Source organism: Calidris pugnax, unplaced genomic scaffold (genome assembly GCF_001431845.1).
Source record: "Calidris pugnax isolate Ruff unplaced genomic scaffold, ASM143184v1 scaffold4, whole genome shotgun sequence".
NCBI classification, from domain to species: Eukaryota; Metazoa; Chordata; class Aves; order Charadriiformes; family Scolopacidae; genus Calidris; species Calidris pugnax.
Genome location: NW_015090781.1, coordinates 5,198,207 through 5,270,295, shown reverse-complemented (window position 1 = coordinate 5,270,295; position 72,089 = coordinate 5,198,207).

Below are 72,089 nucleotides of genomic sequence, written 5' to 3'. Positions count from 1 at the left end.
AGAATAATTCTGGGTTTTGCCTGGAACTTTAGATTGAAGCAAAAAGTAGAGGTTAGTAGATTCATATTCATTTCAATAAATTGCTTCATTAAAAAAGTAAACTCTTTAAAACAGACATTTAAAAAAATCAAAACATTTCAGTGATCATTTAACAACATTTTCTTTTTTTTTTTCCATTCAGATTGTCATTTTTTAACATTATATTTTCATTTTGTTTCTTTTGATTTTAATATCAAAAAAAAAAAAAGAAAAAAGAGAAACTTATCTCTGGTGTAAGAAAGCACTTAGCCCAACTCTGTATGATAGTATGTGTGTATATATATAACCTTTTCATTCAAGGTAAATTTAAAAAATCCAACAGAAATAGTGTTTCTAGTTGACCAGCAAAAAATAAGTCTTACTTCTCTCCAATTTTATTCATCTTCTCAATCTGAAGGTCAGCTATTTGTACAGGTATCATTTTCACTGAGAAGATGGGAAGCTGTTCTCTAAAAACTGAGTCCATTGTTAGAAATTAAGGCTAAGAGATATGTGAATTTATTTAGCTGGAAACTAAATTAAACACCTTTCCTGCAACAATAACGGCTATGAAACTTATCCATCCCATTGTTACATCTGCTTTTCCTCTTTAAACTACTGACAATGACCTTTGGAATCGAATCTCTGCTTGATTTAGGAGGACTGAATTGAACCGAATGGCAATTTTCCTTTACTCCCAAGCACGTTGATCATAGCCAGTGTAATGTTCTGAGCAGCAACTTGTTCTTCTTGTCAGGGCGAGTTCCCCTGTAATTCAGTACCACAGCAGTATTTCAGGTACATGGTGAGCTCATTCCACATCTTCATCCATTAAAGTCAATAGATATACTTAATACTGAGGTCAGATCCAGGATCTCAGTCCCTGTATTAGCGCTCTTTCTTGCTAGTGAAAGGATTGGATATTACTTTCTATATCCTGAGTACACTAGCTCTAGTCCTGTAAATAGGAACACATTTGACTGTATCCCCTCTGGTATAAAACACACACCATCATTACCCTGCAGCAGGCACAATGAAGCCTAATTTGAAAGTAATGGCCAAAAGTAACAAACTGCCATCAAAACACATAGCTGCATGCTGCTTCCTAAGTAGCACAACCCTAAAGCAAACAAAAGATCAGCAAAACTGGTCATAGTAGTTGAAATTCAAATGACAATTTAAGGTTTATATTTTTAATTTATTTATTCAGTTTAAAACAAAACAAAACAAGCTTTGTCACACAATTCATTAGTACCATAATCTAGATTGTGCTAGTTTTAACATGAGAAATAGCGGGATGAGAAATCATAAATGGACATAATTTTGCTTTCTGTGGAGTTCAGAATGTTAATTTATATCTAAGGAAGCTGACTTAGGAATGGATATTCCCGCTCTCAGTTTTTCCACAGGTATATTAATAAAAAGAGTAAATTCCTTGCTTAGTTGACTCAGAGCAAATGCACTTTTGTGGTAAAAGCAAATACCTATGACACTTGGGGGTGTTTGGGGGGCTTTCTGGAGGCACATGAACACCCTAATAAGTCACATAATAGTTACATCCTTCGGTTGCAATGTATATAGAGTGTCTACTCCAAAAAGGAGCACACAGATGTGCTATACTTACATGTAGCCATCAGATTGCAAAATGCTGGTGGGAAGGAGGGGCTAAGAACTCCATGCTTCCCTAATTAAATTAATTAAATTCATTGGCCTAATTGGAGCCTAAAATAGGTCAGACGTAAGTTTTATTCTGTCTGAAGATTTATTCAAGAGGATATAAATGCTAACAGGCAACCCTTCCTTCTGAGCATTTCATATATTGTCTGTGTATGCAGGAGTTGGAGAAGCAAGGGAAAAAAAAACATCTCACTGCTTCACAGGAAACATTTGTGTTCTTTGACTCTGCTTTTACTTCATGTCTTTTTCTTTTTTTTCTTGAACATCTAAAATGTTTCACCATCTGTTTTGCACATTTACATGCTAGAGGGGCATGGAACTCAATATAAAGTAAAATCTTACCTTTGTTTTTAAGAGAAATGATCAGTGAGTGATACACTTAAGCATGTAAAAGCACCTATAATGTTACATATTTATGATTTTAACATATGCATGCCACTAATGCAATATAAGCTTAGTATTCCTTCAGGAATATAGGATATGTTATGCATCCTGCTTCCATCACTCTTGCAATCAAAGGAAAGTAACTTATATTTTTGTGCCCACATTCCTACCCAATTAGTGAACGAACGGTGAGATTCTCTCCTTTCTGATTTATGCATTAATCATCTAATACTCTGAAGCATGAGATTTGATTCACCAGGTCTCTGAGTGCAGACAAAGACCTGTCTGCAGTATACAAGTCTATTTAAGCAAAATCCCCTACTCTCTCTGAGATCATAACTTCACTGCTGAAGTCTTTTCCCAGCAAGAAATCTCTTGTTCACAACCTGTATGAACAAACATTTCTAAGAAGACTGAATATACCTGTTTGATACTCTGAGAAGTGTCTGTGTGGCCTATCAGCACACATGTTTTTCACTGCTAGGTTGGATACTCTGTTGGAAGCATGACCCCATAGAATGGGTATACAGAATAATCCTGACCATGGAAGAGAGTCAGATTCTTTGAAGGTATGAGAGATCATGCTGGGAGGAAGCTAGTACTTCTTATAGCTTTCCTGTACAAATATTGATTAATACTGGAATCCATTTATGCAATTTACACATGCAACAAAAATCGTTGCTTCTCCGATCACGAAACCTTCACTCTTCTGTTAAAATCTTCTGTGTTTAGGATTCTGGGCTATAATGGGAATTTTTCCATTCACATCATACTTGCATCCAGACCTAACTTTATCTCGAAGATTTTACAGTTAAAAGTGATAATGAACAGGTGGGGAAAGGAAGTGCCTTTGTCCCCATTTTACAGACAGAACTGAAAGAGACTAAACCCACCTCATCTGCAGTAACTGAAGTCAGTCTTGCAGTCAGTGAGTGGTTATGTTTCAGTCCTGAAACATATTAAAGAACTTTATGAAGGTCATACAGAAATTCTTTGGAAGACCCTCAGTCTTCTAGACCCCCTCATAAGTGCTCCAGTGAGATAACACCCTCCTTTTCCCCTGCTAACATCATTCACTGGGCTAAACCATCTTTAGACAAGTCGCTGTGTCCTCTAGGCATCACCAGGACTTGTAAGTGTGTGCTGGCCCAGACCTATCTCACAGCAGCACAAAAAGAATGGTTAGTAGTTTTATCCACTTCCTCATTGTTGATATGTCAGGGCAGTGATACAAATTCATTGCTGCTTGTCAGCTGTCTGGCATCTGCTGACAATGTCTGCAGGAAAAATGAGTGGTTATATTTAAATATCTGTCAGCAAATATGACAAAAGACATGAATACTTCTCCGGGATTTGCAATGACCTTTTCATTTGCCTTGAAGATTTGGCTTCCTCTGATCAAGGAACTAATTAGATTGTTGAGACTTGCTGTACATCTCTATCACCGCGCTGTGGAAATCCATTTCTCCATTTGACAGTGACTCCGCAGGATATCTCCATTCTTCCTAAAAGCCTGTAGATACAAATAGTTACACTTTCTCCATAGCCGAGGCCTGGGCTTCATACTGTAAAGGTGATAGCAGACTGACAAACGTTGGTTGTAAGTCGCTGCGTTGTCTGGCAAAGCTGAATTACCTTGGAAGCTCATCAGCCCGAGTTTCCACAGCTCACTGGTACAGGCCTGTAACGGGCCTCAAACTGATAACCCTTTAAAGTAAGCTGAAGTTTAACTCCTTCAGCAGTCGTAGATTTCCACATACCAAAAAGATAATGTTTTCTGACACTACCACAGGGCATACGTGCATCTGAATTTTCATAAGATGGGAAGGGCACATCTAGAAACAAGCTGGTAAAATGGAACTTTCAATGACCCCAGCAACCAGTAGTGGTGGTGAGGATGAAGCCATTGTCTTCACAGCCTCACAGAGATGAACAATATGACTATGACATGGCCTGTTTTCTCAGTGGATTTTTTGCTATTCAGTTTCATGATTTGCTGAAGACAATTGGGAAATTAAGGGGGTGCCAGGAGCTCACTCACAGAAGCATCGGGTGGAGTAATCTCACTTAGATTGGAAAAGAGATGTAGATTCACACTCTACCTGTTCACCGGGCATGTGCCTGGGAGGAGCCCTTTCTTGTGGAATAACCTGCCTCCAGTAATAGTCAGTCATCTGACAACGGATATGCTAGATAAAAATGCCTCCAGATTAAGAATAGATTCTTTTTGGAAGTTCTTCTTTGCTGCAGATTTTGCAGTCAAGGGGGCCACTAAGGTCTTCAGTTTGTGCTCCTCCATAACACAGGCCCTTGAACTTCATGCTGTTACCCTCTCCCCCAGGAGCTGTGGCCAGCTAAATCCTCTAGGACAGGGTTGTTGGAGACCAAGCAGCTACTTCCAGGGCAGATAAAGTGTGAGCCTACTCCCCTCTTCCGGGCCAAGTGACATTGCTGTGACAAGCAAGATGAGAAAAGAACCAAAAAACTCAGTTTTTTACAAGGATTTTATTTTGTACTCTGTTTAGAGGGCTCTCCTGAAAGAAGTGGGCTGTTCTATCAGCTCACATGGGAGACTTGGGAGGCCAATTTGTATATAGCTTATATGTGTGCCTCGCAGATCTGCCCTCTGAAGAAAGGCCTCAAGTTTCCCATATCCTAAGTGTCAGTAACATGGATCCCAGTGCATATTCAGCTGGGTCGTAAAACCTCTCTTTGCTTACATTATTGTAACTATGAAAGTACGAAGTACATTAAATTAAAATACTGTTAAATGTTTGTGGGGACTCCTTACAAACAATCATCAAGATCCATCTCCTGGGAGGCCACCATGTTTCATGCAGCTTGGTTCCTTGCAATCTAGGGAAAAGGCAAGTTTCTTACAAATGCACCTTCTCTATGAAGAGTTAAAATTCTTTTTTTTTTTTTTTTTTTGTATTCATTTTCACCTTTTTTGCAGGCTTCCCACTTCCAAAAGACAAATACACAACTGAGCAGGTCATACTGTCCTGAACCCTGCTGCTATTGCAGGCAGGGAGTAATTCAGAAAACCACATCTAAATGCAGCTTAGATTGTTTTAGCTTTAAATTCTTAAATGAAACCCTGTGCCTGAATGCCACTTTTTTAACATTCCCAGTGATGCTACTGGTGGATTTCCATTCTCCCCATTGGTCCGTATGACCCTTCCTTATGGCTGGAGCTTTGGGATACTTTTTTTTTTTTTTTTTTTTGAGACACTCTTCACCTTTTTTGCAGGCTTCCCACTTCCAAAAGACAAATACACAACTGAGCAGGTCATACTGTCCTGAACCCTGCTGCTATTGCAGGCAGGGAGTAATTCAGAAAACCACATCTAAATGCAGCTTAGATTGTTTTAGCTTTAAATTCTTAAATGAAACCCTGTGCCTGAATGCCACTTTTTTAACATTCCCAGTGATGCTACTGGTGGATTTCCATTCTCCCCATTGGTCCGTATGACCCTTCCTTATGGCTGGAGCTTTGGGATACTCACAGTGTGGTGAGGGAATAAAGGTGTCTCCCCACACTGTGTGCTCAGGGTCTGTCTGCCAGCCCTCCTCCCCTTGTGTCACACCCAAGTGTGAGCGTGATGAAGACTTAGATAGATAGATAGATGGATCGATAGATACACAGACAGACTGATGCACAGATACTCTCTCTCATGCTTCAAAAACCTTCATCTTCTCAGATGAGAAAGTATCCCTTGTTGTCTAAATGAGGGGGAAAAGTACTTTGTGAAAGACTTTAAAAGGAGCTCTGTGTTTCAAGAATGCCTTCCTTTAATCCTTCATTGTTTTATCACTTATCCTTAGATTTAAACAAGTCAAAATTATGATTCCATGGGAAATTAGACCTAAATTATATATCAGTGGAAACCAGCATGCAACCAGCCTTAACTATAATGCTTCTTACGTGCTCCAATATTGTTTATACTGCATATAGATACTTAATATAGTCCTTATCCTTTTTATTGTCTCCACTGTTAGCCGGTATTGTAAACAGAAAAAAAATAAAAATTGAAACTTCTCATTTAAATGTTTTGAGTTTGGCTTAGTTTAGTTTTGTATGCTTTTTTCTTTTTGCTTTTTTTTTTTCCACTGTGAAGTATGCTCTGGTTTATGGAGAAAAAAGTTAACTTTCTGAAGTCGAGGTACTCTTTATATGCCTAAATTTGAATATTATTCTGAACTTCTTTTACTTCTGCACTCCCTTTACTTGACAGATGGAAAGGAGGGAACTGAAGAGAATTAAAAATACTCCAAAATATCCCCAGGAAACAAACATGATTATTCTCTGAAACTTTAAATCCTTAAAAAATATTTTTGGTAATAATTTCTAATGCACAAAAGCTATTTTCATTATCACCTATCAAACCACCTCATCAATTTAAGAAGCCATTGACTATTTTCCAGGGCATCTTTGACTCAGAAGTCCCCAAGCCATCAATTCTAAGGGCTGTAGGATGTTTTCATGCCATTATATACCTCAGAGCCCTCACATTTTCTGAGGTCATTACATTGGTTTTGTAAATACAAAAACATCCCCACATGGGCATTTCTAATCTATACCTGCCCAATGGCCCAGTCCTCTCTCTCCAACCATGAACAGAACCAGCTGCTCCCAATAGCAAAAGCAAAAACTCAGCTTCTGAAATAACCTACCCAGGATGAATGCTCCTGCCTAGCCATCATTAGTTAGTTAATCTACTATAACGATTTTAAAAGGCACATAATGAAGAACAGGCCAAATGACTTTAAGAATGCTGCATCACTGAAAGGTCTCATTTAGTCAGCTGCAACTGAGCAATGCAGGTGATCAGCGAAAGCACCACAAATGAATGAATTCACAGTACAATACAACACTGCAGTTAATTTCCTTTCCTATGAAGTCTTGCTGGACCATTTTGATGATCAAGATGTGGCAGATCAGAAAATGGCCATGGTGTCATTGCCCAAAGGAGTAGGCATGTCTATTTAGTTATGATCATATTCTAATAATTTCCCAATAGTCATAAAACTGAACATAAGGATCTATGACAGATGGGTTTAATGGACTGACACTGATCAAAGAGAGAATGTCAGTTATGTATCATCAGCATGGGTCTAACTAAATTCACGACAGGATGCAATAGTCTCCCAAGTTAGACACTCCATCAAATGAGTTGCTTAAAACCAGGCTGGAGAGAAGCACTGAACTGTTCAAATGCTCTACCAATGAGTGAATAAACGCACAGGAACGGAAGGAAATATCCAGGTTATTCAGTGTATCCAGCGCTTCATTTGCGGGCAACAGGTATTTAGGATGGGAATCAACTCCAGATGAAAACCTTTAAATGGAGATATCTACATCTGTGTGCCTACACTGGGGCCAGATGTTTAAATACCTGCTGCATTCAGTGGAGACTCAGGTGTCCCTAAAGCAGACAGTGGCTGATGAGCTGAATGAGCAGCTCTCCGCCCTCCATGACACATTTTTTATTGACTGTCCCGACAGGTAACACATCAGCTCATACTTAATATGTAGGATAAAGTTCTTAATCCTCAGCTGATATCCAACTCTTTCCTAAAAGGAACTGTCCTTCTGTGAACATCATCAAACAACCAGTAAAACAAACACCATCTGCTCCCATAAATCTGTAAAAGACATGTACTTTATATGGAGAGTAATGGTTCAATTTAATGTTCTGAATGAATGCATGCAGAGCCATTTGAGCTGTCCTGGGCTATCCAATGCACACACATAGGTTTGGCAAATATGACACAGGACTCACAGAAGAGCAGTAACATGCTAGAACAATTAGCTGGGGACCAGGCATGATACCCTAGGATATTTTAAGTGGCACCAGATTCCTATGCTTAGACAACAACATTGAATTCTTAGTGACCTCCTGAGAAAGAACTGAGCTCTAAGCTTCTTTATATGGCATCCAGCACAGCAGTGTTCTCTGAGCACTGTAACTTACAACAGTTATTGGCAGAAGTGCCTCTTCTGGTTTCCATAGTGTGGGACCACAGTCCATCCCACAGTACATCATGTCCAAGCTGGTAAAGACAAGGATCCTTGATTTCTACAAATAATCTCAGCTTAACATCCACAAGGTGCAGATATAGAATTTCTTCAGTGCTACTTATTGTTTTTAAAATACGGTTTAGGTAAACTTTTACCAGCCCTTTCTCAGGTAAAAATCAAAAAGGCAAAGAGGAAAATTAAAAGGGGAAGGAAAAGTGCACGTGGGTCAATTACTTTGTTCTACTCCGGGTTTTTTGATCAAAGGTTTGTTACCTAGTTTCATTGTGGATCTTGGCAGACACATGTTTTATTGAAATGATTCCTGATAGATTAAAAAACCCCATCCTTTCAAATCCAGAAAGAAAAGTAGGGGTCCATTTGTAAAGTCTAGGAAGCCAGAAGAAAGTATGGTGCAGAATTGAAAAGGTAGAATTCCACCTGATCTTTTAGTTTTATTTCCCAACGTGGGATACTGCTGTATTTTATTAGTACTTCATTCATCTGTTGATAATTCATCTGTTATTCATCTGTTTATATTTCAAGTAAGGGAAACATAGTAAGTTTAATCTATTCAGACTTCAGAACTGTGTTTGATATGATGCAGTATGAGAATATAGTAGTTACATTGAAGAAAGTCTTTATTAGTAGAGTAACTACTAATTAGAGAAGACATTGCAACAGCATGTGCTAAAATGAGAAATATTTAGCTGAAGGCAAGTTATTTGTGGAATTCCCCAGAACTGGCACCAGGATAATATTTCTTCAGAAATTTAACATAAAAAGACTGTGACAAGGAAATTTGCTATGACACAGATTTAGAGGCACTAGACAAAATTAAATAAATCTGAATATTACGTAGTATGAATGAGATGACATTAAAGACTGTGTTAATAGAAATCAAATTACTCAAGTTCAAAGACATGTTCCCAGAAACTATAGCAAATGTTCTCTGGCAGTACCAAGAGTATTTACAGATCATCTCTGTCTCAGAAAAGAAGTTTTTCCACTAAAGAAGATGTTGTCCTAAACAGATGGATATAAATCTGTCTTGAGGAACTCAAAATTAGAGGAACTTTTTCTCCATTATTGGTCTGGGACTCTGGAGTAGATTTTGGTGAGGGAGAATGTGAATCAGAGGGAGATAAGACAGTCGGTTAACTTTAAGGTAAAACTTTAACAAGTTTCTAAATGGGAATCAATTACCTCTTGGTTAAGATGTGGAAGAGTCTTGGATTCTGTCATGTCTTTCCAGCTCTCTGTTATGCAGTCACAAGTTTCTTCTCTAATTTTCTCCATCTAATAGAGCAAGGACTTTGCAAGTGTTTGCACCTTTCCCATTAAGTACAACAGGAAATGGTTATAATGTCAGTTATTGCTAGTAATTTTCACACAGTCCAAGTACTGTTTTTCAGAAACCCCACCACTCAATGACTGTTTTTTAGAAACACCACCAGCCAAATACTGTTTGTTAGAAGTCCCACCAACCAACTCAACCATGAGTCTGCCAGGCTTACACAGGAGTATAAAAGTAAATCAGTATCAGAGGGTTGGACTGCATCAGTAACTCACAGTAAATAGTTCCCCTGGAGTTCCTCACAAATCCTTTGTGGAACTAAACACTCATTGTGAGAATAGATTCTTTTGCAAGGATATTTTCTACAAAGCTGAGAAGTTCAGTCATAAAATGCACACAGAATTCCTTTTACAGACAGGGATGTGATTGTTTCTAGGAATTATTTTTTTTCATGGGTGACCTTGTACAGTACTATTCAAGTCAAGTTTTTTTCAGCACTGAAATAGAGGTTTAAACACGGCTGAGCTTCATATATATATATAGGTATTACTGAAAAAAATAATTCTGATGATGGCTTTGAATGGAAAGAAAATCAACTTTGATTACTTGCCAAGTGCTACTGCAGTATTATAAGCCATGGAAGTTATTTCCTCATTTTATTGGCTCTCAGGAAAGAAATTAATGTTTCTAGGCACTTTCCTTTTCCTATTTCTCTTTCTTTTCAGTCTTCTCTTTATCTCTGGCACTAAAACATTCCCTTTTCAGAGCCATTATTTTATTAATGCATGATTATGCATTTGCGACACTACTTTCCTCAGCTTCTGTCTGAATACCTTTATTCAAGTCTCTTTTTCACATTCTGAAATTACAATACAGAGCTGAAAAAGAAGAGTTCTTGCGTTTTTCCCCTTCAAGAAGTAAAATAAATAAATAAATAGGTCAGACAACACTGTGTGCAGGTGTTCTTGTATGAAACAATTGATATTATTGTATAAAAGGAAATGGAATAAGATGAGTTTTACTGAATCCCTTCGGGAAATCATTCAATATGCACTCTTATCAAAGTCTAATAATGGCCCGGCTGCTGCTTGTTTGCTTTGAGGAAGCTGATAATAACAGAAATTTACATTTATTTGCATTTTTTCTGCTAGAATTCACTGAGGCATCTCCAAATGTAATTTTAAAGTACTAATCTAACACATGTAGATTTTCAAGTTGCATTAGGTAGAAAGAGATCAGATGCAAACTCATGAGACAAAGTTCTTCTGGGGGATGTGATTGACCACCATGAACATTAGTGTACATTCTTTCTGAGAGTCACCAAAGATGAGTATTGCCTCACTTTTTAAAGAAACTAGTCAGAGATCGTCAATGCACCAAGTGTAGGGACAAAGAGTGAAGCTATTGAGAGAAATGCTTTTGCAACTTTATTGAGGCAAGCTATGAAGATGTAGTAAGGAAGTACAGAGACCCAGGAGCTCACTAGGAATCTATCATAACTCCCTTCTCCAGGATCATGTCTCTGTCTAAAGATATAGTTACTTCACTAATATCTAAACCTCAGAATCGAGGTATGATCCCAAAACTGAAGTTTCCCAAGTTCTGAGGAAGGAGGCAGAAGATTGTATTAGACACGAAGTTCTGGTTCAAGCCATATCATCAATTAACAACTGATGTGACTACTGCCAAAATCTGAAAGAATTGGAAGAAAACATTTATGTCCTAATTTTTTCTACTTTTCAGATCCTCATTCTCTGTTTGAGAAATGTAACTTTCTGAACAATAAAGGAAGCTGGTTTCTTTGTTACAATGGATGAGGCAAAAATTGTCTACATTTTCTGGTTTGGAAAACCCCAGTTCTCACCAGAATGCCAAGGGGTTGAACCCCCCCTTAAAAATCTGTTCAGACTTTAAGATGTCTTCAAAGACAGAGTCTTAAAGAAAATAGTCTGACCACTCTGCAACTGGCGCAGTCTCATCCTTCTTACCAAGAGTTCAGCATATTTTTGATGATCTGCATCATCAGTTCTTTCTTCTAATACTTTCTTTTATTTACTACAAATCTTTCCTTGTCATGCAGTCAGTTACTGGCTGCAACAAGGCAATAGCTACTCATGTTAACTCAACGTGCTTCACTACGTTACTCCAGTGAGGACCCTTTATTGACTCAGTTCCTCTCAAGAGCCTGACAAACTTAGTGGCTTCCAAAAACTTCCACAATCAATACCTCCTGAGGTCTCTGAAGTGCTATAATCTGAATCAAGGTCTGTGAAGCAAAACTGAAAATGAGCTTAGCAGGGTTTAGCTGCAGCCTGTTATCTGTCACAGGAGGGTTTGTTTTTTTCTGCATTTGTTGTTGTTGTTGCTCTTTGCTTGTTTGTTTTTTACTAACTTTCACTGCTCAGAAGTCAGCTCCTGTTTCTGTGAGCTGTAGCTGTGCACCAGGAAGGCACCACTCAAACTTTGAGTTGAATAATCAAATAGTTCTGATTTCTTCACTTCTCCATCTAGGCTGAAAGGATCTCATTTTATTTGATTCTTCTCCTTTGTCACAATTTGAAATAATTGTTGGAACAGAGACATAGTCAGGGGGAGAGTGACACAGCTTTCCAGGGCAAAGACAAATTTCAAGTGATTTTTTCTGTGTCCCTCAAGGAATGATTCATTTGTTTTAAAGCTTGATCAAGGAGCTTCCCTGTAGCCTTATATTATTTGCATCTAATCCACTAGCCACACCTGAAAAAACCAATTAGATATTAGCAAAGGCAAAAATTTTTCCAGTCGAAAGCCACTCTGCTAGTATATGTTTTTATTAACACAAGTACAACTTGAGAATATATTCACAGTAGAATTATTTTTTAATTTTTACACACATAGTTAAGAGAGGACCACTGGGCTCATGAACATTCATGCTCAATATTATTATTATTTGGTGAGATCATCATATTTATATTTTGGCATTGCTTTGATCCCTGGGAAATGCACTGTGGGTGTTGCTGAATTGTCTCTGGAGCACACAAAGAAGCACTGGGAGATTCTCCTATATCATCTCTAATGCTTGCCTTTATTCCCTGTGTATGTGTAAGTGATCCTGCATTATCAGATGGGAGACAGTAGTGTCCTGTTTCCTCTCTGTCTGATGCAGATTGTTTTGCATAAGTTAAATTATGTAGTTCATACGTGTCGTTGTTCACAGACATAAAGTAAGCCAAGGAGTGATGTTTTCTGCCCTATGGATACTATAGACAACAAGAGCAGAATAAAAGGAGATCCTCACATCCCTTACTCTGAAATGTGTGTTCTGTGGCTTTAATAAGAAAAGAGTCATGGACATTCATCCAGGGCTCAACAGATACATTGCCATCACCTTTGACAGCTAGGAAAGAATAATATGGTCAATATTTTCTTTTCTTGAAAAATCTCAATTCAGTGAAAAATAAATTTTTCAAAGTAAAAGGCCATTTGACCCCAGGCTTTCAAGGAAGGTTATGAAATTACGACTTGTTGTTTTTACATTTCAGAAATGAGAATTTCTAGGGATTCTTCTGTCCAAAGCTATTTTGAATTTGGAAATTACTAGCATTTTTTTAATGCAGTAAGTTGGAAAAAAAATTTCATACTCTAACATAATTGGAACAAAACTTTTTATTGAGCTGAAATATTTTTTTTTTTTTAAAATAGATTTATAAACAAAAAAAAATGAACAAGCCACTTCAGTGGTCCAGTTGAGTACAATTTTCATAAGCAAAAAGATGAATTGTCACTTAACTTGACAAATTGTCAGAAAGCCTTTTATCTCTCTGACCTTTGTCCTTCAGAATAAAATGAAACATGATGAAAAAAAATAAGAAAAAAAACTTGCAAAATTATTTCTGGGTACTGGCTATAATGAAATCTAAAATTTGACCATCACTGGTTTGTTTGTTGTTTCATTTTGGTTTTGGGTTTTTTTTTTTTAATTGACCAGTTTCTAAAGTTAGGCTGTTTCTGGAAACTTTCTTTTCTGAATCAGGGTTCAAAAATAAAAAACAACTTGTAGCAAATTCATCAAGAGCAACAAGAAGGAGTGTTTTTAACAAATGATACCGGTGCAGTCAGTAGGGCTTGAACAAAGCTGAGTGAAGATGGTGTTATTTCAGTACTGGAGTCTACCCATCTTCCTCTCCTGTGAGTAGTTTTAATGGAAAAAAAAATCATGTCTAGATTTGTATCTGTTTCTTCTTGTGTGGTGTCTGTATTTTGTACATCTGTAGGTGTCACTGGAAATACCTTATTCATGTGCTGTCTGCCTGAAACCTACTGCAACGAACGTAAGTTTACTGAAACAAATGTTATGGCTGTAATATAAATCCTGGTTGATGGGTTTTAGTAATAGAAACACATAACAGGGAGGGTGTTGCCAGCTGGAAGCCCAGCTTCTGATAAAAACTTCAATGGCTGACTTTATTCATGTTCAAAATGAAGAGATTTAACAGCAACCAGAATGAGCCACGTGGAACTCATCTTTGGGTTCAGTCTAGGTGAAATATGAAGGAAGACACACACTGAGTCTAGTTTTAGTGATATGGAACAGCAGGAGCCAACAGCGTTACCTAAGGTGTTGTCCCAGGCAGAAGATCAGGGAATGTAAAGAGTGGGTCTCATCACCAGCTTATCTTCCTGTTGCCCTCCCAGGTGCCCCATCTCTTTTTTCCGCTTTCTTCTCCCCCTTCCCCATGCAGACATCTCAGGAAAGCTTTAACAGGGATTTATAAGGGGAAATGGCATCAAGTTGTGCCAGGGGAGGTTTAGATTGGATATTAGGAAACATTTCTTCACCAAAAGGGTTATCAAGCATTGGAATAGGCTGCCCAGGGAAGTGGTTGAGGCACCATCCCTGGAGGCGTTCAAAAGACTGGTAGACATGGTCCTCAGGAATATGGTTTAGGAATTTTTATTTCCTCTTGCTCATTTATTTTTTTGTCAGAGTTAGGTTGATGGTTGGAATAGATGATCTTTAAGGTCCCTTCTAACCTAGACAATTCTATGATTTTTTGATAAACACCCGGTTTGTTATAGGCACAATTGTGAACGTAATGAAACCATTCCTTTATAACATCAGCTAATATATCTGCATGGACTGAACAGGGAAGATCTGTGAAAGGGGATATCATTCTTTTTTGTAAATGTACAGCAAGGACAACATTTCTTAAGCATGGAAAGCTAGGGAGATGGATGTGGAAGGAGCCACAGCAATCAAATAGGCTCTGACTTTTATTCACGTCTGTAATTTACAATTCAGAAGGATGTGATAATAGCTAAAAAATACTGGTACATTATAGGCTGGACCCAGCCTCAGTACTAAAGCAGGTAATATTTTGTTGCCTTTGTTATGGATTACAAAAGCTGAGCTGAGGATTCCTATTCTTACCCCAGACACTTAAAATCAAAGCTGCCTACTTCTCACTAAAATAAGTCTGTACCAAAGGACTGCTGGGGAATGTTTTTCCTTGCTTGCCTGAGTGTTGAGGCACCAAAGAGTCTCAAGTTGAGAACTCATATCCCAAGTCCCAAGTTGCCTTCACTGGCCATAATGTGGGAGCATGCATAAGTGGAGTAGGGGTGGTAGGGTGGACTACAAAGGATTTTCTGCTGAGGAAAACTGCCTGCCCCGGTACCTAGTGAGAGAAAGGAGAGGAGCAATGGTCACCCTGTGCATATCTTTTGTCTCTCCCAATTTGGGGCTGAGTCCTGTAGGTCCCTCACCTTAGAGTCCCTCATTTCCCATGGATATTTGATAACTATCCCTTGGCTTCCATGAATAATGAAACTGTGGATTGTAGGCGTATTCAGGGAAATTCTTACACTGGTTTCTACACAGTATGCATGAGTTTCACTTCCCTTTAGCTAAAAGTTAGATGCTTAGGCTGCACTGTTATTCACAGCAAAACACAGGTATCTCCAGAGAGCCATTTCTCCCATTTGTTTTAAGTATTTATTGTAGGGTGGAATCAATCTCTTTCTGGTGGTGCTATTCACTCTACTGACTCTGTATGATAGTACGTACAAGGCTTCCTTAAGCTTGACATCTAACTTTTAGGCAGATAGCTTCAACTCAATGTCATTGTTATTTTTCTAAATGCTCCAATAGAGATTGTAAAGCAGTTTCATATATCTATCATCTCCCACCACATTTACAGAAAAGGTTAGCGATGCATTTTGAAGAGAATTCCTTCCTCATTTCCCAAGAATGGCAAAAGTCCCCTTAAGGTAGCCAGTAAAAAAGTACAGATAAAGGAGAGAGAAAGTGTGTGAATTGATTCAGTGGGAAATAGAAACATATTTTATTCATTTCTTCTAGTGTTTCCAAGCTTCCCATAGGATTTTCTTTTCATACTGTCTTTGGTGAAGGCTTAGAAATCTATTTAGCCACTGTCAGGTACCATGGACTAAAAAAGATACATACTTGTGGTATGATTAATTCCTCCCGTATAATCAACCATCTTCCCCTGTTTGCTCAGAGGAATGGACTATGTACATGACTGAAAAAGCACATTGTAATTTTTTTTTCTAGTTGCTGCTTTGATTTGTGTTGATTTCTATTCTCTAAGCTCGATATATATATTGTGTATGAGTGCACATAACTTGACAGCCTTTGTCTGACTTGGAAACAAATGTTTGATTGTAGCTCCACAGTTTGTGGGACAGAAATTCAACTGGCATAAATCAGTTTAACTTCACAGACCACAAAAAACTCCAATTCTCTTACAAAGAATTAAAACACATGAAGTTGTACTTCTTGGACCTTGATCCTTTCTCCCTTTTTTGGTCTTTTTTAAGAAAAGCAAGACAATTCAGCACAGGCAGAGTTACTCTTCTGAATACCTGTTTACAAGGACACACTTGACAGCAGCAACTGACTTGTTCCAACTGAATCACTGGCTGGAGTAGATAAGATATATTGAATTTTTAATTGTATTTCATCATGAATACAGCTGTTTTGCATCAGTCACTACAGAAGCCCCATTTAACTATTCTCTGCTGCTTTCCGGACAAGAGGAACCTCAAATTTAATTACAAGTGTGAGAGACAGCCAAGAATTTGATAACTAACAGCAATTGTGATGGAACTAAAAACCCAAAAAGGATGAACAGTTAGAGATAAGATTACTTTTAAATAGAGGTAGTAAATGCATTTTTGCTTTTGGGGCTGAGAGATGCAAAGGTAAATTCCATTTCCACATACAATTCCCAAGTTAGTCTGCATGGTGGCAACATCATTTCAGCCACCTTGAGACACCTTCTCTTCAAATTCCTGCCACATCATGAAGTGAAATGCAAGTTTTTTTGGATAGCTGATAAAATATTAGGGATCAGATCTCACCTGATATGGTGATTCAGTGATTACGGCATTCAAGTATTAAATTTCTGACATGCTACAGAAATGTGCACAAGGAAGATTTTAGCTGTTTATCAGTTGTTAAATTTAGGTAAAGAATAGCAGAGTGGAAGTTGAAGAACTTATGGGAAAGAAAGACCGTCAAAAATTGAGGAAAAACTGGCTTTTCCAGAGAAAAACAAACTTTATAAATAAGTTTAAAAAAATATTTCTGGCAAGCGTCATAAAGATCAGTTCAAATAGCCAGCTGAAATAGTGATCTTAATCTTAAGAGACAATTTTGCCTTGCACACAGAGGTACCTGAACTTGTTGTGTATCATCTAGCTTGGGAGTTGCTGAACACTGGGTCACACCACCAGCACACGAGCAGACACCTTACAAACCCTTTGGGGCTCCTTGATGTGGAGTTGGAAATCATCTCCACCGTGCAGCCCGTGTTGTCATGGCTACTGGTACCTTGGTAGTCAAATTAACTTGGGTATGTAAAGGTCTAAAGTGCTGTAAAATGAAGGTTTCCACAGTAGACACAGCCTTCAAACTCCTCAAAATAAAACCTCCCTCTTTCTTGGAAATCAGCTGTTTTTTTCTGGTGACATCCAAATCCAGGGGAGTGTCTAGAATCCAGTCATCCTACCTTTGAAAAAGACTTCATGCTGTTGAAGTAATTTGCAGTGCTGTCCCTGCTGCTGGAGGGAGTGGAACAAAATGGAAAGATTGCCTGTGATTCAATATGTGGTTTCTAAATAAACACTAACACCATTGGCATTAGGGAACCCATCTGTTTCTTTATTTCTTTACCACTACAAAATCTATGATATGTGATTGTAACAGATGTTTCATGTCTACAAACGATGATATGCTACATTATTAAACCAAGAGGGTCATTAAACTGAATTGTATGCATTTTTTTTCAGTCTATAACTGCAAGATCATCAACATATAACCTTAGGGTTATAGAAAACCCTCTCATCCCTCTCCTGACTCAGTGTGTAACTTACACAGCAAACGCTCAGCAAATATCATGAATATCTCCATTAAAGCTTGGTTACGCAGAAGTGCCTGTGGGCATCTCTACAACTGTTGGAGTTAAGATGTCTTAATGTTTTTTTTGCCAGAAGCACTTCTTACATTTAGCTTCAACTTGAACTAGTCAAATGCCAGTTCCCTGCCTAGATAAGAATATGAATTCTCTTGTTTTAGGTAATAATACTGGATTGGTTTATTCTGTGGCAACTGAGAAATAAACCAGAGCCTCTATTTGAGCAAGGTGTCTTCATTTTTAATTATAATTATTATTTCTATTTTCTTTTTGTCTTTACCTTTAGTCAACACCTCAGGACAAAGGGTTGTAGTTCCCTTCATTGCACTTCTACTCTTTCGTACTTGAACTGTATACAAACACGCTATAGTAATGTAGATTTCCAAATTTACATATATTTTTGGCTCCCATTTAGTTGAAAGATGCCTATTTTCCATTTCCAAATATCATGTAAGAAGCTGAACATTTTTCTTTGTCTCTGAAGAATGACTGACAGAGTAATGAGAGCCCCAGAGTGAAGCAGTTTTTATTGAAGGGTAATATCTCTTTATTGAAAATTTTAATACACACAAAAAAAAGGGAAAAAAGAATGGCTTGAGCATTTCAGAGATCAATTTAAAGTCTTTAATTAAAATATGTCTCCTTATTTATTAGGATCCTGGGGATTTCTACCCATAAATTTTCATTGTAAATTTTCATAAATGAAACAATATTATGGGCAAAGTTGTTGGGAAGTCTAAGGAGAATGGAAAAATAATATCTAAGAACACTATATTCAGTCCAAGCAAGTGGTATTAAATTAATCTGGAAAGTATGAATGTTCTTGAGTTAAAAATGGGTCTCAGTCAAATAACTGAATGAAACATTCACTTGTACGTAGGTCTGTGTGCATGTTTATACTGGACATGGCAGTATTGCTAAAGAGGACAGAGAAGAAATAACTGTCCTTTAGTTAAGTCCTTTAGATAGTCAAAACTATCACAGAATCACAGAATGACAGGGGTTGGAAGGGATCTCTGGAGATCTCTAGTCCAACCCCTCTGCTAAAGCAAGTACACCTAGAGCAGGTTGCACAGGATGGCATCCAGGTGGGTTTTGAGTATCTGCAGAGAAGAAGACTCCACAACCTCTCTGAGCAGCCAGTTCCAGTGCTCTGTCACCCTCAAAGTAAAGAAGATTTTCCTCATGTCCAGATGGAATTTTCTTTGTTCTTGTCTGTGCCTGTTGCCCTTTGTCCTGTCACTGGGCACCACAGAAAAGAGTCTGGCCCCTTGACATCCACCCTTTAAATATTTGTAAGCATTGATAAGATCCCCTCTCAGTCTTCTCTTCTTCAGGCTAAAGAGACTCGGGTCTCTCAGCCCATTGGTGCCCAGTTGCATTGAAGCAGGACTTTACGACAGCCTTGAACATCAAGGAAGTGAATTCAAATTTGTCTCCAGCCAATACTGATTCAAAAACCACATATTTTCAAGTCAACAGAGCATTCAATCCTGTACTTAATTTCTTGACTCAGAGCACACAACCTAATACCTCTTCAAAACTTCACTGTGTACAAAGTAAGTTGCTGTTTTATAGCCAACAATTGCCTGGGTCACAATGTCATCTTGTCCTCCACTGGTACATCTTTTTGCATATATTTCCTTTCCAAATATCTGGATAATTAATTCCAGGTGGCAGTCTGGTTTGTCAGAATGGCCAGAGCAAGCAAGGACTGAATATAACCAATCTTCTTTGCTTTATAGTAGATCATCCTTCAGAAGAAAGGAAAAGATAGATTATTGAAAAGTGTGGGGAAAGCACAACATACATCTCGATTGTGTTGTTCTGAAGTTGCTTCCACCTGGTTATGAAAAAGGACTTCTAACTAGCAGATCTGAAAGCTGTTTGTCAAAAAGAGCCAGTACCCTGGGGGGAAATTAAAACATTAGAAAAATTAAGAAAAGGATCTCAAGATGGAAGAGCAGAGAGTTCTTCAAAATCTCCACCTAGGGTATTGTCTTCTAGATTACACAGTCCCCCCAAAGAACATCAAGCAGATGAATCTGTCATCATGGTTAATGGGCAGAGATTGAATAAGCAGAGCCATTGTTTCACTGCAAAATATTTTTGAATAATTATTTCTATTTTCCCATCTTCGCTCCCTTGTTATGCACAGAAGCAAATGTTTCTTCAGTGGGTTTATTCCTGGATGATGCCTTGATCTCTACTATCTTTCTTGTTATCTCCTCCTATTCTAGCAGGTCTCTTTGGAAGGGTCCCATCCCTGTTGCAGACATAGAACTTTCAGGTGGTGTAAACACAGGTATGATATCCTCATCCTGATGCACAAATTTCTCCATATTCATGTGTGCTGTAGTCATACACTCACTTTTCATGGGAAAATAAAGAAATCAACAACAATTCTGTGATTCTATGTAAGGGCCATTGCCTAGTCAGTATATAGTGCAACTGGATCTTGTGTCTTTTATACCTTCCTCCATAAGGAAAAATACTAGTATCTCTGACCTTGAAAACATGGCCAAGATATTGCCTACGAATACATTCAATAAGCATGAGAGTTCAAAGTTACATGGGCCTAGTGTTCGAAAGACTACTCTATGGAGGATGAATTTGTAAAGGAACGTTTCTCAGCCTTGGAAATTCAGCCAGCATGTGGGCAGTAAGCCTTTAACTTCAAAGTCTCCGTTTCGTCTTTACCTGATCTCAGTAAAAGGGGAGTCAAATCCATTTTACTGAGAGTTTTCTAGAGCTATAGAGTCAAGGTAGACGTATTTTTCAAATATTCCATCTAGTAAATATCCCTATTATATGAAACACTGGGTGTTACTATAGCTGACCAGATTGGAGACATTTCTATTTATCTGGACTTTTAAAAATATGCTGCATGGCTGGCTGATGAAAAACTTTGATTCAAAGTGCATTTAGATGCAAAATCACGGGCAGCATTTCTCCCATGTCCCTTGTAAGAACTGAAATAAGATGTTTCCATTTTCTTTAAAATTGTCATGTTGTGATTTGCTTTTGAGTGAGGTTTTTTTCTCCTTTTTTATTGTTATTTTTCTTTTTGAAGTTGCTGTCTGTCTAAGCAGAGATTGTATTTAAGATCAATAGCATTGGACTAAATGAGCCCCTCTGCTTTGATATTGAAGCTAATCGGCTCTTGTTTGGCTTTTGAAACCTTTCAGGAATCTTCTCTGCAGCATTATAGTGACAGACTCCTTAATATGAAACTTCTAATCTGTTAGAAAGTGGATTTCTTAGGTTTTGTGTGACTAACTGGAAAGTTTGTTTGTGTATTGCACCAAACTTAGCTACTCTCTATCCTTTCTCTACATATTCTGGCTGTAGAAAACAATTCAATTCCATTTCTATTTCCAGACATCTGTACAAACACTGCAAATTCACCAGGACAGAGGTGCCCAGGTGATATGTCTTCCTTGTAACACCAAGACCTTTCTTTTGCTGCTCAGGTGCTGTAGCTCCCCAAGTATTGCAAGAACCCCGTAACCAAGCCTTCTGTCCTCTAACCCAGAGTGCAGAAAACTGCATATCACTGCAGTTTTCAAACAGAACAGTGGTTATATACTGGGCAGTTCACATTTGGGACCATTTTTTCTTAGTCAGACTTTTCCAATACCATGCTGTGAGTCTATAGCAGAGGAAGCACAGACCCCAAGAGACCTGACTTATGTTCTTCCCCATCTCGTGTCTTTTCAGCCAGACTTCTCTTGAGGAGCTCAAAAAGTACTGGTGTGTTCACAAGGGTGACGGCTTTTCCCTTTTTTAATTAGCTTTCTTTCCCTAGACAGAAGATTTTACAGGCCCTAGGATTCCCTAAGGTCCTCTCCAAAGTCTTTCCTATTATCAGGAGTTTTTCCTGGGTTTCAGGGTAAAGCCCTTCATTTTCCAGTGCTACATACAGCTTTGCTCTCCAGAGATGTCTCTAGAGTTGCAGGTCAGAAAGAGCAGCCTCCAGTGGGGATTCTCACCATCCCATGCCCCAAATAGGAGGGAATTCAGGGTCAGTTTTCAGGTGGTGGAGGTGTACCAAATCTCATTTATACCCTATAAACATGATTTGTAATTCAGGTCTTGTTTTGCGGTAGAAAAAAGAAATAAGACTGGGCTGGCTTTTGTTAGGAGAGAGAAACACAGGGATAATGTGGCCTTTCAGGGACTGTTAAGGTTTCCTTTTCATAGTTTTACCTTTTCTCTACACCATTTGTCCTGACGAAAGTTTTGTCCTTTGCCAGGCAAGGCAAAAAACAATACAGAAAGGTGGTTGAAGAGAAATTCATTCTGCAGGCAAGAGTTAAATCATAGTGCCTGGGATTTATTCAGATATCAATGTCTTATGCTCCTTGGAGTCTTAGGTCTAAATTTGGAGAGGAAATCACTGAGCTGATGAAAGGTCAGACCTGTGCTTTCCATGTCTACTTTTGGAGATGAAAATCCTACTTTTGTGGGGTGAGAGCACAGTGTGGTATTAGAGACCTCTGGAATTTCAACCTCTCTCCTTGTCACCACCAGTCCGGTGTGAACAGGAGCTGCAGGTGAATTCAGGTCCCCTTTCCAAAAGGATATGGGCTTCCAGTCAAACTTACAGGAGAGTTTGCAAATGACCTGAGAAATCTAAATATACAGTATAAACTAAATTGTGAATGCTCAAGGCTAACAACTGGAGAGTGGTGGTGACTGTCCTTTCTCTGCTTTAGTTCATATATAACTGGATCTGCTTAGAAGTGATGTAAGCTTGGACCTTGATGCTTCCAAGACTGTAAGACTGAAACATGCTGATGTTGCTGGATCGAAAGGCCTGGAAGCTTCTCTTGACTCCTAGTCTTCACTTACAGAGGTACAGGTTTTCATAGCATGGGTTTTGAAAAGATTTCTCAAAGACAACACCACCACTGATTTATTTATCAAGTTGGCATGCAGCCATGAAAGGATTTTATTATATATGTATACGTATAGCTGTGTAATTACCTGTTGCAAGAGAATTACTGCGTTTACAACAGAATGCTTAGCTCTGGAACAAGGCAGTCATGCATCCAAAAGTAGTATCACACCAGAAGTCAGATTCTTATCCAAATGAAGCAAAAAAGAGACTGCTTTTTGTCTGGTTATCTGATGTTGTTTCCAGGGCACCTTAAGGTTCAAAAATTAGGGGATTTTGAAGAGCAAAAAGAGGAATAAAATTGAAATAGTTTCTAAGTTGTCTGTTTCCTGACACACTATATAATCCAGATGCTTGGAGATAATCCCTGAGAAAATCTGAGCTATCTTTGACAAACACCATTTAATTCTTTCAAGGGTCATTCCTGTGCCTCTCGACTGCAGGATTTGTCTTTGCTTCTGAAATGTGGATGCCAGAATTCTTCTCCAATTGAGCTGTCAGTCCAAAGTGGCACTGTGCTATTGATCTGACACCAGAAAGCCACTGACAGCAGTGACCATGTGTTGGGCAATTCTGCCTGATGTGAGAAGCCCCTCAGAGCCCCCTCCAGAATGAGGGGCAGATAAACTGCCACAAGCCCCCTTGCCTGCTGGGGTTGGCAGATGCTGCTTCATCTGTGACTTTTGTACCAATAAGAAGCAGAAGATTTAAGAGGTTGTGTTCTCTCTCCTGCTTCATCTTTGAGCACTGCTTCATGTTAAAAAAGTCATGTGATTTCCCTGTGCTTTCACTGTCAAATTTCATGGACAATTTATCTCTGCAGAGTCACACATTTTTGGCCCACTGAAAATCACATCGAGTGAAGTTACCCCAACGATGGCAGCAAAGATCACTGTAGTATCTAATACTGTCCATTCTCACTTCCTTCTTCATTTTAGGATGTCAGGGCTGGACCTTAACTAATTTTTAATTTCTTTTAATTAGTTTTAATTTCTTAGGTAGTGGAACTCTTTGTAGTTCTTGAAGGTCAATCCTGAAGAATTAAGTCATTTCAGAAAGTTATTATGTCATCTTAAGAAGGCTTTTTATAAATTATTTTATTCTTAATTTTTGGATTATATTGGATTTTATTTTACTTAGAATTTTGGATCAATCCTACTTTTCTCTTGAAATACCTATGGACCTCCTTGCACAAGGATTCCTTGGTAAGTCTTTTTTCTGCCTGCCATTCTCCATTGCTTACATGTGGTTATTCTGTGCCTTTTGCAAAGAATTAAATGTTGATGTTGCTGGTTTTTTGTTTTTTTTACCTGAGATTCTTTTTAGGAAAAAAAACCCCAATATTTCCAGTAACATAAATTTCCTATTTTCCATTGTATTTCCTATTTTTCCCCTTAGAAATAAGGGAATAACTCTGGATAATTTGATTCCTCCTGATTTGTGATGATTCCTGAGAACAGGCTCAGGCCAAGTTTTTTGACAACTCTAACAATAAATCAAACAGAACAAAGCTGTAACACATGCTGGTAATGTCTTAGCCAATAAGACAAATCTTTTCATTTCTGAGCTGTGTTTTGTCCTGTTGCTCTGCATTTCACATGAATCATAAAATCACTAATGAAAAGGATGTTAATAGGCACAGGCATTTCCTTGCAGGATGGCAGAGTAACTTGGACAATAAATGAAATGAGTTTGGTTAGTGTCATTGAGAATTACCCTAACCAACATCAGCAGTGACTGTTAATATTGAAGCCATGACATTTACAGATACTTTCAATCAAAGTTTCTGGGAAAGGTGTTTATTGCATTTAAAAAGACCTTGCTTAATCTGTATATGGGTGATGATTTCTTACGCCAGAGGCTAATGGACATCTGAAGCCTGAAAGGACTATTAAATTATTTACTATAACTCTGTTGGCTGGGCAGACTTCCTAAACAGACTTTTTGCTATAGGCTTGAGACAAATGCTTATTGCAGAATATTGCATAAGAGCACATTAAATGTTGGAATAGGGTGCTATGACTCTGATACCCCATATTGTTATCCAACCTATCCTAACCTTCAGAAATCACCACAGACTCACTCTCTCCATAGCCAGGGCTGGCAATTCTGAATTTTTCATGCAGTCAGAGCTGTTATGCTCACCAGGCACATAAAATATCACTGAGTAGAAGGAGCAGCAGGCATCTCTTCTTATGCTCCCCTTTACCACACTCCTGGCCGAAATGTCAATGTGTAAAACGTCTCACAAAAATACAGAGGTATTAGGTGATATTATGTCTACACTCCAATTAATATCAATGTTTTCTCTTTTTGCTAGCTAACTGTCCAAGAAATTGATTTCATTGCTTTCAAAACTTTCAACAAACTCAGATGATCTGTCAAAGAGATGTATGAGCCATTAAAATCCACAATTACATTACTTCAAGCCATAATTAAAAAGTCGGGTCCCTTTTCCAGTCCTCAGCCATTGATTTCTAAGGGAAGAACATTTTAGTGGTGATGTAAACCCCAATGAATCACCAGACTTCAAGCAAAAAAAAAAATTAGCTCCTCCCAAACAATCTATATAATGAGCCTTGCTGAGAAAAAAGGGGGAGAGGGTGGGGAAAAAAAGCTAAATGATTGTAAATTTGGATTGCGTTTTTATAACCATTTAGGACTGAAGTAAAGTATGATTTGACATTTTATTGACACTTCCAGTATTTAAAGTCCTACATTAAATTTTACAATGTAAATCTGATATGACAATAAAAACCCTCTTGCACTTTGCTTAAGAACTGTTACAACAAAATGCAAGTGGAAATGCCATATAAAAAAATATTTGTCTACTTCTGTCTGCTAATCCTTCCAAGATGCCTAAAGCTTTTTTTTCAGTTACCTGAAAGGATTTGATACTTCCTCTTTCCAATTTCCTCTCCATGCCTGGAATTTTATTAATAAAACAGGGAGGAAGCCAACCAATACTTGTTGCTCATTTCATTTTTCTTTTCAATGGCTGTTGTATTTGTCCTGATGAAACTGAAACTGCAAGGCTCCCCCTCTGCTTCATATGCTTTGTGGCTCTTCCTTGAGATAACTGCAAAGGTGTCACCCTTGTTTGAGTATTACCTGTATCTTCCCATATCTTTATCACATGCTGACTCTCCTGAACAAGAGGAGCATCAGAGGAGTAGTACTGCAATGATAGTGTCCTTGCTGTCCTTTGTGTTATGCTTCAGTGCCATATGTACAGTTCTTCATGGTTTTTTTTCTGCTGTTCGTTACTACAGAGAAACCAAGCTGCAAGCAGGTTAAGATCTTTGTTAACAGAACAGATTTGACTTTCACAGGACAAAATCAATCAATCAATAAATAAATAATGCATCATAACTTTAAGAATGCAGATGTCTCCTTAAGAAGCAAGTATCAGTTGAAAGTATTAACTTGCTAGGAGGCTAAAACCCAGGAGATCAAAAGGTCAAGTACAATACAGAACCTAACAGGTTAAAAAACTAACTCTCTTAAATAAATAGATTTCATCACTGATATCACACCAAGTGGTAATTCATTAAATGCCATTTTAAAAGAAGGATCTTAAAAGATGTAGAGAAATAAACCTGACAAGAGGACTGATGTGCTCAGGGAAAGACCAATTTTTGTTGTTGTTTATCTAAAAAAAAGGATTGCATGAATATCTGGAAAAAACATCTAGAGAGCAAGGTTCACAAACAGAGATCAAAAAGAACCTATGAGGTTCAGCAAAGGCCACCTCTGTCCTTAAGCCACTATTTATCTGTGTTATAGGGCTGTTAAGAAAATGACATTTCCGTACAACAGTGCAATCTATTTAACAGGCTCCTACTGCATTGGAAAATCTTTTTTGCTGTTCATTGGATTTGTTGTAGAGCTTCTGACTAATAGATCAATGGATCACTTTCTTCATCATTTTCCAGTCTAAGGTTCTCACTGCTGATGTGGCTGGCAATATAGCAGACTTTTAAACCTTATCTTAAAGCCCTAGGGTGGGATTATGAAGGTTTTTAAGATATTTGGGCATCTGAAAGCCAGTTTTCTTAGACCTCCTTCCACTTGCTGTTTCCTGCTCATCCTACCACCATCAGCCTACAGTCATTCTGCCTAGGGGCACCACAGAAATGCCTAAGGAATATTTGTCCCCTGTGGGTGCCACCTTCCCTCAGACTCATTGTTGTGTTCATTACCATCCTATGGTTTCCCTACCTGCTCCTGGCTCAAGAGGGACAAGGTAAGGTCCCCTTTTTTGAAGTAGTGGGAAGCTGGAGACTGCTAGCTTAACTCAAATGGGATTGCTAAGATTGAGCATGCCAGCTAGGGAAACATGCCCTACAGCTGATAGGAAATACTGAGTAGCAGGATGAATGGGATGTGGACTCTATCCCACTGAAGATCTTGGGGACCTAAACCCAGGAGAAAACAAGATCATTCTGCCTAATGCCTTAAGGTTCAGTGATTAAACCAGGAAATTTCTATTTTGATTGGGGAATGGGTATCCAGAGATTCCAGAACTTTCACCACTGCACTTTTTCACACCCAAAAGAGCAGCATTTCACGGAGAGTAAGGATACTGCAGACTTTATAAGAAGCGTCAGTTCGTAAGTGGCTGCAAGAATTTGATTTTCAGTCAGTTCTACCTTAAAGCACTTAAGGAGCTCTTGCAGTGAAAGTTACAATAAAAATTCATTTTAAATTCCACAAAATTTAGCTGCCCCTTTTCACCCAAGTGTGAAAATAACAGTGATTTGTTTGGGTTTGAGGTCTTTTTTTTAGCAATCTCTGGTAAATGACTGGAGAGAAAATTCACAGGTATGACAGGACAGCTGAAAGTATAAAGAAAATGCAAATCAACATCCAAATATCAGTAATGACTGTAAAATAGCCCACTTAAATGAGCACCATTATATGTTCAGTATAAACACAATGTGTGTAGCCATTCCTCACTTTAATTCACTTTGAACATCAACAGTTTCTCCAGAAATGGTGGTGTATGTGAAGGTAGCTGAGTAGGAAAACTAAAGTTTGTCCATTTCTGAGATCTATCACCTCTGCTTATTCCCCCTTCTAGAGAGAATTATATAAACAGCATGTTGCTCTTCAATTCAACATCAGGCATTGAAATATTCAAATTAGATTTGGTGGGGTGGATTTGCCTGATCATGGGAGCTGAGAGAACATGGTACACAGACTGAGAAATTGATTTTGAAATGTTTTTCTTTGTTAATAATAAAGATATACAGAAAGGGCAAATTCAGTGAGGGCATGAAGCAACTCTCCCCTAGACATTAAAAAGATGGGATTCAGAAACTGTGATACTTTTTATTACACGATTGTTGTCTATCTGACTTACATTCAACAAATCAAGGCAAATCCTACTGAGGCATACATAATGCTCTGAGCAACAGATGCTGACAAGTGCATTAATAAATCATGATCATCATTAGAATTCTTAAACCAATATTTTGCTGCCAGACATGCTATTTATTAAAATTTCTTATTTTTGTTTAACTTATTTATTTATTCAGATTGTACTAATTTTTGCATGAGACATTAATTACTCAAATGGATGTAGCAGATTAGTTTACAAGATCATGACCAACACAATTAGGGTCTGGAACAGAGAGTCAATGCTTTGACATGCAAAATGAGAGTCAGGACTCTGGAGACAGCAGTAATAAGAGTTAATTGTGAAATGTTGGGTATTGGCAGTTGAAAGTCAAGTTCAGATAGCCCTGGATTGCAGTAATATTGAGTCTTGGGTGACAGAAATGGAAAGAATAGATTTTGGAGTAAATGCATTTCAAAATAAGACTGTTGTAGTAGGTTTCGCTCTATCCTCTATCTCTAGTTAGAAATTTCTCCTTTCCTCTGTGTTAAATGATGGACAGTAAACCTTAATAGCAGCCTCCCTTGTGGATTTTTACCCAAAGATGCTTGCAGTAATTTTGCACTAAGCAGCTATCTAGTTGATGCTCTTACTGCTGGCTAGGTCACAGTGAGCCCTCAGTGCTCTCACCAACTTCATAGCATCCTGAGTTAATGCAGGTTTCTTCTCATTTTACATTTCCACAGATCCTACTGAACCAAGAAATTGAACAAGCTGGAATCACCATCTCATAGAAAGAATTATTCCCTGATATTTAGGAACAAATTTGCTTTTATAAACTTGAAAAGAGCTGCAGGTGTGTGTACTCCACATTTTATACCTAATATCTATGGACAAAGAAGATACAACATCTTATTTCCACCATCCAGGTGATCAACAGAAAAGGCTGGAAGAAGAAATCTAAGCTGGTTCACTTCCGAGATCAGATCATTTCCTGCAACAACAGTAATGAATTTCATTTCAGCATCTACCATGTGGCTTCTTTAGAGTTTCCACAGGGAAGGTCCACAGTCACTGGTGCCTCCTATTCTGTATCAATGACCTGAGTGATAAAGCCAGCCACCTCCTCCAACTCCCATGCCCAGCCAGATGAGGGAGAGAACACATTGAAGAGCCCACAAGGGAAACAAGTACTAAATTGTGATTCCTGTTCAAGTGCATAAGCCATCTGCAGTCTTTGTATATTTTGTCTTTGTGTATTTTGGTCCAGCAGAACCATCCTCAGGCAGTCCTATCATCCTTAATAGATGCAGACCCCAGAACAAGTAGACTCGTACCACAGTGTTTTCTCTTTCTTCTTGTTCAACAAACAAGACAAAATTCAAGTGCCTCGGATAGTGTCAGCTGGCAAAATGCTACTGAGGGGACAGGTTGGATCCTGTGAGAACTCTTCCTGTTCTGCAGAAGTCATGCTTAAAATGAGTGAAGCTCAGACACTGACTTCAGCTTACTCAGTTGTATTTAAGTACTTCTGCTGATCAGGGCTCTGAGGGCTCCGGACAAAAAACAACACAAGAGAGAAGAAGGTTCCTTCCATGTAAGTGCTATATATGGGCAGCAATGCTTTTTTACTTCTAATAATTATTTTAAAACCTACCTAAATAGTGATTTATTTGTCAAAGCTGTAAGCTCTCCATTGATCCTGTAAATATACAGCTAAGGATTGCTTAGCACAACAGACTTGGTGGCTGTTACGGTCTATCAGACAAATGTATATTTAGCCCAAAGTTGAAGCATGCATTATTTACTTGGTTGACATTAGCAGCTTGATGAAGCTGCTCTGGGAGCTGTTATGAGACACCAGGGCAATCCGGAGTGGCGGAAATGCTGGCAAATGAAGGCCTGACATAATGCCTCGTAGCAGCTGTGTAGCGTCAGCTCGTGGCTTGGTTCTGGGATGAGGGTGGATGTGCGGGCAGAAAGCAGGTGCAGGTTTTCCTGGGAGAGCTCGCAAGCCCTTCTGCCGTACGGCATCCTTTCTTCCCGCTTGAAGACGACGTCAAGCTGCCACATGAGTGGAAAGCTAAATAGCTTGTGATGGAGAAAAAAACGTCCCTTCCGAAAAACCAAGCTGCGTTTGTTTTGTAATTGGTCTAGAAGGCAGCTTTTCAGAAAGGCTCAGCTCAAAAGCAAAAGAGTGACTGTCAGGCAGTTAGATACGAATAGGGACTGCTTTCCGTAATGTCTCCTTAATTGGGGTTTAGCAAGTGACCAAAGAAACCAAGAAAACAACTGTAGGAAAGAAAGCAATCCCAAGACAAAAGGACTCTGGCTCTGTAGTTTGTCCCTTCCTGGTCCACGCTTCACAATTTTCCTTTTTGGCCGTACCTGAGTATGAGATCCCCTTTTCTTTCTTCCCTCTCTCAGTCTCCACTGTGATACAGGATACTCAGGACAAGGATATTTATCATGCGTCATCAATTTAGATACACCTGTAGGCAATGCACCTTTTCTAGTGAATCCGTGGTGCCTCTTCACACCAGCCGCATACACGAGGAACAAAGGGGACTTCAGTGCAAAGGAAAGATCCTGGTTCTGAGCCATTATTGTTAATCAGGCTCATAGCCCATGGTTTTTCATGGTATAACCTCCAGAGTACGTCACTCTGCAGGGTTTTCTGGCTTTCCTATTACTACCCATAAAGGTGCCCTTTAAGGTACCACTTCCATGTGGTTCTGATTGCACTGAAAGCCTGATGATATCCATCTTTTTCCTTCCCTCCCACGAGCAGTGCGCCGCCAGCAGCGTCCAGCTCTGCAACACAGACTCAGGCACTTCCCTCTCCCAGCTTTTGTGAAGCATTAACCAATTCAGGGAGAAGTACAGGAAACTGAGTGCTCTGAGTATCATACATCTGTCTGCTATAATCAGTAGACCAGCACGCACACTGCCAAACTCAGACAAAGATAAATCCCAAGTCAAACCCTTGCCAGACAGTTCGTGATATTGGCTCAGTAGTCAGAAGGCTTTAAAAAGTCATGTTGTGATCTTTTCACTTGTTTTCTGTTGCTGTTCATGGGAAGATGAAAGAGTGGAAAGGAAGATTAGAATTTTTGAATGTTTTTCCTGAAATGTTGGAAACTAGAGGAGTGTGGGTAAATGAAAGTCTGAGAGTATGGCAAAATCAGGTATCTCCAGGATCCTGAGATTTTTGATGGGAGAGAAGGGGGTTGGGGGGAAACTTGCAAAGAATATCTTACATTGCAAATGTGGCAGTACTATTCAATATTCTCTTTTCTATATAAAAGACGGAACTAAAATATACACTGTAAGCAACAAGTCCTATTTTTACAGCTTTATGAAAGATCAAAGAGATTTAACAGTTTAAAAAAAATCTGTCCTTTGAATATTATGTGCAAGGTTTTCAGGACCCTTGTTGATTACTTGAAAGGGGTCAGTACAAGTCTGTGCTTTATTTCAAATCCCCCATGTTACCTCAGATAAACTACCAGCCATATTCTGATCAGTATGGTGGCACTGAAACAGACTCCATCTTATTTCAATTCTACAGCACAGGGAGCCACGTTCAGTGTTATGCACTGTAAAATATGATTTTGGGTAAGGGGAAACATGAATTGTCCATAGACTGCATGAATTTACCTACACTGGACTGATTTCCAGCATTGCATTGGTTTGAGCATGGCCCTTGGCTTCTCCCATTGCATCTGCCTTTCTTCCTCACAGCAACGCTGAGTTTCTTGGCAACTGAAATAATAGAATTAATGTAAGAGCTGTGGATAGTCTCTGCAAATATTTTAACGTGCTTTAACTACCTTCAGAGCAACATGTTTGCCTGGCACTGTGCACGGTTTGTTGTGGTAAAACAACGGTGTTTCCTTAGAGGAGAACAAGGTGGTAAAACAAGGGTATTTCCTTAGAGGAGAAAGGAGCTGAAGGACTGGTCCTGAGGCTGCCTCTACTGTGGCCAACTTGCTGGTGTCGGTCAGGGCAGTATCCAGTCTCCCCAGGAGAAAGGAGGACAATCCTGACTCTAGAGTGTAGCTCTGAGGCATGAATCTCCTCCACAGAGGATCTTTACTGTAGAGCTTTACTGGCTTACGTAGAAAGCATCAAAGGCCAAAATTAATGGGGAATTTTATGACCTAAGAAGTAAGAGGACTTTTTGCCTTTACTTTTGTTCTCTCTCTAAACCCCATTTCACCTTTTAAACTTTCATTTTTCTTTAGATAACTAGACAGTCAGTACACACGTTTGGTCACAAGCTGAATGATCTGACTGGCTGAGCTTGGTCTGCCCTGCAACATGGCTGAGAGAGAAGGGGAGGCTTGAGGACTCTTTCGGGAGACAGAGATTGTGGTTTTAATGTTTTATCAATTTCTACTCATACTGATGAATATCTGATTCAAGCTAAGTTCTCTTTTGCAAACTGCCTTCTTATGTTATGATATTTACAGCTTTTTAAAAGACTTCTGAAAGGATAGGAGCTATATTGATTATCTTGTATCTCTCCTAATGTGAGTGTCTTTATCCAAACATGTTTCTCTTTTTTAACCTCAGATGAATTATGAGTTGATGAATGGTGAAAATCAGCTGGCTGAAGGGGATTGCTCTAAGGCTTCCACTCTTTTAGACTCATTCCCCATTTTAGATAAATAGGCTCAGTGTCAGTAGGTTATTACTCACAGGCTGAACTCCTGGAGACCCTGCCATAGACCATGGCCACCCAGACAGATGTAGGTATGCTGATCACACCAAAGACAGGCCCTGTAGAGTGTCTGAACAAAACACACAATGTAGATAAGGAGAATGTTTCATATCATTGCTATGACTGGCATATGTGCTCTAAAGATGGACTGTGAATTTCCATCCCTTAATGTACCCCAAAGACAGATATTTTTTTTCTGTATCAACTGAGGTCCTCCATGGAAATTACTTGGATTTCAGCAACAAGGTAGCACGTATGAGATGGAAGAAGAAGACTGAGTCTCCTTCCACTTTCAGTGTTTAGACTGTTTAATACAAATGAGACCCTAAAGCTGAAAATAATTATTCACTTGTGTTGTTTCTCTCCTATTCTGCCCACATACTATGAAACAGTAAAATATTTCCAGTATCCACAGAAACCTCAAGCGTGATAAGAAATGAGATTTCTATAAGGCGATATTTTCCCTCTGATTATGTAGTATATTAGCTCGTGTACCCAGCTGAGAAAAAGTATTAAGCCTATACAGAGAAAACAAATAGGAGGGTGATACTTAGCCTTAGGGCTGGAGGAGTTCTTAATTTCCTCTATTTCCTCAGCTCTTATTTATACCAAAGTCAGTTATGTTGCACAGTCACGGTTGGCTTGGGAGACCTGAAAGTGGGGTGAAGGGCAGCAGGAAGAAATGAACTTTTCAAGTGATGGATGAAGAAGTGTTTCCATGTACATAGCATATTAAAAAAGACTCAGTAAACAGTGGTTCCGTCTCACCTTGTGGTGGCATCTGTCAAGTTTAGAGGGAATGGGCATTTTTCTAGTGTCTGTTATAAAATGAAATGGGGTTGGAGGAGGAATTGATTTCCCTGTAAAACAAAAGCTTTCATCAAATCAACTATGAGATTTTATTTCTCAAAATAAGAGAAAGAAAAAAAAGCAGTTTTTATTTCAATGTTGAACTGGTTTCATATTCAGCTGCTGAAAAAAAGGGAGAGAAACTAGGGCAGAGGGGCACAGAGAAAGAAAATTATTTCAGGGGAATTTTTTGATGGAGGCAATCCTACAGGAAAATTACAATTTTCAAAGGATATGCATGTGGGCAAACAATTCCCTTTCCCTCGTCCCAGCCAGGTGGCAAAGCAGAAGATGGTGAAACCAAGATCCATCTTGTTCCTGAGCAGTGAAGCTGCTCTGCTACCCCAGGGGAGGGAGAGGTTTTCATGATATGCTTGTTATACGGCTAGGCTTGGCAATTCCTCTATGGAGTTCCTCAACCAGGGGATGGTGGACTGTAGCTAGACTCACCATTATTTTCAACCAGAGGGAAAATTCTTCCTTTTTTTCAGGTTTAAATGCTCTGTCCTTTATTGCCATTATCGCTCTCACCAAGGCAGACTTTCATTCCTGTTGCTTTCCCTATGTCATTTCTCTCCAGAAGGGGCTTCTAAAAGTCAAGAGCGGGGACCGCTGCTCTAGCACCAATTTAGAAGTGGACACATATTCTCTCCAGCCTGTTGAGCTGGGTAGAGTCCTCGCAGCAGTACAATCCAAGCGCTATAGGGCTACCCAAAGTGTGAAGAAGGGGAGGTGGCCATGAGTCTGCTGTGAGCCTGCCAGGCCCTGAGGTGGGTTTGCTGCAGAGGTGCACATGGCACCATTGGAAGGGAAAGCAACCCATTTTAACGGAGACCACCTCAGGCAGGCAGCTCATCTCTTCTGCTGCAGTTGCCACTGACCAGCTGTTTGGAGATGGTTGCATTCCTTCACCTCCCAGGTGCACCTGGGCCAGCCTTTTTCCAGTCTGACAGATTTTTGTCAGAAAGTGCAACATTATACGAATAGTTTCATAAGAATTTTATTCTGAATGGAGCTTTATCTTAAATGGTCAGTGTTTCCTCAAAACAGAAGCTTTTCTTTGTTCTTTGACTGTCATTTCTTCTTTTACCCACCTGTCTCCAAAGCTCTGGGGTCAGAGATGCTTCTTACTCCATTAGATGACTGTAGTATTTACAGCAGAGCCCAGATGCCCTGGGGTAAATATGGATGCTATGGTAGTACGAACAGCAGCAATAACTCTCATAGAAAGCAATACTATTTCTATGCAAAAAGAGTCCATTTTACTGAGATGCTCTTTTGCTCCAGATCATCTTGTCATTTTGGAAGGATATATCAACATTATCTGTGACATGGCTCTCTCCTGTCAGAGCTGTAAACAGCAGGCAGCTCTCATTCCTTTCTAAGGTGATGGGCTGTGTAGTAGCAAAATCTCTGCACACTACCTCTTAGCGGTCCTAGGAGCATAAGCCAGTTTACAAATCTCTGAGACAAGTAACTCTCAATCTCTAGTAAGTGAAGTGTGTGAAAAAATAAACCCATGTACCATAGATTTCATTTTCAACCAGGTAAAACTTAGTTGCAGACTTCATGTCTTCATTTATTTTCCTTTATTGTGATTTTTGCATTTTTATTCATAGACATATTTTGGGATGGTTAAAAGGGACTTGCAATCATTCTGTGGAACACCTCAGGCTGCACCATGGATCACTATTGATGTAATATCTTTCTGCCAGCATCAATCAGTTAAGGCAATGGGAGAGACCCAGTCTTTCAGTTCCCTGAAGTCAGCATTGTTGAGGCTTCTAGCATAACAAGGGCATGAAAGAGTACTGGACATGAGCTTACTTTCAGAAATAAGAATATTTCACTGGAGTAACAACCACAGTTGTCTTAGACTATAATTTCACCACAGGCCAAAGGCAGGCAGCACTTTCTGGGTAGGTCACTGCACTACACTTGAGTTTTACATCTTATTTCAGCTGTGGCACTGTTGTCCTGGACAAGATGTTGTGTTTGTCTCTGCCTCGGTTTCCCTGCCTGTGAAATAATAATGTAATCCGAAGCATACTGAAGGAACGTGCTCCAAAAGAGCTGGATATATTAGTAACTAACAAAAAACCTAAACACTGCTAGTTTTAATACGACTATTACATTCTCACACTGCACTTATCTACATCTGCATGCTGGAAATTTCCACTAAATAAATACAGAAAGCTCAGTCAGTCACAGATTCATATGGCATGAAAAAATGAAAATGGACCTTGAAAGAAACCAATAATTCTTGTGATCAGAGCAATCCAGCAAGACAGTAGTCAACCAAATCCCTCCAATGGGGGCTGAGCCAGTATGGAAGCTCTCAGATTTGCCAGACATAGATTGAAGAGGCATAAAAGACACAAGTCCAAAGAAACAGGGCAGGCTGGCTTGCTGGTATGGTTGCTCTGATAATTAAGGCTTACAACGAGTGCATATCCATCTTCAAATAACGCCCAAAAGGAGGCAGCCGGAACACAGCCTGCCTCTGGAAGGGTTTGACTCACATGCTGCTGAGTTATTCATGGCATGTGAGCTGTGTAGAAGGGATCTTTTTGTTTTGGTTTGGTTTAATGTTGATGGGAGACTCTTTTCTTTTGAAAACAGCCTCCTAATGCATCAGGACAGCTGCCTGGGATACACCTCATTTAGCGGCAATTGTCTCTGTAATGTTTATAACCCTCCCACCACCATCCAATATATAGTCATCATTTATCCTCTCATTTGCCTAACACAGTGTTAAAAAGCCCTTCCAGTGCTTTGTTTTGCTTACTTTTCCATTCCCTTGCTGTCCTCATGTCAGAGATGTTAAAACCTCTTTTGAACAACTGACATCTCCGTGTCAAGGATTTGTGACTGAAGGATGCTTTCTCCGCTCTTTACCCTGCAGCCTCTCCCTCCTTTTTAATTACAAGCTTGGGACTGTGAGACACCATCTATCATTCCTCGTTCATTATATTTAATAGATGCACATTTTGGGCTCTTCAACAAACCGACCAGACATATGGAGCATGTTAATCTGCTCGCGAAGTCTGCCCTTTTAAAATCAACAACGCCGCTGTCTCCTCAGCTGAAATCGCAGGAAATTAGGGGAAAATATAAATAAATAAAAATAATAATAAAAAAAAAGAAACCAGAACACAACCAAACTACAAAGTTCCTAGTATCATTCTTAAAGATCATCTGTGCAGTAGTTTGTGGCAGTCCAAACATGACTGCTGTGTTGTAAAAGTTTTTGCACACACTTGACACAACGTTACATTGTAACTGTTACAAAGTTACAAAGTTACAAAGTGTAACTTTGTAACTGGCAAATTACTCTGTGACTTTTGTTCCTATTAGAAAAGGAAGTAATTTCATATATGAGTGAGTTGCTCATAGTCATGAAGTTCCTGGGGCTGGAATTCTGTGCTGAAGTATTTTGTCTCTCTGTACTACCTCACACCCTGCCCTCATCATCTACACCATTTAATGGAATGGGTCTTCTTAAGGATCAGGTGTCACCACACTGTTTTAATGATGATGTTCAGTTCGGTCTCTGTTCACTCACTTGAGAAGCCATTGGATCTGTGTACTGCATTTACTGCATCTTTCTAGCTTGGCTTGTGTAGTGCTTATCGTGGTGTTTCCTGCCAGACTCCGTGCTAGGGTCTTAGGATGCTCTGCCATCTGGAAAAAAAAATTATACAGGCAATTCTGGTGATCAAATATACAAACGACAGTATATTTGAGACCTTTTATGTGATGAGAGTTGGGTGGGGACATAGCCAGAAATTCATGCAATGATACATAAAATCCTAAGCCTCCAAGAGCTAAATCAAGAATATGGAGAGCTGCTGAGACAACTTTCCATGAGATGATGATCTTGAAACAGAATATGAGCATGAGCCTGCTTTTTTTCTAGCCACAGCAAGCATGAAAAGTGGAATAAGAACTATGCTGGTAGTGGATTTATACTGTTTACCTCTCACTAATCATAGAGGTAACTCAAATAGTTCTCTTTCCTTTTGGTATTTTTTTTTTAGTGTGTCAAGCAACGGCATCATCTGACAAGTGAGAGCTTCACCTATAAGGTCCATGAGAAGCATGTGTCAGTATTGAAATCTGTGTGCACGGAGCTTTAGTCCTAGGAGACACCCCCGTGAGGGTTCCTGAAAACATCTTGAAGTTTTGATAAGAGTAATTCTCCAAGAAAGCAATGCATGGTCCAAAAATGTAAAATGCAAGGCAATCCAGCTAAGTATTCCTTCCTGACCCAGCCTGGATTTACAAGGCACTGGAAACTGGTCCTTTACAAGGTGCAGTAATGCAAATCCATCCGTTTCAAGGGTGCTCCTGCCTACACTGATAAAAAAAAGAAGGAGGGCAAGGACAAAAATCAAAGACTTTGGACAATTTGTTATAGCTGCATGGGGTTGATAATTACTCTGCTATCGACTGCTGCTGAATAAGTCTTTGTCTTCCATGCTGAGTAACATTCATTCTTTGGTCAAAAGCTAGACCTATGGTGGGCTTCAGCTGTAACATTTGTACTACCATTCTGCTGCAGCAGAACCTAAGCAGGCAGGGCTTGCTTAGTTTATATGGTGTAAACCAATGCTTTCTACTACTTTCTTCCAGCTAGTTTGACACTGTGTGTGTGTTGGCTGCTGGCCAAGCATTAATAGTACGTAGGAACAGCTGTAGTGAATCAGATCAAAGGACCACCTGATCCAGGAACTAACAAGTAAGGGAGACAAAAAGAGGTAGCCAAACATGTATGGTCTTCCCTTGAAATAACCACCCTGCAGTCTGCAGCCGAGGGACCTCCTGAATCAGAGACTGTATCCACATCTCTGTGCTGAATAGCCCTCAAGAGACCTATCATCCTCTCCAAATGCATCTAATTGCTTTCTGAATCCAGTTATATTTTGCTCCTTGGCATGTTCAAAAGCTTCATTTGTTACAGGCTAATGAGCTTAATAAGCTGAAGCTGTGTTTTTATTGAAAGGTTAATGATTGCAAACATTTAAATAGTTAAATCAGCTCCTTAGCTGGGAGTGGAGTTACATAGGAAGGGAACAACAATCCCAACTCTTCTGGGGATGCTGCTGAGGATCTTTGGAGGTATTGTGTCCTGATTGCTGGATCTCAAGTTATCACTGGGATGTTCCAGCTCACACTCTTTCTGCTTTCACTTCTGTTGTGCTGGGTTTAGGTGGCAATAAGTGCCAAACTGGGACCATTCTTTTTCACAGGCTGTTTGAGTCTCAAGTTACAGTCAGTTTTGCAGTTCTTTAACATCTGTTGCTTAACATTATGTGACTAATTTATCTGTGTGGATCATCACTTGAGTTCCTGCTGTCTGTAATGTTGGTCAATCAATCTATTGACAACTTAACAGCTTTGTTTAGTTCTTACAGTGCACTGTTGTGGCCACTTCTTAGGGTGAAGTGTTTTCATTGCTACAAGTAAAATAATTTCTTTGTAACTACAAAATACAACTTTGTATTGTGGCACTTGAGGAAAAGCTCTAAAAAGCTAGAATGAGGGACCCGTTATGCATTGGATTGCAATTTAAAAAGCACTATATTTGGAAATAATTAAATATCATTTTTGATAATGTCACTTTTAGAGAATTAGCAGCTTTCCCTCTTCCAGGTGATTAAAAAAATTAACAAAAAGGAAGGAAAGGAACATGAAAAGAGTATTATTTGTAGCTTTCTTCCTAGGCATGTTGTTTTCATGCAGTGCCCATGTGAGCAGAGGAGTGAAATGAAGACTAATGACAGTAGAGTAATTCCAGAGGTGGCTTCACCATGATGCCTTCATAAAGAAGTGCTCCACTGCACTTGCTTTTAAGATTAGTGCCTTTCCTGTTGGCTGTTAGATCCCAGTTGTTATTGAAATGTTGATTATTCTGCTTCCCTGTCTTTCCTCCTTGAACTGGCCAACAAAAGCAGGTAAATGAAGGATTCTGCAGTCTGTAAACTGCAGTACAATTTTGTTAGTCATATTGTTTTATCAACACGGCCCTTTTATATCCAGCTGACTACAGGGATAGCCTGTAAAGGCCTACTTGGAAAGCATACTGAACTCAATGGAGAGTCCCATGGACTTAAATGGGCTCTAGACCAGGCCTGAAATGAAATCTGTCTCAAATTGCCAGTTGACAAAGATCCAGGACAGTGGTTTTATTTGGAAGAAGCTGTGAAACACAGAAGTAAAACAGGCAAGAGGAGAGCAATGGCAAAATAAAGATAATAATTTAGGCTGGTAATTGGGAGAAAGCTGCTAACCAGCAGAGAACAACTCTGGAAAAGCCTCTAGGAAGGACTAGCAAAGGGAAGAAACCTAACTGGTTTCAGGATGAATATTGATAACATTATGGGAGAGTTTTACTGTTTCTCCTACTTGCAACAGCAGAGGCCAGAAAGTCCTTTCTCTGATCCAACAACCATTCATTTGCATTAACCTTCTTCTGTGTGGTTTCAAAGGTATGAGATTTTTTCCTTATGTAAACTAGCCCAGAGGGAAGGGAAGGACAGTTTGCTTTTAAAAGTCTGTCATCTTATTGGTCTTCTAAACAGTTCTGGAATCATTCCATTGGCTTCTGTTATATTCAGTGCTTGCCTCTGATAAGGTGATTTCCCAATCAGCTTTTGTTGGTTTCAGGATGTGCAGGAAGTACAGGACACCAGATAGCACAAGTTCCTGGGATCTGATAAGCACAAGTTCAGTTTCCTGCTCTGCTCCAGTTTTTTCAATATGACTGTGAACAAGTTAGAGAAGTCTTGCCATATCTTAGCACCTACCCTATGAAAAAAACAGTAGACATGTTCACACACGCACCCCAAGAAGGAGACGTGGGCAGCTCCAGCAACACTCTAAGTGTCTATAATCTATAGAAATTGAAATACTATGACTTAACTAATGAGAGTGCAGCTGCTTCTCATTTATTACTTGTGTTCAGAGAACAGAAATCAAACTTCCATAGCCATGGTTTCCTTATGACGTAATGTTCCACCCCAAAGGCCTCTGGTTTGATTTTCATTGCTAACCAGACTGTGAGGAAATTGTCTAATGGAAGTTGCAGAACTCAAGTAATGAGCACTATGTGGATGGGAACTATTTCCTTGGGAAACCTGTAGAAGGATTTTGGAAAGGGAGAGGAGCTGGCCCTAAAAGCCAAGCTCTTTCAAATAAGGCAGCATGACTAGTAGTACACCAAGGCTCAACTGCTATTTTGAAGTCTAGATGAACGGTGTTAAACCTAATCATATTCTGAAAAAAGAGCACTTAAAGTATTGCACTGAAAATGGGAGGAAAGAAATGAAGAAACAAGGGGGATATTAGTCCTTAAAAGGATGGAAAGGCTAAAAGGGTAGCTCTTTCTCCTCTGGCTAAGGAATAGAGAGGAGGCTGTCTAATCTTGCAAAGAAGAAAAGTCTGAAATATCCTGAGAGGCAATGCTGCCTTTTTAATGTACACAGCAAGCTGATAGCCAAAGGCAACAGAATAAACATTGAAAGGGAGCAGTAGAAAGCTGAGATTCAGTGTGGGCAGATACCTAAAAGTTAGGTAGCCTGCGGGTGTGTGATTTAACCAGACCACTAAGGATTTTTTCTATGGTAGAGCCTCAGATGCCAAATTAAATTAGCATACACAACATCAAGCTGTGGCCATTGTCTTTAGGCGCTTATTTTGCCCACTGCAAATGCAGATTAAGATGACTAGTCTTAACCATTTCTGCTGTTGGCTAAGCTACATTAAAACGCAAATTCCTCTGCGTTTTCTGCAGGCACACCACCACCCATCACTGGAGTGTGGCTATGTGAGCCATGAATCTCAGGCATGTGATAGAGCCATCAGTCACAGAGTCCCATAATCACTTTACTACACTCCCTAGTTCTGGAGGAGTGCCTGGTACCACGTGGGGCCCAGCGAATGGTCAATGCTCCACGTGCTTGGAAGAGATTCATTTTACTGCAGGTCCAATTGCCTGTGCCTAACTATGGAAAAACATCACAGGCTTCCTCCTGGTTTCTCTGTCTGGGAAAGTCAGCCCTTAATGGAACAGTCCCCAGTATTACTGGGAGCAGCAAATTTGATGTGTACGTGGTTTGGCAAGTTCTCCTCTTGTATAATTGAGTCTGGGATTTACTTTAGCACCTGCTGCTCTTTTTACCGTGCCAATTTATACCTCAGTGGGAATGTTTCCGTATAATACAGTTGTTTAAGGAAGTATTTTAATTTTGCAGTGCTTATCTATCTACTATGCAGATCATGCAAATGTTTTGGATGTTCCTCCACTCAAATCTATACTATCCATTAAATTATTCTGATATGTAAGTATTTCATAACCTCAGTTTTGTTTCTTTTAATAACATCGTTATCCACAGCATTATCTGATGAATCAAAAATCAAAACAACCCATACAAAAAGCCATTGAACAAGTTACTTCTTTTACTTCCATATGTACCCCTGAGAGATGGTTTAGCTGGGATTATTTTAAAAGATTATTTAAAAACATACAGATTAGGAGTAATCTGCCTGAAATAGTCTAACATAATTAAAAAGCAATTATGTAAATGCAGGTGCTGATCTTCCCACTAACCACATGCTATAGCCTGAATACATCAACTTGAATACTTTTGGCTGTCCTAGAACTGGAAAGTCTTGGCTGGATTGTAACCTTGTTTATTTAGTGGAGATTGTGTACAAAATCAAGATTTTTAGTGATAGGGCTTTGAAAATGAATCAAAATCTCTTAAGAAACTGGGTTCCTGTAGATGCTGGAGACACAGAGGAAGTAAGGAACCCAGCAGACATTGATTTCATGGCTATACATGAAGAAGATAAGGAAATGATAACAACCTATTGCTTCATTTTCCAGTTGCTTGGATTTAGTATGCAACATCTTAAGTATCCATAGGATGTCTTTCCTGTGCTTTAATGGAATCTTGTCAGTATTGAGGGAACTACAGGCTTAAATACACTATTTTGGCTCTGGGATGATCCTGTGCGCAAGGGACTTGTTTCTCATTCAGTTTTTCAGCATGAGTGACTGCTGGATGCCTATTATTTTTTCTTATTTTTTCCTCACAGTCGGAACTGTGCCATGCTCCCACAAGCAATTTGTATTGACCTTCAGCACAAAGTAGCAGCTGGAACTGAACAGTGGCCCTGAGAGGTGGCTCACAGTGTAGTGGAGCTGGAGCCAAAAGTCTAAATTCATCCTGCCTTTGTTTAGTGTTTAACTTAGGAGTTTCATTTCTCCTATTGTCAGGAGGCACTTCAAGGGGTTGTGAGAGATTGGCCAAGTCTTGCAAGATCTTCTAGAAGTGCCTCTCTTTCTCTCTTAATTAATAGCGAAGGGCACTTGGGCCGAAACTGTCCTCCAGTGCAGGAGATACATTAAAGTGTCTAAAATCATGTGGAAGTATCTGGAGTTATATGGAATGAACCTGGGGTGCAGCCAGTAGCTGGGACACTTTAGCAGCTTGCACTTTTGAGGCAGTGTGTGTTGGATAATATGTTAGAGAAGAACTGTATGCTCATGTCAGACAAGATCCTAGCACAGATTATTACAATCTTCATGGATGCAAAACTGTCCACAGGCCCAAAAGAGTATCCTGAACCTTCAATAATCTCATTTCTAGGAGATTACCATGATTGAATGTGGAGAACTCCTCCTACTATACAAGGGGTTTTTTGATGAAGGTCTATTTGCAATCTTTGCCAGCTTGCTGCAATTTATGCTCAAGTAGCGAGACTTCCAGTGAAAGTACTAAATAAATATGAATGAAGATTCATAGTAAATCAGGCATTATTTTCAAAGACACCAGAACAAGGTAGTCTTGGTTTCCTCAAGCTAGATTTCTTATCAGTCGCTCTTAGCTTCACCCTTATCAAGTCATCACCGAGCAAACCTTAAAAACTGGAGGAAAAGTAGGTCAGAATGAAAATGTAATTTAAAGCTCTTCCAGGAATATTGCACTTTTCCTTATTCCCTGACATGACAGACCCCTTATCAGTGTAGACACTCAAGGTCTTTCCCATTTATCTGTTGTGTCTACCTAGGAATTAACTTCATCCAATCATCTTTTTTACTCTAACTGCTCAAGACCCATGCCATATAGCACCTCTCTGATGAAAAGAATTATGCACAAAAACTCTCTCAAATCTAAGAGACTGGAGTAAAATAAAAGCAACTGCTGTCAGACGCATAAATACCCTTTCTGCAAAGAAACAAATATGTAGATATCAAACCAGGAGATCATATGGTCATTATTAGTGCTTATTTTAAATGAGCTCTTTTTTCTTGTTGCTGTTTTGGTTGGTTGGTTTTGGGGCTTTTTCCTGAGAAGTAAAAGATTTGGCACTGAAAAGCTGTAGGGACACTTGCCTCTGCAATAATAAGGAAAAAAGCAACAAGTGACCCTATTGTTTTAGAGGAGTCTAGGGGCTATATTTAAAGAGATCCATAAATTCCTGAGCACAGGAAAGACCTGGATGTCTCAAATTATACTGTTTGGAGCTTGTTTGTTGATTTTTACTGTCTCCTGTAGTTCTGTGCTGTGTAGAATTGAGGCATTTCTCAGGGAAACTGAGACTTACAGAGCTCCCAGATGAATCCACATAGCTTTCTGTTTTGCTCTGCTTTTAATTAATGAAGCTCCTGTCTGACCAGATGTCTGGTTCCTGAACTAACCCGCTCCACCAAGTCTCATCTATCACTTTTTTTTTCCCCTTCCTCTTGTTTTGATGAGAGAAAGAGGGGACCATTGCTTGGCCCATCCATTCAATACATCACTGGAATTGACCCAGACGTGGTTCAGTCCCAGAATGAGTTTAAGATAGCTCTGTACAGCTGCCCACTGTTACCTCCTCTTTCTGCATTTCCTTAGAGAAGCACTGACCACAAGGACATCAGACATTCCAGATGGTGGCTCAAAAAAGCAAACGTGTATAAACATCTTCTATGCAAAAAACTATCAAGGGATATATATTAATTTTTAAAAAGGGTTAACTTCTTCATAATGTAAGAACATGTACTTTTTCTGAGGTTTGAGGAGGGGAAAGGTTATGTTTTTAACATGTAAGTAGGTTTGCAAGAAAAAAAAGACAACTTTGGATGTTTCTTTTATATTATTATTATATGGAATTGGTGACCTAAATTCTCTACTTTCTCCTTTTCCGCTGTCCCCTCTTAAGGGCCTCACATGCACAGCTTCCCTTGTAGGTTCTTTTGTCTAGAGTTCTCCATGCTGTGTACTTGGGTCTCATATTTATGCCATAATAACTCCATCTTCCCACTTAATTAAAAAGGAACCATCTATCTTCTCTTCCAGGTTTTTTCTACCTAAGACAAAATCTTCTATGTGAAGTGAGCATCCCAAATGACTCAAGATCATGATCAAAGATGGCACATCCTTTAGATCTGCAGTGGGTATCAGAGACTATGAGGAAAACACGTGAGAGTTAGCAGAATGCCACTGTCTGCAGCAGACAAAAGTAAGTGGATTATGTGCAGGTGAATGGATGTGCAGTCAGTAGTCCCTAAAATGCTTCAGGGAAGATGACATGTCACCATGCATCTTGCTTGACTTGCCAGGACTAAAGCCATTTTGTTAGAAATCCAGTGCAAAAGATAAGCAGACAAGCTGAACAAATTGTTTGCATTTATAGAAAATAGTGAGCTAGAAACTGGATTATAATAAATAGATTTCTGTGTGTCTAGAGAGTTCCCATGATATTAACAAACATTACATTTTGGTTTTTGTTTTTCTTGTTTGTGTGGTTCCTTCTGATTTAGCAACAATGCTCCTCAAAGCTATCCTTCTACTGTGGAGATGTAATTTAAAAAGAGTTCTTATCTAGCCTGCAACACACCACGTATTTCACTTTTATTCCTACATCCAGAATATGTGGTACATGTTGAGTTAGCCACACATGCAGTTCTTCTTCCCTCATCACCTGCTCCAAATCCCACTTGTCTCTCCAAACAAATGCGTAAAAACCAACCACACAAATCACTGAACTCCCTATGCAGTGCATTCAGGCACTCATTTATTCTAAAGTGATACTATCCCAGCAAAGGGTTTGAAACATGCAGTGCTATCCTTCACCAGATGTTGGGCTGGTTTAAATGCAAATAAACACCCAAAGGGAAAGCAAGACAATTGAACATAATACAATGCTGAGATATGGGCTACATTTGTGCATAACTTAAAGTTTCTTGTGTCTTCAGAATTTTTTCAAGTTTCTTTCCAGCACAATTTCATTCTTACCCCCTTGTGGTGGTGATGTCCTGCTGAGTACAATATTCTTGCAAAGTTCCCATTTTCCCCTTCACTTCCTCATATGTACTCTCAGAGTAACAAGGATATATATGTAACTACAAATTTTTACTTTCCCTGCTGGAAATGTTTATACTCCCTGCATAGAGCAGAGCAGCAGCTCCTCACTGCCACAGTCTGCTGAGAACAGGACAGAGAGATGACGGCAGTGGGTTTTCTGCTGTCTACCATCAGTACTATCACTCAGGGTGAACCTCTGGATTTAGAATCATAGAATCGTTCAGGTTGGAAGAGACCCTTGGGATCATTGAGCCCAACCATCTATCCTACTCTACAAAGTCCTCCCCTACACCATGTCCCTCAGCACTGTATCTAAACAGCCCTTAAACACAGCCAGGGATGGTGACTCCACCACCTCCCTGGGCAGCCTGTTCCAGCTCACCCAATATCTCTTCTCAGATAGCAGCCAGAAGCCTACCTAAGAGTGATCAGTCTTAGAAGACTAAAAACTGGCCTGAAAATGGGGTGAATACCTGGTCACCCTTTACATGGGCCCAATGGCCTTAGGGGATATGGGAGGAGAAGCCAAAAGACGACATTCATTCACGGCAATTTTCTTTCATGCAACAGAAGGAGGAGGACAGAATAAGAAGAGGAAGTTTCCCTTTGGATCTTTGTTCCACCCTCAAAAATATCCCCCAGCTCTTCACCTTGAAGTGTCATAAATGTCCTTTTTCGCCTTCTGAATTTTGTATACTTTCTGGTCTTTTATGCTCTCTCTCTCCACCGACTCCCAGTTGTGTACTCACATAAAGTTCTGTTCTTCAGCTTTCCCTTCCTCTTCCTTATTCAGTCTGTACCCAGATTTCCATTTATCCTTTCCTACATTCCCTTCTCTAATCTTAGACCCTCATCTGCAAAACGAACCTCCCTTCCACTAACTAAATACATATCAGTAGGTTTACAATTGGGATTGAAGACGTTTGAGGAAGATGTCTGGCTTTCAAGACAATTCAGACCAAAGAAAGGCATTGATCACTGGGAAACTTCCTCTAAACACACACACAGAAAAACCTGAAAGTAAAATGAGATCATCCACTCATTTTAATGACTGAAAGATGTTTTAGGAGGTACGAAGTAGGGGATAATTTCTGAGAGAAAGAAATGCTTAACACTGCTTCTAATGTTGTGTTTCTGCAGGCAGCTCCAGATAAACTGAACAAGCTACAAAAATAATTGCTCGAGGGAAAAGAAACTTTGCAAGAGTTTCTAGCCATGCCTAACAGAGCAATAGCATTTCACTTTTAAAATGCTTACCAGGTTTGTGCTTAAAAGAATTCCATCACTTAGATGATTCCAGACACCCACAGAACATTATTCTAATGGGAAGGGAAATTAAAGCAGAAGTACACCACTCCATCCGCTGGTCTAAAAGAAAATCCTAAATTCCTGCTGTGACACTGAGATGACTTATCTCAATTATGGAAACAAACAACACTGTGGCAAAAGGATGAAAGCTCCTTCATAATGGCTGCTTATTGAAGAAATCATGAAAGAAGAAAAATAAGGTGATTTATTTTCTTTTAATTACTAGAATGAAATACAATACAATATAATGTTTTGTGAAGTTTTTAGATGGCCTCTTGCTGATGATAGTATTTTAAGCATTCTACGAAGTCTTAAACAAATTAACAGAATTATTAAATAAGCAGTATGCATAATTTTAAAAAATTATGAACTATGTTCTAGTAAATCTTTAGGCTTAACTTTCCTTTTGGATTATATGTCCCCCACAAGACAGGGTGGTTAGGCTACACAGAATGATGGTTTGTGAAAATCATCCAGTTTGGGAACATTTTGCAGAGGACAAAAGGAAAGCACAGGAACAGAATCACCTGTGAAACAGGGCAGAGCAAAATCACAAATTCAAACTCCAGTGCTTTTGGTTTTTTGAGGGGAAAATTATTTCACAGATTGCTTTATCAGAATAGTCATAGACAAAACCCCTAATCAAATTTTTTGCTAGACATGTCTTCATTGTGTAGAAATTCCTTGTTCTCTCTTTAAAAAATGTGTGAACTTGTTGTCAAAAAAGCAGAAAATAATACAAATTAAAGCAATCATTGTCCATGGCTTGCAGAGCCACTGGGCACTCTGCCTTAGGGGGTTTGCCAGGAAAGGGGCAAATTCCAGGTCATGATTAATTAGGGTCTTAGAGGTGAGGTGGAACAAAGAAGCCTAACAGACAAATACATGGATATAAAATAAAAAAAGAAAAAGCAACCACATGACTAACTATCCCTTCTGGATGTTAAAGTATCTCTGCTTGGGTTTCAAAGGGTTTGTCAGGTGGATGTGTCTGATCTTTGGCTACCAGCTGTGATCTAACACCCCTTGAAGGTGGAGTTATTTTTTTTTTTACCAGTTATTTTCACAAAGGAATATACTTTATGAAAGGAAATTATAGTTATAAGGCTGTTTCTGAAATGTTTTGGGCTCCTATGAATTTTGCATAAAAGTTAAAAGGGGTTAATTTTTTAAAGCAAAAAAAAAAAGAAAGATCATGGTTTCTGTTACATTGCTGAGTTCTTTCTTCTTGACCAAACGAAGGCTCAGCAGAGAATGCAGGTCATACTGAGAGATTTCAACACTTGCTTCTCACCAGTCATTACTAAAATAAATAATCTCTCTGCATGTATTGAAAAAACAAGTTTCATTCTCGTTTCATTGAATCTTACATTATTACAGCTGCCACAATCCATTTTGATGCTAGGAAGTTGCTCCCAGCATGACTGTGCTGTGGCCTCTCCTGAATGATGCACAGCACCAGTCACATCCTCCAAAGGATACATTCTTTTTTTTGCTACGAGAAAAGATTGGCACAAAAGGACTGAATAAGACACACTCAGTTTGGGTTTCCTGAGCAATCTCTCAGCTCCTTCCATTTCTCACCGAGGTTTAAACTCCCCCTAGTGAGATTTGAAGTCATCTGCGGGAATGAGTCATCCCATGGAAGGGTTTTCTCTTTGGGTTTTGTTAAAGAGGGAAAACTGAGCTGCAAATCACTTTTTCTCTGTTCCAGTGTCTGGAAGTGGGAATTTCATACTGAGGCAAAGCAATTTTATTTATGCTCACAGAAGGGATGGAGGGTGGGAGTGGAGACAGCACCTTTGGATGTCTTCATTTTGGCTCTTGCTGGAGGAGTTGACACTCTGCACCTCATCATTTCCCCACCTCAGGACTTCTCTGTGTCCCACAGGGCTCCCTCCAGCTGCCACTGGGTTCCCACTGGCTCCCTGTCCCCTTTTACAGCCACTGAGATCACCCAGCCCGGTTCTGTCTGCAAATCAAGAAAACAGAAATAGGGTTTTACACAGTTTTCACTACAGTTTTCTGTCTATCTTTCATGGCAACCTGATGAAGGATATGGTTCAAAAATATTCTGTGTATACATAGGGATGTCACACTTTGAAATGAAGCTTAACACCCTCTAGAAGTTAAATGGATCAACAGAAATTTCAGTGAAATTTTAAAAATTTGACAGGCTTGCCCTAAGTATTGTTCTCCTTTTTTTTTTTTTTTTTTTTTTCAGGGGGGAAATGGTACCTTTACTGAATCTTAAAATTGCCTGCAAACACCTTCCTGCAGACCAAACTTTTCTATTTCTTCCTCCATGCCATTGGTGGTTGTAATCGTGCAGCACCTTGGCAGGTGGTAAATTCATATGCCCAGGAAAAAAAGAGTAAGAGAAAGACAGAGATTAATTCATGGTCTCACTGAAGGAAACAGCCTCCGAAACAGCTTGCTAGGGGACGACTGCCATGGACTCCCAGCCTATGTCGTACATATTTCAGATCCATCAATATTTTCCTTTACAGAGGCACCAGCGTGGGAGTACTGAAAGAAAGAGGAAATAAACAGGCTGTGTTAGTTTGTCTGGCTTCCTGGAAAGTGCTAAATTGCTCAAATGCTGCTGGGGCCTTTGTTGAACACACAGCTCTGGGGAACCAGCTCAACCTGTCTCACTGATGGAGTGTCTCTCTGTAGGTACAAAGCACCCATTTTAAAAATATAGCATAACAACCTACGAGCCAGGTGCCCCAGAACCCTTAGGTGTTTTTTTACATTAAATGATGTTTCTTTACTTGAGATTAATTATGGAGTCTTTCATGGGTCTTCTAGTTTTATGTCTTTATGTCAGTGACCAATTACTTTTTTTTTTTGTTACATTTTTGTTTCCCAAATCCATGAGAACTATTAAGTTTACATGACTCCTGGAGGTGAGGTTTTATGAGAAGCATTGAGTTACTCTGAGATTCATTAGTGTTATGAGTTTTGAGAGCACCAGTCTCTGTAATCCTGTCATTAACTTTAAGGCCAGGTCTAAGGACAAGCAAACTAGAGCAGTGCCTCGGGCAGGAGCCTGCAGAGGGTTCTAAAGCAGTTATTGCCCACTCAGAGGATGTCAGTGCTGTGGAAAGCTGGGCTGACCGTTGATGGCTGGGCATGTGGTGGCCCTTGGAAAAGCCAGCAGTTGCCTTTGCACAAAGCACCTCCCAGTTGTGTTAAACGAGAATAGGGCTCGGCCAGCAGGTCCTCACCTGAACCTCCCTGAGAAGCCTGAGCAAGAGCATCTTCTGAGAACGGTCTTCTCTTAGTTCTGCTTCTGCTGCTCATTGAAAACAAACATCTCTCCCCGTGTTACTTTCTCCCCCCTAATTTAAAGTTCTTTTGGGTATACGTAAAGGAAAGTCTTGTCCCACAACAAGTAGATTGAAGGTCTGTAGAACAAGTAGATGGTTTTTGTCCTGTTCATCCTGAAAGGAAAACAGGAAAGATAATATATCTGTAAAGGAGAGAACTGGTACTAGTGGGTGTATTTCTGTCAGGATTAAGTTGCATGGAAACCAAAACTGTTTCTGTGAGAAATGTCTCAGTGCCTTTCTCTTGAGTAGCAAACAAGCAAAGTGACAGGCTGTGAAACACAAGGTACTGTTTGCTTTCGTTAGGGTTTGTTTCTCATTACACCTTACTTGAGAACAACTTGCTAATTCAAAATGGCATGGGTAGAGCTGTAGAGTGTTTCCTCATGTGTCTAAAATAAGCTTTGGAGTTTTCTTTTTTCTTTGCTCTTCCTCACAAATTTTGGACCTGTTAAATAGAGACCCACAAGGCAGTATTAGTGCTCTGCGGGTATCTATGAATCCTGCAACCACTCCACTAACTGCACCTTGTCTTTCTCCCAGTTAATCAAAGCTGCACAGACAACCCATATCAATCAAACCATGCTCTTAAACTGAATTGCTTCCAGCCACATGGCAAAGGTAAGGTATCACCATCTTCCTACAGTAATAAAGCCTCCCTGCTAGGGCACAGAGGATAAAACCAAAGCTTTTCAGTGTTTCTTTGCTTGCAGGTCAGCATTTGCTTTTGCAGTTTGGCCACAGCCCAGGTCCTGCTGTCAGCTGAACTGGCCATGGGTCCTGGTTTACGTTGTCTGGCATGTAGCCCCAGATTCTCACTCATGGTTAACAGGCTGCCACAGAGGTGAAGACAGCAGACACCCAGGGCAGCACACCCTGGGCACAGCTCCCACCAGACAAGCCTACATGGATGAGAAACAAGTCTAAAACATAACTGTGAAAGATCTAACAGACAGTCTTTTTTGAAGTCATTCAAAATGGCATGGCAATAATTACCACTAACACTTCCTGAGGTTTTCCTTCGGACACCAGCACCGAAATGGATGCTTTTGTGATGCAAACACAAGTGGTGGTGACTGCAGCAATTGCAATATGCAGTGGCATTTCTATTAGCAGGTGTCCTAGGGGTGTTGTAAGTTGGCAAGTTTTAATTAAAAGTCTTACAATCAACAGTGGAAAGCCTCCTATTTTGTTTAAAACTCTAAAAACATCTGGTTGCAAACTTGATTTTATTGAAAAAAAGAATCTATGATCAACAGAAATCAAAACTGTTTTGATGAAAAAATGCTGAGTTTATGCCAGAACACTAAACTGAATGCTTCTGAATTTCCATCCAATTTAAAATGGAAATGTCTGTTTAATCAAGAAAATATTTGGAGAAAAAATTCTCAACCATCTGTATTTAAGTCTCCTTGATGACAGGTTCTTTTCTTTCCTGAAGAGTTTGTCTCAACATCAAGTTGTGCTGGAATGAGTTATTCAGAACCAGCCACTTGTTTCTGGATAGCACCATGTGTGAATATTCTTACTCAGTAAGAGCCCTACATGTCTGCACAGATCTTTTGTTAACTCCATGATTCGTGTAGCAGGGACAGGAATAGAGGGGCCACTGAAGTGATTTTCGCAGGAATTTCCTCCATGGCAAGTAGGAGAGCAAAATGAATTCTCTTTAATGATGAGGGGTTAAAACAAGATGGGACAAGAGGACTCCAGAAAGAATAGGGGAATTTTTTTCTTCTCCTTGACATGAGAAAGCAGAGTTAGCCTTTGCTCCCTTCCCCTTGATGAGACAGAGCTTTAGAGAGCATTTGGGCTCCTTAACAACTCCGTGGGCTCCTCTGGAAGAGCTCCCTTTCTGCGAAAATCTCTCTTTGGTCTCTATTCTGTGTTAGAAATGCAGATACCCTACTCTTTGCCATCCTCCCCCTTTCCTACACTGCTCCCTGCTCCCCACGGCTTCATCCATTCCTGAAAGCAATTGTTCTGGCACTGGCAGTGTGAGTGAGGGCAGCCCAAGGTGGCTCCTGCTGTGACAGCAAAGGCAAAGGTGTTCCCAGCCATGTTCCAAACGCACGAACAGGTCTCTCTAATATGGTCTACACTTCTCACTACCCAGGGAGAAGAATGGGGTGTGAAATCTGATGGCATCATCTGCTCCTTGAAGTGTCAGCACGGCTCCACTGCGGGAGCAGGTCAGGCTCCCTGATGGCTGACTGTCACACACTGCTGCCTCTCCAGACCGTCAGTGCAAAGAGTCAGTGATCATCTGCTCTACGGAGTCATCCCGATGATGGCGTGGGAGGTCCCGACTGTTTCAAGAGTGCTCTCCAGACATGGCCAGGACAGTTCTTCCGGCGACATCCGGACATGCAGAGAGGTAGGTTTTAGTATAAGTTCTCAAAGAGCTTCAGAAATGCAAATGGAGGTATCCTCTCCACACCTACTCCTCTGCACCACCATTTAAGTCCTCTACAATATCACTTGGTTAGAGAGCTCAGTTGTTCTGTTACAAACATGATCTGAAAGAGAAACATATGTTTTATATTATTTACTTTCTTTTCATTAGATGTTGACCAGGACCAGAGCATCCTGCTATTTTTTGACATGCAAGCCTGTCACCTGCCCTTTAAACTTACTCCTCTCCCTCCCCAAAAATGCCCCTGATAATCATGAAAGCAAGAAAATATACACATACACTGTCTGTTAGCTTTCTGTCTAAGAACATTTTCTGCTCTGATTTTATTTTGTTAGTCTCTTTTTACATTTAATTTGGCATCTGACCAATTGAAATTATGCTCTATTTATGCTTTTTAGCAAATGGTTTTGGCTTTGAATTCCTAACATTTCATTCATGGTTATTTGTTCTTGCATCTAGTACATATCCAGATTTGTAACTTCCAAATGAGTACATTATAAATGCCTGGAGGCTTATTAGATCTTGGGCTCTTTTTTTTTTTTTTTTAAATTCAAATATATTCAAATTTTCATGCATCTGAACCAGTGACTTACCAGGGTGCATTGTGGCTCATGTACTGAGGAGAATATTTCTTCTGCATGATGATCTCAGGTAGAGCAGGAGGGTGTGTGTGTGTGTCTATGTGTGTGTTTCTCTCTGCATGTTTGTGTGCATGTTTGTTACTCTTCAAGATCTGTCACTTCACATATGAACCCGATATTGGCACAGGTGTATCTACCCAATCTCTGTCTCTAAGTAAAGGATCTGATATCCAGCAAAGAAGTTGCAGCTGTCCAAAGCCAAGTACATTGAAGAAATTCACATAAAGCCCTAAAATAGGAGCACAGAGCAAAAATTACTGAGTGAAGCAGCCCATTCCAAAACTAGGTAGACATGAAGGTCTCTTCTGACATCAGATTATATGCATGTAGGAAATCTAGCACCCTGCTAATTGTGAATCATGTCTCTTGTAAAAGTGGTTTCATTAACCCCTGGAGCAAGCAAGAAAGCAGCATGCAGGAAAGCTCAGGCCTAAAATGTTAGAACTAAAGCTGTCTCCTTTACTTATTGCACTAATATTCCCCCTTGACAACTCTACTTGAGTAAAGTTTTAGAAATTCAAGAATTATATTGTAAAGAGTTACTGGGAAAAAACTGAAAATATCAGAAATAGGGACTTCTGAAATTTCCTTTGAAAAGTTGTTCTGATTTACCACATAGACAGCATGAGTGTCATGGCAGTGATGTAAAAGCAAATAGCTTTCCTTTCTTGTGGGGTAATGATGTCAGAGATGGACTGTGCTTGTTAATCACATCTCCTTAGATCTTGTGGTGGTTTTTCCTCATGGAATTTGTAGTTTAATGTCTTAAAATCCCCCCCTCTCCCCCCTCTCCAAGATAGCATGCAAAATTCCTCATTTTCAATCCTAAATTGTCATGTCATACTAACAAATGAAGTTGATTACATTGTGTCCTACCACCTTCAAGAAAAGAGCTAAGCCCTGCCTATGCCATTGAGAGCATTTGATGGTGTAGAGAACTACCATTATAGGCCTCTCTTACCTTTTCAGATTCAATAGACCTCATTTTTATCGTCTTTCTCTATAGGTCATGTTTCCTCAACCTCTTATTACCCATGTTGCTTTCCTTTGGACTTTTTCCATTTTGTCTAAATGTCCACTAATGTAGGATGTCTAAAATTATACCCTGCTGCAAGACTTCAAGAGGACATTGAAAGAAATACAACCCAGGTCTTGCAAATTCAGCAACGGGGTGGGGGGGGGGAAAGGTGCAGTGAAGGTTATTAAGAACAGAGAGACCACCTTCCCTAAGCTTCAAACTTGTGTCGGCCAAGAGCCTATTTTGGAAAGCGTTCTACCTTTTTAACAGCAGTATGCTACTGAATCCCATTCATCTTGTGGCCTACAAAAATCCTCAGAGCCTGATCTGCAGCCTGGCTGCACAGCCAGCTCCTCCTCACTGGACTTCACTGAGTCTGCTTTTTTGTTTCTCACTGGGATATCTTGCATGTATCTGTTCTGACTTTAATCTGATTCATTATAATCCAGTTCCCTCCTATATAAATATCATCTACCACAGATAAATGAGCTTTTTCTTTCTATAGGGCAATTCTTCCCCTGTCACACATTCGAGACACCTTTTTAAACCTCAGTTGTGCACGTAGTAAAGGTCCTAAAAAATGGAACCTTTCCAATAGGGTCAGTAAATATGCTGTGTAATTAAGATGTGTAAAACAAATATCTACAGGTCTGGGCATCTGTTTTGACTTGTCTGGCTAGGACACGTGCCCCACAACAAGTCCATGTTTAATGCTCGGATGTGGTCTCTGGTTTGTCAATGCTCATGTCCATCTGTTTGGAGGGCATGGTGCCCATTAAATGTTGCTGAGGCACTTGGCACTGCTTTGGGCATGGAGAGGCTTGTGCAGGCAGTCCACACAGGCTTGCTGGGTTGCATCTGTTCTTCTGGATCTCCCACTGATGTGTTTTCTGGCTATGCCAACACAGCTGCCACGTCTAGTGTTTGCCTCATGTCTGCTGAAAGGCCTGTGCCAAGGAAAACCAATCAGGACCAGCGAGAGATTTGGAAAGCGAGACAGGATCTTCTGGCAATTGGCTTTCTTGGGCTGGGCTACAGGGAGCTCAGCTGAGTGAGTTAAACTCAGAAGCATCCTCCCTGAAAGCACTGATGTTGTACCAAGCTTGATAGAGGGACTGGGTGCTGGTAGAGAAGACATCAGAACCTTCAGAGCTGTCACTCCAGAGGGAACCTTGACACTGTAGCAGAGACCCACAGAGTCCTGTTGGTTTTAGACCTAGAAAGCATATCCCAAGGGCTTTTCTCCATATTCAATATCTACTCTAAGCAAGTCTATTATTGGATTGATTTTGTGTTCCTAGATACCACCTAAGTTAGTGCTAGTGCACTTGAAAATGTAAGAATGATCATAAGGGATCAGAAAACAGGAAACAGAAATCAGAAAATCTTTTTTCTATTCCCATGCCTATGTGTGAATAACAGTGAGCTCAGAATACTGCTGGCCAGAGAGTCTTGCCTTCCAGTGACCAGCAGCACAGGCACTCCATGAGCCAGAAGTACTATCTTCATATTTCATAGCTCTTAGAGGATTTCTACATATGAATTTGTACAGTTGCTTTTAAACCTGAGTCAGGAGGGATATGGTGTAGGGGAGGACTTTGTAGAGTAGGGTAGATGGTTGGATCCGAAGGGTCTCTTCCAACCTCAATGATTCTATGATTCTATGATGATTCTATGACAAGGAGACCCACCACTGAAGTACATGGTGCACGAAGAATGACTGCAGTCCACCTATATCCAAGACAGCAGACAGCACAGAGAATATCTATTTATTCATGCCTTGGTGCCTAAACACACCATTTGTTTCCCAGCATGCTGGGAGCTCAGCAGTGCCTGAAATGTACAGACGCCATAAACTCAGAATTGCTCCATTCCACAGAGGTTATTGCTCTTGCTTGACCTACACCTTGGATATTCTTTGGCTACACAGTGATTCAGCTTCAGAAGGAAGAAGAGCAAAGCTGCTTCCTTCACTCCTCCCTCTGTGTCCATTAAACCAGTGATCAAGCCCAGATTAGGAAAAAAGTTAGTTCAAATCTGGACAGACTGAGGAGGGCTAATGACTTAAGTCTTAAAATTCTTGGGCAGGTCCTTAAGCCATTTGTTGGAAAGGTTGGGACTTCTCTCACTACTTTCCCCCCAAAAAACCTGAAAAAGATGTTTTCCTTTTGCAGTCTCAATCCCAACATTATCAGGAACCCAGTGAAATGAAGGAATCTCTCCCTGTGCCATAATTAAAATAATAACTACAGTGATTGATTATTTGTATGCCAATGCTGCTTTGCAGCCCCAGCTGTGCACCCAGTGAGACAAGAACTTACAAGCACAGAATAAAAAGGCAAAGAACACTTTAAAAAGTATATAATCACTACTGGTTTTCTTCCAGAAGCACTTCAAGTTTCCATCTGCAGCTACAGAGCTGTGCTCCCGGAGGTTGCTTATGCCTGTCTGAAGAGCCATTCCTTTTTCTTGCACTCTACCTATGTAAGAATTGAAGTAGGTCATAAAGGCTTATGCCAAACTCAGAAATTCACCCCAGATTTGAACAGATTTGAATACTGATATTGTTGTGTCTGCGTGGACAAGAGGAAGCTGCATTCAGTAGAAAAATTAATTTAGGTATGGGATTTGTCATTGCTGGTAAAGAAAAAAGGAGAGATAGCAAGATTAAAGCCTGCTTAGATATCAGATGCTATTAGACATTCTGTGTACTGTCCACAGACTATCTAGGCCAGAGAAGATATAATAGATGCATAAAATTTAGATTATTTTGACAGTCTACATATGTTATTTCTCCAAATAACATACCTTGACTTAGCTGAAGGTCTCTTTGACTCAACCATCTGGCATAGATTCATCACAAAAATTATATTTGGCCTCAAAGCTGGAGTAACCCTGAAAACTTAACTTTGATAAAGATGGTAGGATTTGAGGAAAAGGTACCGTGGCCACAAAAATGAGAAAAGAGGCTGAGTTTGTGAAGAGCTGTCACCTTTGACTGTTTTTTAGTGGCCTCCTTTAAATGGCTGCTGAGCTGGAAGCTCAGTCTATGCTTGCCCAGAAGCTTTTATATCCATCAAAGGTGTTGATTCTTTATTTGTTTGTTTAAGGTAGAAATTACCAATGTTGGAGACTGCAGCTAAAAAATCCGAGCAATCCTCAATAATTTGAGGACCAGGGTAAAGGAGAAGATAAAACTGAGGTGAAAGGAGAAACACGTTCTGCAAAACAGTCCCAGTATAAAAATTTCAAATGTCAGCATCATCCGAATGGCACAAAGACCCTTTTTGTGTAAGACTGCACAGTTCAGGGCTTCTGGCCCAGTATTCCGTCTTTAGCAATCTCCTACCCCCCACCCTAGCTAGTCAGATCACAGGTTCATCATTTAGAGATTTATTTTGTGCTTCTTCCCCCACCGCTTTGCTTTTCTTCCTTTTGTCAAATCTTCTTGATTTAACAAAAACTGTCCATTGATCCAAGATTGACAAAGAAATTTTCAAAAGAACCAAACCCTGCAAGCAATCAACATGGTTAGCTCCAAAACCAGTCTGAACAAAAGACAAGTATTTGGAGTTTGTGCATTTGTTTTTTAAATTAGGGTAAATGTTTTCCATTAAAGTTTCCAAACAGGAATCCAGAAAACAAGGAGAGATAATAATAGTAAAAAAAAAAAATAAAAAAAATGCAATTACATTCTGTATTTCTTGGAATAGAAGCAATTTCAGTTATTGTACAGATTAAATTCCCTCCTGAGGTACACACAGAAATGCCAAAGATTTAGCAAAGGACAGTGCTGAGAAAGCCCATCACACCACAGTGTGTCTTCAACCTTTTCTCTTACCCTTCCCAGGTTACTGTCAACAGTCCCGAGAGAGACACTTCCTGGGGAGAAGTGAGGGCTAAACCAGATGTGAACACTGGGTCCCTTATTACTATAAAATTTGTGTCTTCTATTCCTTGAACTGTCCATTGCAAAGGAGATCCCTTTCTTGTATTTTGCTGTCATTTACAAGTGTCTCCCATTTGATTTCTATGAATTATTCATCATCTGCAAAGGGAGTCCAAACCATCCATCACAAATAGCAAGATATTGAAAGCTGGATTCCGGTCCAACAGTTACAAGTCTGTGTGCTCCAACTGGAGAGGCATCAAATGCCTGGTTATAATAAGATGAATATGAAATCCTTGCTTGGAAAGTTCAAATTTATTCCTTCCTCTCATAAATTTATTTGATGAATGTATTCATGGAAAGCTGGAGATGAAATGGAGAAGCAGATAAAGAGCTTTGTCCTGCCATAGAATTGGGTACAGTTCCCACAAACTTCTTGTGCCCACATTAGGTAAACCAGATAAAATATTTTAACCATTCTATGATTCTATTTTGTGCCTCAACTCCCACTTCAAATGAGAAAGCATAATAAGAAAAAAAAGATGTTGGGATGAACACTTCCTTGTAGTGTTCTTCAGCCAGCTGAGGAAGCTTCCATCAATAAGAACTTTCAACTGAGAAACATTTTTTTAAGGTAAAGAAAAGAAAAAAAAAGAAAAAAGAAAAACAAAACAAAAACAAAACAAAAATTCCCCATGCTTATATTGCTCTCATGGTAGGATTTCAAACATTGTTTTGTAAGAAAAAGTCAGAATGAAACTGTAGTATGATTCAAAGAGGTTCATGTTCACTTGAAAGTGTACCGAGGTATTCCAGGATGATGACTTAGTGATCTAAAATGTTTGGCCTAAAATGTTATATGAGAGACAGTTCAAGTTTCTGTGACCGTTTTGGGAAGAGTGGTGGAAGCTTCTCCATCTCTCATAACCTTGGTCACTTAACAGTCAAAATACATGGAACTGTCTGGTTCCTGCAAGACCCGCATCCAGCAGAGCCACCAGGCTTGAAATTTTTCCTGATTTACTAGATCCAACTTTCTCCATCACAGTCCTTCCCCCACCCAAGTTTTGTTGTTTTCAGTTTTACTTCTTGTTCTCTCAAGGGTAAGAATGAAACAAGAAGGTCCTGTGGTCAAGAGGACAGTATATATGAAGGTGGCATATTTATTTCACTGTCTTTATTCCATGACAGAGTGAGTAAAATAATAATAACAGCTTTTTTTTTTCAACTGGATTCTACTCAGGATTTATGGACATTCAGTGACACAATCAGCAAATATCATTGTAGCACTAATCACCTGATCAATTAGCCTATACTGCTCCAAAGCACAGTTGAAAGCACAAAAGGGCATTGTCTAATCACAGTGCCCTAATGAGGGTTTCCTGCTCTAGCCCCTTTCACATCCTCTACCCTTAAAACCCATTGCTGATTGGGTTCTGGAGTCTCAGCCCTGCTTGCCCTCCCGACACTTTGCACGAAGGGCAGTGAACCTGCAAGGGTCATGTCCCACTCGTGTCAAATCAGGGCCCTGGGATCTTGCTTCTACTTGTTGTTTTTTTATATCCATTATAAAGTGTCAGAAAAATGTTTCATTTTTTGAGTAATGCATTTCCTCAGAAAACATACTGAATCTTCCACCCTATGCTTCATTTTCTGCCCACACCAAATTCTGAATGAAGAAGTGAGATAATATGGATGTACACAGGAATCTAAAAGAAAAATTACCTCAGCACTCATATTGTTCACTGTCCTTATTCTGGGTAATGGGCTGGAGTAAGGATGGAGCCGTCATTGTGCAGCACAACCCCTCCCTTGCCCTTCTTTAGCCTGCCAACAGCACTATTGCATCTGGCCCTGGACCAAGCCCTGACGTATATGACAGGTTTTTTGAAATCTCCTGGGACGTACCAAAGGCAGCAAAATGGTAGGTGAAAGACAGAGGAGGAAAAGTAGAGGAATAGGTGAACTATAGAGCCATGGGAAAGCTCAGGAACAGGACTATGTGGAGAAATACTTCAGATAGGCTGGCACAAGTGATGAAAAGAGCAGATTGAGCCAGAAGGCAGGGATTTAAATCCCAGACTTTACTCTCCCTGTGGTCTCTGGCATGCGACATAGTTAGAGGAAGCTGGAGTTGTCAGATATATGGTTATTCTGCACAGGGATGGTTGGGATTATCTCACTCCCATTAGTCACTAACGCTGTGAGTCAGACCCCCACTCAGTTTGGAGTGAGCACAGCCCAGCCCTGGCAGCAGCGTGGATGCAGAGGTGTAGGGAGGGTGTGCAGAAAAACAGGGAGGAGGGAGTTCAGAGGTGGTGCTGGAGGACTCTCGTGAAACATCTAATCTATGTGTTTCCTCTTTTATTGTCACTATTATTCCTTCTGAATGGGCTAATGGCAGGATAAATTAAAAAGAATGAGTTGCTTTGAGAGCGGAGTCATTATCAAAATCAAACTTTACTTGTTTAAAATACTGTGTAACAACTGTGAAAGTTTCCCCCACCCTTATTTACACCCAGCATAGATTTATTGGCAGTTCTGCTTTTCATTGTTGAAGCTATATTTAATTTTACCAGCAACAATGTATTGTGATTGGAGTGAATTGGATTTTTTTTTTCCATTCAAAAATGATTAGATGTGCAATGTAGAACTGAATAATAACCACCCATCCATAACTGTTTTGCCTGTGGTTATACAGCATTATGGGCCTTCATCACTGCTGTACAAAGAAGATATCATGACAGGGACTCAATAGAATCATAGAATCATAGAATTTCCCAGGCCGGAAGGGACCTCCAAGGGTCATCTAGTCCGACCTCCCCGCAGTCAGCAGGGACACCCCCAACTAGACCAGGTTGCCCAGGGCCTCGTCGAGCCTCTCCTTGAATATCTCCAGGGATGGGGCCTCAACCACCTCCCTGGGCAACCTGTTCCAGTGCTCCACTACCTTCACAGTAAAGAACCCCCTTCTAATCTCCAATCTAAATCTGTTCCCTGGGTTGAGCCAAATGGACATTTCTGTTTAGTTAGTCAGATACCATACTAACATTACAACCTTGGAATAGAATTCCTACTCAGATCCCAAATATGGGCTCCGAAGGAGGAATATATCACTCTTTCAGCTAGCAAAATAAATGAAAATTAGGTTATGAAAATGAGGTGGATTCCATTTTCTACAGTTCTATAAATAGAATATGGTCCTACTATTAAGTCTGCAAGTTGATAGAGGCTGGGAGCAGGGGTGAGCTGAACCTCGTCAAATTCAGTGAGACTCTACAAAATACTTTTGAACTTTTTCTTGGAGAATGGTCCAGTTTCCAAAAGGGGAGGGTGTTTCTCAGGGTCAAGGTAATGTTTCCAGGGTTGCACAGTCTTCAGCATCATGCTACATCCCACCCCAGTCTGTCAAAATGCACAGCTAAACAGATGAACTGTGTCAGAGCTGGGAAAAGGAAGGGAGAGAAAAAGAACAAGACCCAGAGTCCTGAGACCCCAGAATTCCTCTCTCCCCCCCTCCCCGATCACAGGACTACTTTGCCTTTTTCTTCCTCCTGCTGTCGGACTTCTGAGACATAAAACAGCATTAAAGTCAGAGAAGTCTGGAAAGGAAATGAGGCTGCTCACTTTATTAGTCTTGATTAGCAGCAAATTAATCTCCTAACATTTACTTTCCCATCATTTATTTGAGTGATTACACGCAAATAGCAGTTAAAAACATCAGGTTTTTAATAATAGTTTTATTTACCGTTGTAATTGCTTCTGTAGCGTCTCTGAAGTCTGAAACACACTCCTCCTGACAAAAAATCAAACGATCTTCTTCTCTTTCAAGCACACTCTCCAAAAGAGTATGAAGAAAGATGTAGGAGTTTCTCATTTACTATGGTGGTGTGGTACCCATATTCCCATACAGAGAAGCCTAAAGACCCATTTTCATTTCCTGTTCCCTCAGAAGGTTCTCAAGTGAACAAGTTGACTTAGCTAACCTGTTGATCCGCTGTGCCCTTTGCTCTCCACGATCACAGTTGAAGTCCAGAAGCTCTGACTGGTAAGACCGTCCTGCGATTTGGGCAGAGTAGGGATGGCACTGAAGTGTAGGAGTTTTTGCTCAGCTGTGGCTTTAGTCTCCCAAAATACAGCTCCCACAAAGCAACACCACAGGTAGTGTGGTGAAGTTTTATCGCTTGGCTGTTTATTGCTAAAAGTTTTGTGAGCATCTTTTTTTTTTTTTTCTCCTCTACCTCTAATGAAAAATCCCACACCAAATCCCACTTTCAGCTCCAGGTGGTGGTTTCTGTCCTCCTATAAAATCCATGGCTGGGATAAAGACTGAGAGTCTCTTTCAGAAGGGGAGATGGAGCATCTGTCCTCAGAGCACATTCTTTGCACTCAGTATTGCTGTGTCCTTGTCTTTTATATTTTTCTTTCATAATTGCCATTTATGATGATTCCTTCTACATCCGAGGGCTAATCTAGACTAAGCTGTTCAGTGATAGAATGGTCATACTTTTCCAGAAGTACTGTATATCCGGGAAGAGCTCCCAGGATATCTATCAGCACAGATTCACTCTATTTCTTTCCAATAAAATCTAGCACTGGTGGGAGCTTCAACGGCATCATCTCAAAGTGAACATGACCTTCTGGTGAAGGAACTCAAGCAACCTTCCTCCTCTGGGATCAGAGCATGGTTTATGCCTTATTACTGTGAATAAATTTTCTACATGGATTTCTGCATGCATGCACATTTGGGCAACTTCACAATATATGCAGATATAAATAAACAATTGCTTCCTTTAAGTAGAAACACAACGTTAGGGAGTGGGAGTGAGGAAAGTATCCAACTTTCTGCATTCTTAGTACAAGGTGTTTAAAAAAGCAAAAAGTGACTTTCACAGTAAACCTGTAGGTCTCTGAGGAGTTACAAGGAGTAGATTTGTTAAAATCAGAATTGCCAATTTTGCACAGTTGCTTTTGGAATACCACCACATTTTTAAACAAACTTTATTAGAATTCATATCCTGTTATGGAGCTGTACAGGGCTCCCTTAACAAGCATAGTCTGGCTGGAGGCAATAAATCTGTCTTTGTCACAAATGATGTTTGTATTATTTTAACACTGTTGATACTGTGGATTTGTTGGGGGGGGGCTGCAAGCAACCGTCTTCCAACCACAGCTCACCTGCCCTGCATCCTGAATAGAAAAACACCTTCCCCTCTCAATGTCAGGAACACAGTGAGGTGCACGAGGGGATGTGTCCGAGAACTTCAGCCACATAGTCTGGTAGCTGGAGAACCCCATTCCAATTCCAGTGACCTTTACCTATTCGATGTGGGGAGGGAGAGTCCCCTGGCAACAACATTTTTCAGTACTTTGCATCTTTTTCATGTGGTGAGTGTGGCACTCTGTCAGGAGGTTTTGTGATGTGGTCATTTGATAGATAGTAATTTTCTGAACAACTAAAGCAACTCGCATGCTTTCAAATGTGAAGGAATCCTGGACCTGGGCCAGGCCCAAGCTGTTCAAGTGCTGGGAAATGTGTTTCCAAGGTGCAGTTCAATTGAATCCCTTAAATACATTTCTTAAATTCATTCCTTTCAAGGGATTCGATTACTTGTCTAATGTTCCAGATTACAGTTCTTTATATCCTGAGTATGAGCACCAAAAAGAGGTGTTTTCCTCCAAAAACAGCTTTGCAGATGGCCTGTGATGCAAAAGACCCATCTCTGAGACGAGCGAGTCCATTTGCCCTCTATGGACGACATCAGGTTTGCAGGACAGGGCAACCTATGGGAAATCCTAGCTGGGAAAGAGGACACTGGTGTCCCAGCCATCCTGTGTGGAATAAAGCAAAGATAATGAGCATATGCATATCTCTCTCTCTCTTTCTTATCTTTGAAATCATTGGCTTCTTTGGGAACAAGGTCAAGGCTTTCCTCTCCCCAACCTATGTTGTGAGACCTACCACAAAATATGAGTCCTATGCACCAGCCCTAAAGAGATAAACACTGTCACCTGAGAGAACAGGGCTCTTTTCATGACCCTCCACAGAAAGTGGGAGACGGTTGGCAGAATTTGTTTTTATTCCAGTTATAAAAGCTGCTTTTTTTGATGAGCAGATAAGACATTTTGTTGGGAAATGGTTCTCAGTAGACACAAGTCTGCCAGGTTCAGAGAGTGCGTTGGATGCCTACTTGCACTTCACACCCTAAAGAAACGAGAGGGTTGCATCCCACCTGCTGTTGTCAGAGTTTGGAGCCCAAGAACCATGACAAATTGTGCACAAGGAGAAAAATTCCACGATGGAAGAGGGGAGAAAAAAATGACCCACAGTAAATGAGAAAAGAAAAAGGTTAATTTTTCTTGGCAGTCATTGCTTAACTTGCTCTTTTTTTAGTGTGTAAATTTAGCAGTATTGCCCAGGAATAGATTTAGAATTTAAGAGAAAACTCTACAGCTTTGGAAAAAATTAAAAAAGAGAAACCAAAACTCCTGGCACTAAGATACCACTAACTTGAGTCGGTATCAATTAACTAAACTGATCTTAATTAAATTTTTTCATGATGGAATCATGGAATAGTCTGTAATTCTGCCACCTATGTTGTAAAAATGTTAAGTATTCCCTTTGTAAATATTCTTAACTGTTATTTTTAATCAAAGGTCCACCTGAGCTTAATTGTTACATAGGTTTGGTGTGGCTAAACACACAAATGTCAGAGATTACTTGCATGGATGATGATAATGTGATTAACTCTGCCATCTGTGAGCCTTTCTACATCACCCATCACTATTTAGTAATAGAGATGGAAGAGTAGTATCCACCAATGTGCAGAGAATATAACCTTGTCCAATGACTCACATGCATGAAGTAAAGACAGCTTAACTGAAATGTCATCAATATAACAGGGTGGTTTTCTGTAAGTAGAAGTGAGGCCTCCAGCAAGATAAGACCTGACTTAAGTAGAAAGAAAATCCCTTAAAGTCCCTTCTTGACGATTTCTTTGAACAACACAAACTATATTTTTCCTTCCCATATCAGGCCAGAGAGAATCAAAGACTCAGTGATGTGATCTCTCTCTGTTGTAATAGCTAAATTTGTCCTAAATAGAGCTACAAGGCCCTGTGTGACTCATTTGAGCCGATGTACCTCCTAATGAAATCATCCACAGCCCAGATGGCAAATCCAGCTTCGAAGAGACCCATGTACTGAAATTCACTTATTCCTAATTTTTTTTTGAATAATATTGAATGACTTTCAAAGTGCTGCTGTACTGGGTACTCTCCAGATGTGTCAAATGAAGTAGTCATTCACTTTGGAACTTGAAAGAAAGAGTCACTATTTTTATGCAAAGACAGAAGAATGCAACTGTAGATAACTGTTTTACATTACACTTCTCAAGCTTCGGTGTGAAACCTGTTTGTAGTGTTCCTCATGGGCCTTCAGTTATCAGTATTAATCAAGGGATTTGTGATGGAAAAGCTGCTTAAATTTCTTCAGCTGGCTTGGTATGACAATGTAATAGAATTTTGTATACAATAGTGAATTTTTCTTCTGTTTTGATATATTTTTTTTTATTCCATGTTTTTAAAATACGTGTACACCCCTCCTGTCTTAATAGTTTTAATTCATAACAGAACACTTTATTTGAAATGAAAATATAAAGCAACCAGGTAGTTATTTTTCTCTTAACAGAAACAAATGCAAAATCTACTTACACATTTCCAGTTAATTATCTCTCAAAAAAAAAAAAAAAATTGAAGTTGTTCTAGGGAGTTCAATCTTTAATCACTCTACCGTTTTTTAATGAGGCAGCAAGATTTCAGCTGATAGCTTTCTAGTATAACCAGTAGGGAGGCTGTAACAATTGCCTAATCAAAAGGCCGACCATCAAACAGCAGGAAAAGGTTTCCTGACAATTCTTCTCCAAACAAAGCTTGCTAAAAGGGCCAGGAGCTTAGTTTTCAAGCAGTGCCTGTCAGGAATTACTTTCCTGGCCAGCTAAGATTGTCTTCCACTGACGTGTCCAACCCTGAGCGTGGACAGGCATCTCAGGACACTGCATGATATAAAGTATGTTATGAAATTCAGGACGTATCTCTAATCTGTCCCCTTCTCAGCAGGATCAGATCAGCTGTGTTAGCAGGAGCCTAGAGACCCTTCCACTACAGCCCTTCCAAACCCCTCTGTCTAGAAGACGTAACGGTGGTGTTGCAGGTGGTCTGACTGGACAAAGGTGTTTTTGACATCAGGATTGTGAATGATTAGAAGAGACATAATCAGCATTGTTTATACTGTAAAACTTCTGAAGATTTCAGAGGAGGCATGATTGGTCCACCAAAAGATGGTCTTGTAGTTGTGCAGCTTGCATGAAAGGTTTGCCCACAATGGAGTCTGTCAGGGACAGCTGACTGTAGCCATCCTGCTCCCACAGGCCACCTGAAGTTCAGATTTGCCTCTCACAGAGGTTTTGTGGCTGTCTGAAGTCACCTTTCCTTGCTTTTCCCAAACTACCTCTGCTCTTGCTCTCAAGAGGAACTCCTGGTACTGAGTGTCATGAAGCCCCTCCAGGTAACAAGAACAGTCCATTAAATAGGTAGGAAGAGATAGCCGTCTTCATTCCCAACACAGTGAGTTTCTTTTTTAACCCACATTCTGGTATACATACAAAAATGCTGAATTAATATATTTGATACTGTCTGCTGCATTCTCGGTGGGAAATTTCACAGTGTACTGGCAAAGGCAATTCAAGTGGTTTGTGTTTATTTATCCTATCTAAGAGCAGAATATGCTGCAGTAATGAGCAGTGTATCAAAATGTCAAATTTACATTCAAGCTCTTTGAAATTCTCAGTTTCCAAAACAAGGCAATAGCTTTAAAAACAGTGGAGTCCTACAGTCCATCATTGCAGTGCAGCCAAAACTCCTAGGTAAGAAATACTTCTTTCTCCAAGACATAAAAGCACTACAGACTATTAATTACATTATGATTAGCTGAGACATCTTAACTGTAAATCATTGTTGCTTAAATACAGGCTACAAAGATTTAATTGGCAGCCTGACAGTGCAGGGAAATGAAATCTAGCACTAGAAATAATATCAAAGCTAAGGCACCTGTGAAAGAGTCTGAGAGCAGTCTAGAGGCACACACCACATATTTACATTGAATACCTACAGGCTCAGCTCCTCACCACTCCTACAGTCATTGCGGCAGGTGGCATTGAGGAAAAGGTCTATTTGACTTTTCTTCCTGGTCCTTTGCCCCCACATGTCATTGTAAAATTGCCTCCTCATGTTTAGATGGAACCTCCTGTGTTCCAGTTTCTGCCCGTTGCCTTGTCCTGTCACTGGGCATCACTGAAAAAAGACTGGCCCCATCCTCCTGACACCCACCCTGTAAGTATTTACAGGTGTTGATCAGATCCCCCCTCAGTCTTCTCTTCTCCAGACCAAAAAGACCCAGGTCCCTCAGCCTTTCCTTATAAGTTCTAGTCCCCTAATCATCTTTGTAGCCCTTGGCTGTACTCCCTCCAGTAGTTCCTTGTCCTTCTTGAACTGGGAAGCCCAGAACTGGACACAGTCCTCCAGACGGGGCCTCACAAGGGCAGAATAGAGGGGGAGGATGATCTCCCTCCACCTGCTGGTCACACTCTTCTTGATGCACCCCGGGATGCCATTGGTCTTCTTGGCCATAAGGGCCCATTGCTGGCTCACGGTCATTCTGTTGTCCACCGGGACTCCCAGGTCTTTTTCCACAGAGCTGCTCTCCAGCAGGTCAGCCCCCAACCTGTCCTGGTGCAGGGGGTTATTCCTCCCCAGGGGCAGCACCCTACGCTTGCCCTTGTTGAATGTCCGTCAATGTAATCTTTCAAATAGGAGAAAAATAGAGACTGCTGAAAACCTGATATCTAAAATGAAATACATTTAGCAGTCTTTGTAACTTATCAAACATGGAAATGTATCCACACTGCAGGAAATTCATTGCTGTAGTACAAACACAGCCAGCATCTGACAATAATCCTATTAAAGTAACAATCTCTGCTCATGCTGCTATCATTCATATCATACTGAAATTGCATTTAGAAAGATTAAAAATGAAATAACTGCCACTTACTTTTTCATTTTTTCCCATCTTCCATGTGTTCAGGAAAGACATTGCTTTTCTCTTTTAAGGTCATCAAAGATGTTTGGGGTCTGTATTGTTGCTACTCCTATTTTCTATACTCTCTGACTAAATGTTGTCCTTAACATCCTTAATATGCCCATCACATCTATCCCAGAGAAACCCCTTCTGACATCTTAAGAAATTAGGATGGACCGTGCTGCTGGGATCCAATCCAGATTTCCTTCCTATGGTAGGGCTTGCTTTCAAGCTAGTGAATCAAGACCTTGGTGGCTCTACTCCAGATCAAAAGAGCTGCCCAGGAGCAAGGTGGACAATATCAGTCACATCTATAAAAGAGTCCCTGTGTGTACCTACCCCAGAGCAGTGAATCGTTGCCTTCAGCTTGAAGCCATGGTTAAAATGAGATCAGCAGAAGATAGTGCTTTATCTCACTTCCTTGACTGCACAACTCAACAGAATTTGGCAGAAGTTTTGCAAGAAATGATCTTCCTAAGTACCTTGTAGGAACTGGGTAGTTATGAACTCAGGGATCCCAGGGAGCATCAGTAAGCATGGAATTTCTTTAATATCACCTCACTGTCTCTGCTACTAGTTCACAAGAGACACAAAGGGTGAGATTCATAAAGCAAACATCTCTAAACCACCCTCAACACCCTTGACAGTCAATGGAGAGAAACAGACATTTCTAAGATGTGATTTATCCAAGCTTTATGAGTTGTGCCTTATTTTTCTTTCTGTAATTAGCACGGAAGCCTAAGGTAACTACCTCAGAGGTAGGCACCCAGAGCTGCATGGGATGAATTCCAAAACACAATGAATGAGCTCCTCCAGAGTAATAATCTTATTTATACTACAAAGTATTCTGTGCTTCCTCAGGGTGCAGGAAGCTTTCATCTGACGTAAGCAGACTGCCAAAACAGATATCCTTGGCTGCACAGTCTCTCCTACTCCCTTATGTTGGGGAGAAGTGTTGATGTGGCCATGTGGTAAATTGCACAAACTGCTATGGCTGAAAACAAATCAATTTCAAGGCTTCATATGCTGGTAAATCTACCATATCCTTAGTCACCTTGCTCAGTGATTCCATTCACTGTTGCAAGACAGGTCATGCTTTATTTATTGAAATCCGTGTCACTGATTTCTAATCAGCCTTTGCTTGCAAGATTATGGCAGTATCTATTGTCAGCAGTTTCTCTACACACATTTTCAAAAATCAAAGCCAACAATGTCATGGTGAAGCACTGTCTTTAAAGAGGCTGAAAGGGAATAATCAATGCAGTTTACCATCTGATACTCTATAGTGGGTCTACTCTGATTTCTCATTAAACAAAAATTTTGCTTAGGTTTGGAGATCTGAAAGGGCCAGTCCATAAAATACTGCAATTCACATCATGTGACAACTGTCAGCTGTCACTCCACAAATTCTTTTCCAATTGGCACTGGAGCATATTTACCCCACACACACACTTGAAGGCAGACTGGTTCTTTTTTTAAAGCAAACCATCATTGTCTCATTAAGTAATTGCAATTATTCACCATATATTGTAACTTGTGAATGAGGCTTGTAGAGTCCATTCAGAAACAAGTTCTCCATAGATACACAGACTAAGGAGGCTAATGAAATGTGCCTTGCTTTAGAAAATGTTGCCCTTTTTGTCAGCAAGAGTTTTGTAGTGGTATGAATCTTAAAAAATGATCCCTGTCTCTGCCACAAGGAGACAAAAGAAGCATTGTGCCATATACAGTGGATTTGCAGAAGACTTGGACTCATGCTTACAGATCTGTCTTGCCCAAAACACAAAGACAGTATCTCTGCTCTTCCGGCACTTCAGAGCCTTGGAGCTTAGACTCTTGACACTGGCATCCAGGCTAGGCTATGAATTATTACTACTTGGTGGATGTAGCATGAGCTGGTGGAGTGTTGTTCTAGACATGACTTCCACTTTACTGAAAAAGACAGAGAACTAAGTCAAGGTGGCAAGGACTGCAGTTATGGGTTCTCCTTCCACAGCCTCGTGAATGAATTCCTCCAATGTGTTTGTGAGCTACCCCTGGGCTTGCTGACACCCTCTGGTCAGTTTGGGTGACTCAGTCACCCATGCAGCAAAGTCACCCTCACTGTTATTGGCATCAGGGTGTTTAGAAACAAACCCCAGCCCATGATGACAGTGTTCCAGGAGATGAGAGGTGCAGTTGTGTGTGTGTGTGGTAGATTGATCAGCTATCATCTGAGTCCAAGAAAAACAGATTTTGGAGCCTTTACTTGGAGCCAGTTGCTTATAAGGAGCATGCACTGCACAGCCTAGATCAGAGACCTGGGTGTCAGGTGTCCGTGGGCGCTGACACCAAATCCCTATAAGACTTTTCATAAATTTGCATGTTTTCTTTTTCAGCCCCTTTTCTCCTCTGATAAAAGTCACATTTGTATCCCTTAGCGCACTGTCTGGAGGGTTACTCAATGCCTGTTTTGGGAAGTGCTTGGAGACCCACTAACACAAGGAGCTAGCAAGTGAAAAAGCATAGTTCAAAACTGAAATGGTTAAAAATGATCTCCAAATGTCAGGCTGCCTCAGGGAAACAAGAGCTCACCTCAGCTCCATTTAGAGTGATGTTGGGTAGAGGGAATTTTATTCTTTCAAATGTATGTGCATTTATAATGCATAAAAATGTAGTTAAATGCAGGCTGTGTGTGACTGAAGAGAGAATATTAAGCATAAACGGGTTGCTTCACATCTGGAAGGAAAGCAAATCAGCATTGCTTCTCCACAGGGTGAAACTGAAATGTGAGTCTTGCAATGCTGTTAGTAGGCCAGGGAGAAATAAAATAGAGAGTTGAGAATCACTATGAGGTAAAATATGCCATTAAACTATCAGATAAAATGGGGACAGAAGAGGAGAAATACAGGTACAGAAGGAGAAAGAAGAATAATTGTTGTCTTTTGGACAGGATTGAGGGTTTTTTGTGTGATGGCCTAATGAATGCTTTTCGGAGCTGGTATGTCTCAGTGGGTAAAACGCTAATTTGGGGGGAGGTTTGTATGATCTTCAACAATTTTCACCTCTTTCTTACTTCCTCTGTTTTCTCTGAAAGTCTTTTGTGTGCTTTTTCACTTTAGATGAGGAATTATCAAAGGTAAGAAAAGGCTTTTCCATGAGCTGGTATGATGGGACCCTAATCCAACCCAGGGTATCAAGCTAGAGGGGAAAATGTAACTGCTTTACATGAATAATGTTAAGGCTTCACAAACAGATAAGGAATGTCTGTGTATAGGTGCATTTAGTATAGCCACAGCCTGCATGATTCTTTTCCAGCTTTTTCCTTTTCCCAAAAGCCATCCTGGGAACACTGTCTCATCCAGCAGAAAGCATTAATGC